Source organism: Carassius auratus, unplaced genomic scaffold (assembly GCF_003368295.1).
Source record: "Carassius auratus strain Wakin unplaced genomic scaffold, ASM336829v1 scaf_tig00215205, whole genome shotgun sequence".
NCBI lineage: Eukaryota > Metazoa > Chordata > Actinopteri > Cypriniformes > Cyprinidae > Carassius > Carassius auratus.
Window position 1 is genome coordinate 159,126 of NW_020527982.1, and position 60,948 is coordinate 220,073.

The 60,948-nt window shown below is 36.8% G+C and overlaps 4 protein-coding genes across 6 annotated transcripts in view; 2 read left to right on the plus strand and 2 right to left on the minus strand.

Annotated features, from left to right (window-relative positions):
* Window positions 1-516, plus strand: part of LOC113093920 (monocarboxylate transporter 5-like) — a 16,081-nt gene extending 15,565 nt beyond the window's left edge. The window contains exon 10 of the mRNA XM_026259519.1: window positions 1-516. This exon is cut by the window's left edge and continues 877 nt beyond it. The gene's annotated coding sequence lies outside the window, so the exon portion shown is untranslated.
* Window positions 517-3,409: 2,893 nt separating this feature from the next.
* LOC113093919 (RNA-binding protein 15-like) lies at window positions 3,410-9,378 on the minus strand. Its single transcript, XM_026259518.1, has one exon. The coding sequence runs from the start codon at window positions 9,219-9,221 to the stop codon at window positions 6,663-6,665; it is 2,559 nt and encodes an 852-aa protein (XP_026115303.1). The 5' UTR covers window positions 9,222-9,378; the 3' UTR covers window positions 3,410-6,662.
* Window positions 9,379-12,153: 2,775 nt separating this feature from the next.
* On the minus strand, window positions 12,154-18,590 carry LOC113093982 (homeobox protein aristaless-like 3). 3 transcript variants are annotated; one of them, XM_026259613.1, is made up of 5 exons: window positions 18,183-18,590; window positions 14,423-14,697; window positions 13,586-13,711; window positions 13,057-13,201; window positions 12,154-12,960 (listed from the first exon to the last, which is right to left on the minus strand). In XM_026259613.1, exons 1-5 carry the CDS (start codon window positions 18,508-18,510, stop codon window positions 12,842-12,844), a joined length of 993 nt encoding a protein of 330 aa, XP_026115398.1. In that variant the 5' UTR covers window positions 18,511-18,590; the 3' UTR covers window positions 12,154-12,841. The 3 variants fall into 3 exon arrangements, with proteins under 3 accessions (XP_026115398.1, XP_026115396.1, XP_026115397.1); XM_026259611.1 differs by having other exon boundaries at window positions 12,155-13,201; XM_026259612.1 differs by having other exon boundaries at window positions 12,157-13,201; window positions 14,423-14,694.
* Window positions 18,591-41,114: 22,524 nt separating this feature from the next.
* LOC113093910 (sodium-dependent neutral amino acid transporter SLC6A17-like) lies at window positions 41,115-58,314 on the plus strand. Its single transcript, XM_026259487.1, has 12 exons — window positions 41,115-41,487; window positions 45,797-46,213; window positions 49,833-49,990; window positions 52,746-52,872; window positions 53,708-53,889; window positions 54,317-54,427; window positions 54,585-54,826; window positions 55,006-55,198; window positions 55,939-56,131; window positions 56,298-56,457; window positions 56,663-56,825; window positions 57,430-58,314. Exons 2-12 carry the CDS (start codon window positions 45,919-45,921, stop codon window positions 57,796-57,798), a joined length of 2,193 nt encoding a protein of 730 aa, XP_026115272.1. The 5' UTR covers window positions 41,115-41,487; window positions 45,797-45,918; the 3' UTR covers window positions 57,799-58,314.
* Window positions 58,315-60,948: the final 2,634 nt, after the last annotated feature.

Below are 60,948 nucleotides of genomic sequence, written 5' to 3' on the forward strand. Positions count from 1 at the left end.
CTGCGTCGATAGCAATGTAATATTGGAGTTTCCCTAGTAATGTAGTTTTGTATGATCTGTTGCCCTCTAGAGGCAAAACGGTGTACTGCTACTGGAATGCTGTTTCAATTAACAGGAAGTTCATGTTCTGGAACGTCCAATTATTTGCTTTTCATTAAGTAAAGACAATTTACACTTTTTTTGTTTTTGTTTTGGGCAGCAAGCTTTTTTATCACTTAATTGTTTAATGAAAGCTGTTATTGTGTTTTTTTTTTTTTTGGAGAAATGTGTTGGTTTTTTGGAAAATTTCTATAAATAGTTTTGAACTCTAAATCTAGCCTTAAAGACAGTCATGGGTACACAATAACACTATTGATGTCAATGATGGGCTTCACCATCTTTACTGTACTGTTAGTGATTTTGTACTTGTGGAAAAATGTGTGGTGCTAGCATGAGGGTTATTTTTTTAAATTGTTTTGTTGATATTGTTCACAGTTGTCAAGATCTACAAGACTGGGATTAAAGAAACCTTTTGACCCACTGGGTTTCCTTTAAAACATTTGTTAATCACTGGGAGATTTTATGTAAATTATAAGGAAAATATAAAATAAAATAGTTTATCTGCAAATAGTTAATATAATTTTTGAAACAGCACTGTCTGAAATCCATTGACTGATAATTATTATTATTAAGGGCATATTAAAAAAAATATGCATTTTCCTATAAATAGTTGTTGTCATTTTACATGTGTCATAAAAATATTGCACAGTGGTGTAACAGATATCTTTATTAAGAACACTGCATATAGCACACAACAATGGTAAGCATTATACTTACATTCTTAATGCATCATTCCAAGACATTCCTCAAATTCAAAAATACTCTTTGTATTACGAGAAATCATAAGCATCCATTAGTATTAATACAACCCTGCTTAATTCTAAAATATTTCAACCAAAATTACTGCTTAGCTTGAAAATGAGCTGGTACTTACAGACATGTTTGCCAAGAGGAGATACTGCACTATTTTCATGTTTAATTTACTGATGAATAGATGTCCACAGTGCAACACTGATGTTCTGTGGACACAACAGCACATAAAAATGTGTAGAAAATCTTATTAATCACATGCATTATAAAGAATAATTAAATATGCTTGTTCAGCTGTAGGTAACAAAGGATTTTCATCAATAACAAACCGTCTTAGTTTCACCTGAAGATTCATTACTCAGCAGATACTCAGATCTGTCCACCTGAAATAAGATTCCAAACAGAACATTGGTTAAAAAAAATTGTCAGCATACATTATATTCTCACTATAGAGGCCATTAGTGTTAAAATATCAATTTGACATCAAACAATACTTAAGACTTGATTAAGATTCTGTAACATTATTTCAAATAGAGTTTGGACAGCATATTTCTTTCAGTGGTAATTGGGTGAAAATAGGAAATTAATCCCACACTGAAATTGGTTTAATTTACATGTAGGCTAATTAATGTTTAATTTATTTCAAATCAATGTCATGTCAAGTTTTGATGTTTGATTTCCATATTTAACCTGTTTTTTGTCAATTTTGATGTCAATTTGATTTGTTTTCAACATCAGTTGCCCACTGAGAATGATTGTCATACATAACAGTACAGGTATACGCTCACAATTAACTATTTGCAGAGCAACAAATTTGTGCATTTACCTTGAGTTTCCAATCAACATTCATGCATTCATTCATTCCTAGTAAGATCAGAGGGCAGAAAGCCTATTGTGAGGCCTAAAATAGCTTATAGTCATCATGTGGTAGCTTGTGCAGAGAACTAAGCTGCAACCAGGAACAATGAGCTAATGTTTTGGACTGACAGACTTAATATGCTCTTTTCATTACTTGGAAAAGTGCGAAGGGAACAGTGCCTGAACTACACAAAGAAATGATGTAAATGAGGCCAGAGGACAGGCTTGAATATTACCATGGAGATCTACGGTTACCAAGTTACCAGGCCCATTCCAAAGCATCTGAAGACAAGCAAGTCAGTCAGAACTGTGGTAAAGATACAGGAGGAAACATTAGAGACCGAGACAGCTGCTTCTTATTATCCTCACTGACATCTTATTCTGACAACGTGTGACTGAAAATGAAGTGGTAAAATGTTATAGAAATAAATTATCACAATTGTTTCCGTTATATGTGTTAATGAAAATTGATTTTAATATTAGCCAGTGCCCAACCCTTTCTGCGGAGAACAGATTTTGGTCAAACTATGTGCGTCACATCTGTACTCACAATCAAATCGGTGTCATTTTAAAGACCGCGCTCTAATGAGGTCGCATTTGTCAGCCACATACGTCATCAAGGATGTCTCAGTTCAGAAAAGTAATTCTAAAATTAACTGTTCATCCCCATGAGGCATGAATTATTGTAATTTCTCTTTTAATTTGGAATGCAATGGTTACTTTTCTGAAACGAGGCAGCCTCAGTGATGTACGTGGCTGATAAATGCGGCCTTCAGAAGATACACAATATCAGTGTAAAAGAGCAAATTCTAACAGTCCTATGAAGAGGAAAGAAAAAAAAATGAAAAGAACCTTATGCAATCATAACTTTTGGACACCCATCATAATTTAAACTAAGAAGTTCAACACGTCCTCCCACAATAAGCCTCTGGGTAAGCCTGTCTATAATCAACAAGGTTTATTGCAAAGCTAAATGATCAGTTCTTATGATTTTCTAGTCATCTAATCATTTTTTTGTTTTCGGTTTCTTTCTGTCATTAGGACAAAATGCCAAGACAATTCAGTTGGAACCTAGGGGACGCTAACATTGACAGTCATAGTCAATTATGTTCCCAAGGTTCTAAGAAAACATCACAACTGGGCTTTTTATAAAGTTAGGATTCAAATTAACATTAGAACTTAAAAGTGAATTAACTGTAAGGATTATAAGGCTGATTAAAATACAAAAAGTAAATGTAGTGAGGCTTTAATTGTAATGAAGATCCCTATGACATTACACAGGCTCAAAAGAAGTGTGGGATTGCATTTAATTTTGTATGTAAATTGTAAATTTTGTTGCTTTAACTTCAGTATTTTATAACCAAACCTAAAATATAAGAACACCTATGACCTTATTTTGAAGACCCTAAATTATTATTTTAAATGAGTGTTCTGGTTGTTTACTGTCATTAGAAGTGTTTGTGTGATCTAAATGAAGCAGACAGCTGAACGCTTTTGATGATCTAAGGGATACTACCAATTCATTTTTTATACGTGAATAACAGGTTAATGGTTAATCTACTTTTAAAAATACAACAAATGTAATCTTCTCAATTTAAAATAGATTTTTGCCCATATATTTATATAATGGAAGAAAAAACTTGTTTCAATCATGTTTCAAAATATCTTGTTAGAAAGTCAGAGGTTAAGAAGAACAGAGTGAAAAGATTATGAACATGACTTTCATTTTTGGGTGAACTGGTGCTTTAACATTCGACATGTTTAACATGTAAATCACAAAAACAACAATCTCTTACTTAAAATATAACATGGATTTTTGCATTTTCTTCTTTTTCCCAGAAGAAACAAATAAGGTTTTTCAAACTACAGCCCAAGATGTTACAACCAATGGCAGTGTTCTAATTTATTTGCTGCAGTGACACTTACCTGCACCAGGTAGACTTCTGAAGTCTAAAGACCTGGTATAGATTAAATACTCCCTACTCACCACCCACACCAGAGGACTGGTCTGGATCCTCACATCAGAGGCCTGAATGAGCTGCTGGTGACGTGATGCAGCTGATCGGACATCTTACTAAGGGAAGGGAAGGAGGTGGAGTTCAGTTTCTTCCTCCTGATGAGGCTCCTCGCAAGCAAACTCCATGTTAACTTTGGCTGGAGTTCACACTGGCAGCATGTTTTCTTTCAGGGGGTTCTTCGCAACGAAGGGTCAATTTACCACGTAGCGATAATCTTTTTCTCGTTGGGAAAATAAACGTTTAAGAAAACAAAACTATCAAAACTCGATTCAAGTCAGACACAATTTCGAAGGCTAAAAACGCTTTTTTTCTAAATCCTCTTCCTTCACTGCTTTTCAATGGAGCAAAACAAAATCATATCAGATGAAATCAAAGGGATGGGATAAACAAACGCCTGCTCCTCTGAATTGGAAATCACTGTTTCGAGGTTGATTCAGGGCCTCTATCGCGCTGGCAGTTGTGCTGGCAATACACAGTACAGCCGGACAGGTTACAGCAAGCCTGGATACTTCCAGATGACGGACACATAAAGGAAGCAGCCGTGAAGGTGCTGAAACAGAGACTTCAGTTTAGGTGAAGGTCTGCGCAAACATCGTCTCTCCACTCATTCTCACAGCTCAGAAGAACGGCCCCCTTCTCCCTGATCTGTTTGAGGGTTGGGGGCAGCAGGACCCTCTGGTTACTTAGCATGTAGGGCCACTCCAGGACACAAGGGTGGAAAACACAGATCAACAACAACTTTGAGCCTCAAAAGAGCTCTCACACTGCCACGACTGATCCTGGGCCGAACACAAGGGAGGAGAATTTCTCTTTCCTGAGCAGAAACAAGCAATCGGGCAACAATTCCTCCCGAAACACAAACGAAAAAAGCAGCGGCAGGCGTTCTTCAATTGATTTCCAACGAATAAACATTTTCTCCCTCAAAGGAAACAATTTATTGATAGCGTGATATAATCAAATGAGGGGCCAGTGCACTTTTTGTGTGTACAAACAGCCATATCAAGAGCTGTGCAAGGAGTGAGTGACCGCTTCCTCTTTCTCCCCCAATCAAGAAATTAGGTAAATACAGCACAAATCAAGAGTGTCATTATTTCCGTTTAAATATGGGAACTGTAAGCACAAAAAAAAAAAACAATTACACAAGCAGGAAGATGCTCTCAGTGAGAGTACACTAACACTTAATGGAAAGCTCTTGCCCCTGTGCATCCAAAGGGCTCCTGAATCATTTCAAACAATCATTTCTGCTTCCAGCCATGTGAAGTCCACTTGTGGAACGATCCATTTCCTGTACTGTCCTGTGTGGCCGAGACTGAACGTACAGTATGTCCATTTATTCATGTACACAGACAGCTGTTATATTATTAAACCACCAACTGATCAACGTTTAAAACACAATTTAGTGGGGGGGCAAACATGAAAAGATGCAATGGTGCAATGCAATGCAACGGATCAGTACACTGCAATAAGCTAAACAGACTAACAACACAAATTTCTACTTCTTCAGGATTTGAGAGAAAATTGTGGACTATCATTTTAAAACCATTCAAACAATGACATATAAGAACCACAACATCGTGTTATATTTCAAACATAAATTGCTATTCAACTAAAAACATACTTAAATATAGGTCTATATTGTCAACTAAAAGAATATGTCAATGAAATAAAACGTAGGACTGTCTTACAGCTGCACAAGAACTAAATTGTTAGGGTATCAAGTCAAGTTTTTTGTACAGGTATGTGGGCCTGAATTTTTTTAATGAGTTATACATATTAATTTCTTAGTGCTATCCACATGGCATATCTAGCAAATTATGGATGATTATGACAATATCACATTATAGGCCACTTTCACTTTACACTGATGATCTCAAAAGTCTGTTTTTACAGCAAATGCACCTTTTTTTGTCTATCTTTATAAAGAGACCTCCATAAGAATATCAACAATATCACTGTAAATAGGTTTACCTGGAAAATTATGACAGTCCTATGGGGAACAATGAATTAAAACCAGTGTTAATTAATCAAATTAATTATTTGTGACCCATCATAATTTAATCTCAGACATGTCACACTATCCCATTTGAAAACAGAATTATGCTTCATTCAAAACCTTTCAAATGTAACCCAAAAACATGAAAACAATTATCAGAACAACTTTTTCTTCTTTAAACACAAACTGAATGCTTGATGTTATGCTTTGGTCTAAGGAGGGCTTAGAAAAATCTCTGTTTATAAATCAAAATACGTTCACAAATTATTTTTGAATGTGATAAAGGGGTGTTAAAATGCAGCCTGTATCAATCGATATAACACTGATGACATTTTTTGGCTACATATATTAAACCTCTGAAACGGCTTAATGTACAACACTAGCATCAACATGCAGTTTCAACATATTCTGTCTGTTTAAGTGGCCTACAGGACTGTATATCTATATTACACTCCCCATTACTTAATGATTATTCAAAGCATCAAGACACATAAACCAGGCTCCCATTAAATCAGATTAATTGAGAATCATGAACATGAAGGAAATGAACACTTCCCAAATAAGATTTCGTACAGGGATGACTGTCTGGAATCTGACTGAAATACATGTTGATAGGAAGTGTTGGAACTAGAAAGCATTTAATGACCAATAGCAAATTAAATTCCTATTCTAATATTCCCAATATCATTCTTTTAAACAGGGTACAACTTATCACAAACTAGACATCTGAATAAATTGCAAATGAAAACAAATATATTGCTATAGAGCTAAACTTTGCTATGCGAATTGGCCTTTCTCTCTCTTTTTTTTTTTGTACATGTTTGGCAGAGCAGGTCATAACATTTGCTCTTTACTCTAGTACCACGTCTGCTTTAGAGAGCATGCAATTAAGAGACATTAAGAGAAGCTTGCATTTAACAACACTTTTGTGTGCATTATGATTGTTAAGATGCTCCTCGCACAATGATCATGACCAGGAAGTCCTCTTCGGTTTTGGCAAGAGCTTTCGAAGAAGAATCTAAGAACTGCTGAGAGAAATCACATGGTGGAAATGCATGCAGGACCCCAGTGTTGTCCTTATCTCTACTGCCCCCGACGGGTAAACTGATGACCCCGGCGGCCTGCTTTTGCTTCAGGTACGAAACCAAGTTGCGCAGGGGCCTCTGCGTCGATGCTGCTGGGTCCGAAGATGAAGTCTCCTCAGAGCTGCCTGGAACCGCCAGTAGAACCGCATACCCGCCTGGGCCTGCGACTTTGATGCGCCGAGACACTTCGTCAGTCTTGGGCTGGTCAAGGCGAAGGCGCTGTGTGATGCGTAGTTGTGTGACTTTACCGCCCGTGCTGCCGTCGATGAGGAGACTGCTGGCGATGCTCAGGTCCCCCTCCAGAAGGTGCATGCTGGCTGGGAAGTTACTGTTTTTCAGGAGCAGCATGCCATTCCAGGCCATGCTCAGCTTTCCCCCTGCATCCTGCTTTGAAGCCTGGCTTTTGGAGCTGGTCTCAGATCGGTCCCTCTTGGAGGGACCTTTGGCTGAATCGCCCGCTTTGCGCTTTCTCTCTGCCGGACTCACCCCGACACTAGACTCTAAGAGGGTGCTGCTGCTTTTGATGCGCTTTTCACTAGGGCCCCTGTCCAGGCTGCTGTGGCTCTCTCGTGCTGGAGACACACGGTCGGCTCTCGCCGGCCGCTCAGAGTCACTGAATCGTCCATCTCGACTGCTCCCTTCTGGGCTGCCCTCGAGGGATGGCGGTCTGCGGCGACGGGCCGCCCACTCGCTGCTGCTGTCAGGTGAACACTCCAGATGTCTCCCATCCTCCATGAGCCGTCGCTTGCGTGCTACTTCCCTGCCTGGCAGCTCCCGCTCCAGTGACCACGCCTCTCGCCGTCGCTCACGCTCCAAGTGTTCGAGGGGCTCAAACGCAGGCATCCGTACACGTTCACGAATGGCAGGTGCAGGCCATTCAGCCCCAGCATACAGTTCTCGTTCTCTGAAGTGCAGCGGTGGGGGAGTTCGTTCTCGGACCCTGATGGCTTCGGGGGTGGCGCGATGGACAAAAGATTCAGCCACGATTTCATAATGTTGCAAAGGGAGGGGCTGCAAGAACTGCTGCTGATAGCGGTGCTCCGTGTCAGCAAAGTCCACCCTCAGCCTCCTGTCGGGACCGCCAAGGGGAAATCCACGCATGTGTGTGCAAGCCGCCTGAGCAGCATCCAGGCTTTCATACTGAATATAAGCCCAGGTGTCCCCTTTTCTGTAGTCTATAGTCCTGATAGTGCCGAAGCGGTCAAATTCCCTGGCTAACGCAGTCAGAGGCACCCAAGGTCCAAGACCGCCTACCCATAAGCGTGTGGTGGGGGTGGCTTTGCCATAGCCAATCTTAATGGGGTTTCGACCCACAACTTTCCCAGACATGCTCATTTTTGCTCTATGGGCCATGTCCAGGTTTTCAAATTTGAGAAAGCCATAGGTGCTGCTCTGACCCCGACTTGGTCTTTTAATGTCCACCTCTGTGATGGTCCCAAATCGTTCAAAAGCTCTCCTCAAATCATTTTCAGTCACAGTAATATCCAAATTACCCAGAAATAGTGTGCGGTTGGCCCTCTGGTCGTCCTCTGGAGAGATAAAGTCCTCCTCGCGGAAAGGAGCAGCTCGCTCCGCGGTGTACGCGGGCCGCGCCCTGGCTTCATAAAAGGCGAACTCTCTCTCTCTTTCAAGCTCTCTCGGTAAAGGCGGGGGAGGGGGAGGAGGAAGCCGACCCAGAGCTAACTGTTGTAAACGGTAGTCTCTATACCCCAGACCGGTTGGAGAGAGCGGCCTCTGTGTATGCAAATGTCTGTGTCCTGCTACAGAGAAATGGTCCTTATCTACCGGAGATCGACTTCTCCTCCTGTTCAAGTAGACTGCCTCAATTTTCAAAGGACGGTCGTAGAGCACCAGCCGCCCTCGAGCGTGCTTTGCCGCTCGGGCATCATCCGGTCTCCTAAAGTTGACAAATGCGATTCTCTCGTCGTTGACTCTGCTGATTTTAACACTTACGTCGCCAAATTTTTTGAATTCGTGAAAGAGGCCGTCCTCGATTTCCTCGTCGCTCAGCTGGGAGCCGAGCTCGCTGATTTTTAAAGTTTTGTACTCACTTTCGTTTGGGGGAAGCGGGGCGCGCGGCTCTCCGCGCGAGTTGGTGCGCGCAGCCGCCTCCAAGGACAGACTCGAGGCGTGATTCTTGCCGCTCGAGCTCGCAACAGGGCTAGTGTAACCGTGGTTATTTCCAGTCCGACTGGATACATGTCCGTCAAAATCCCGTCCATCTCTTTTATCTCCGATCAGTGCCCGTCGTGCGGAACCCCCTTCGCTTTTAGATGAACTGTTGCCGTTGTTGTTTCCGCCGCCAGAAATCGAGATAACCCCCATTTTCTTACTGGTCGGGTGGCTTCCTCCCCTGTCTCGTATATCATCCAAGGCCCTTGAACGCTTTTTCACCGGCGACCGCTCCTTCCCTTTCATCGTAGATATCCTCCGGCTTTGCGCGGCTAACAAAACACTTTTTAACAGTTATGCTATCCTAATGTCGACGAATTTACACAAGCAAGTGTTTAATTTGTTCAGTGTCCCTGCGGCAAAACAACCGCATACGCCATCTTGTCAAGACTAAAGCATGACCCGCCCGTCGACTTTGATTGGTTTGAATCTCTGAGAAAAGTCAACGCCATTGGCTGTTTTGTCTGTCAATCAAGAGCTCCCGTACAGCGCCCAGACTCGGTGTAAACCATTTTAAAGCTTCAAACGCCAAATATTTACCATTGCCACAAGAGGGGTGACATTTAACAAATCTTTTCTGAAGTTGTGAGGGTGCACTGAAAATATAATATCTTAGTTAAATCAGTGTTGATGCTTTTAGCTGATGCTAAAAACTGGGAATTTTGTTTCATTTAATTAATCCCTTACACTTCGTTTAAATTACGAATGTAGGCCTATAACGTTTACAAATTGTGAATGCTCAAATAAACATAACTGAAAACAAATCTCCTAGTTCACTTTATGTCCAACAGATGGTGATGTTTGCCTGTTCATTGAGGTGAAGGGAAGGGTCACGTAAACGCGGAGTAAAGTACAGCTTTTGTACATTTAACATTTTCAGGGAGATTCACCCTTATTATATATATATATATATATATTTCATTCAGACAACATAATCCGGAAGTAGCCTGCAAAAAAATGCTTGAGCTTCACTTCTGTTGTTTGGTCAAAAGACAGCAAGCAATTTATCTGTTTAGGAATTTAGGAAAATAAGTGCTTACAGATAATTCTAAGAGACAGAGAAATGCACAAGCTAACACATATTGTTTTGATCTATTAAAGTATCATTAATTTACTGCCAACATGTCACTTAAAGCTGCCTAATTTTCTTACTGCACGCCTGCAGCAGATCAATATTTTTCACATATCTCAAAATAAAGTTTTTGGAATTTTATTGCTTACATTCAACTTAAATCTATCAAATTTTGTGTACTTATCTTGTGTGTCTCTCCTTTCACAGCCTACAACATTTAGCACACTATACACTCTCTTTGTACATTTGTCATCCTGCCAGTTTTGTTGTAGTTCACATCTATTTAGTAATGCTTCTCTTGTATTCCTGAACTGTATTTCTTTATCACATCCTTTAATCTGGGATTTAATCAGTTTGCATGTGAGCTGGCTCCACTTTTTTGAAAGATCCTGCTGGAATTCGAAGCTGTGGGTGTGGAGAGAGTTTTCTGTCGGCCTCCCTTTCTATCCTCTATTGGAACCACATGTCAACTCTCCAAAACACAGCACATTTCGCTAAACTGGCATTTAATGTGATCCAGTGTTTCTGTCATCCTCGATACACAAAGGAAAGAAGCAGTGGGAAATGCTTGCCCCAAAGCAACTGTCGATCTGTTTCCATTATGCAGCTGTCAATGCAGCAATGTTTTTCAACTTGAACAATTTTGTCTCATGTGTCATCTAAATTAAGTGAATCACCCTAAAAGAGTGGCTGGCAGGATTGGCATGCAGTCATTAAACCCAGATGAAGCCACACCGGTCCCATGGCTGCACAGAAATGCCCTCCTTAAGGCTGGTTGGCACTTGTATCAACAGAACACTTTAACTTCAGCTATTTCCCACAGGATTGGGATTCCAAAAACACATCAAACATGATCTACTGTATAATGATATTGAGTTGTCTTAGAAACAGAATTAAGCACGCTTGTTGTTCTTCAGAAGTTCTGTTCCTATGAGTGTCATAGCTGTTGTTAAAAGTCAATGTCACAGGAATTGAATGTTCAAAAAAGTTTTTACCAGGCACAGTTTGAATTAGACTAGTTTGAGTAGTTATTTAGAACCAGGTGCATTTCAAACCTTCCAAAAAAAATTATGCAATACATCCACCACATGGCCAGCTTCAGAAACTTGGGATTCTGCATTTCTTTTCAAGTAATGATTTGATTTTTGTCCAAGACCCTTGAATTATACAGTAGCATAACATATAAGTTGATTCATAATTCATTAGGCTTTGTGGTTCTTTCCAGCTGTCAGAACCCAGACCTAAGGTTGATGGAACAACCTTGGAATCCACCATCGGTCAGAGAGTGAGTTTTGTATAAGCAGGGCTGTCACATGCTGCAGATGTATCGGGTGACATAGGACAGCCTTTACAGCCAGCCTACAGCAGAACATACATTTAAAATTACATATTGAATGGCCACGCACTCTCAAATACAAAACGTTTCACCTTACATGTACACAGCACACTAAATATTTTTTGTATTCAATTTTATGAGATATTTGTATGGATCCAAAAGTTGCCCGAGCCTGTACAATTATATGTTATACTACATATTCTGGATATTATTCAAGATTAGAATTATGCATGAATATAAAAAATTGTGTCGATACCATAATTATTTTCACGGATGATGGTATTAAAATTCTGTAAAATTTTGTCTAAATAAATAAAACAATTAAAGACATTAATCATTTTAAATGCAAAAAGTACATATTGGCAAAATAACATCTTAATGTTCAGGATGAAAAAATGGGTATTCTAAAGATTTCATTTATCAATGTTAAGTTATTAGTGTTTTTAAAGATTACATTTAAGTGAGTGTTAGTTAATGGCTAAGTTAATCTACAAAAAAAAGCGAGAGAAATAAGCATGTACAAGTTGATATTTAATACACTCAAAAAACTAAAAAGCTAATATCAGTCAATATGATAACTGATATGATACCAAATTATCATGCACTCCTAATTGAAATAAGCAATCAGCAACACAAAATGTGATCTATATTCAGAAATGCTTAATTCCTGCCACCAGAAGCACAAACTTATTTGCTGTTTTTAGTGGTGATGTATTTGAATGCACAAAGTTGGAAAATTTAAAATCATTTATTGGCTGGGGCTACAAATATACATAAGGGGGTTGAACCACTGCATACACTGACACGATGAGATTAACATTAACATACTTAAATAAACATGTTGAAAGTGACGTTACATACAGCCAAGTTTGGTGACCCATACTCAGAATTCATGCTCAGCATTTAACCCATCCAAAGCGCACACACACACAGCCGCCGAACACACACTCAGAGCAGTGAGCAGCCGTTTATGCTGCAGCACCCAGGGAGCAGTTGGGGCTCCCGGGGGCCTTGCCCAAGGGTACCTCAGTCGTGGTATTGCCAGCCTGAGATTCGAACCCACAACCTTAGGCAAGGAGTCAAACTTTTTAACCATTAGGCAATGACCTCCTCTTGCCCTTCCCCTTTTTAAAATTTAAGTATCCCTGGAAGAGTTTAATATTAAGGCAAGTTGTGTGCAAAGCCCATTATGGCTCATAGAATTTCAACAAACACATAAACAAACGAGATGCTTCCATAGGGAAACATATCATCACAAAAAAAGACCAGGCAAAAAAAAATTTTTTTGCAGTGAAAACATCTGGAAGCCTGCAAAAAAGAGAGAGATATGTACATTGAGCATAAAAAAGGTTATTTCAGTTGTGTGTTACTGAGTAACACTAACATGCCAGTTTAGCAGGCATGCTAACTGCTAGTTGGCTCAGTGATGTCAAGACAATCACAGTTGCAGCTGCATGGTCATGTCGGCCAGGATAACAGGCTCCCCGGGTCTTTGGTTTTCATGCGCAGGGCCACCAGGCCTGACGGCTTGTATTCAGACTCTTGTCCGGGCTCAAAGGAATGGGCCCCCAGGCTTCCTGGGAAGCCATGGAGTGAGTATATACTGTTAATGCTAGGGTGGTGAGGTGGGTGATGATGATGATGATGATGATGGCCTGGAGATGCAGACATACCCATGAGCCCTGGTAGGTTCCCGTGAGGATGGGAATAAGGGGTCATACAGGATGATGTCATGGTTTCCGCCCCCAAAACACAACCACTGGCTGCTCCGCCTGCACCTCCCGTCCCCGCACTGCTTGGCCATAGGCTATTTTGCATCTTTGTGGACAGAAAAAGAAACACCCACACCCAACACACACACAAACATTAGTGACTTATTCTAATATAAAATTTATGATAATATCTGCATGTTATCTGGAAAAAAAAAAGTTACGTTGCATTTAAAAAATATTTTTTACTTAACACATATACAAATTAAATATTTAGCCTGTGCTAGATGGCAAGATTGATGGCATTACAGTAACAGAAAAATTTTAACGAAATTCTATCTGTGTTTCTGACAACAGATATAAATCAGAATACGCATGAGAATATGAATATAAATATGTCTCCAGCCAAACCAAAGCAATTCACCTGTGTGTGTGTTAAAATACTAGTCTTATGCTCTCTTTGTGTTCTGTGTTTGAGTATTTGTGTGTGTACCTGGTATGAGTCGGAGCGAGGGAGAAGGGAGATATCATATGTAGCAGCAAAGTGGTTTGGCACTTCTTGTATTTTCCCGTAACGCTCTCTTTTCCTCCATTTGGCCCGTCTGTTTTGGAACCACACCTGGGGAAAGAATATCCATATATTAAACTTAATTATTGACTGATTTTAATATAGGCCCTGTCATAATGGAACACTTTGCCTTTCAATGAATTCAATGTATTAAATAAATGAGGAACATTACTATTACTGAAAGCATTTAAATCTGTGCAAAAAAATAGTGTATGCTGCCGCATTTAAAAAAGGTTAGTATATATTAACCAGATATTTTTTCCACATTAGTAATTATGCTAAGTTTATTTTAAAGAAATTAATTATTTTCATTTAGCCAGGATGAATTAATTTGATCAAAACTGACCGTCAGAACTTTGACAATGTTACAAAAAATGTATCTTTCAAATAAATGAAGTTCTTTGAACTTTGTTTTCATCGTGATTTTCACCAAAAATAAAAAATAATTGTAAACATTGATAATAACAAGAAATATGTGCACCAAATATTATTACAGACTATTAGAACTTAGACTATTAGACTGCTAAAAATTCCGCTTTGCATCACAAAAATAAATTACATTTTAAAATATATTGAAATTGAAAACATTTATTTAAAATGTAATCATATTTCATAATATTACGTTTTTTACTGTATTTGTCATCAAATAAATTGTGCCTTTGTGAGAATAACAATAATAAATATATTTAAATATATTTAAATAATATCTATTATTTCTATTTATAACTAATAACCCATCCCAGGAGGTGGAGTCTAACACACCTGCACTCTTGCCTCCGTCAGCTCCGTCCTCAGTGCCAGCTGTTCCCGTGCATACACATCTGGGTAATGCGTCTTTTGAAAGACCTTCTCCAGCTCCTCCAGCTGAAAGGTGCTGAAAGTTGTCCGGTTTCGCCGCTTCTTGTTCTTGCCCGAAAGGTCGATGGAGTCAGTGATGGAGTCTCCAGTCAGCCCACTGGACGGCTCTTTCAGTCTTCCACAACACTCTGAGTCTAGAGCAGGATATCCAAGGGCCTTGGGTACAGACTTATCTCCTGCTGACACCAAGACAGAATGAGTGCTGCTTTCAGAGTTACAGAGTTAGTATTTTCCACTGAATTCAGATCAGTGACAAATGTAAATACTGTGCACAGGCTGATTAAATGTAATTTTCTGTGTAAGCTTTTCTTGTCTTCTAATCTAAACTTAATGACTTATTTATGCATAGCCTGAATATTTTTCCTCACCTGATATACCTGGCAAGGCAAAATGATCTCAGGCTTACCAAAAACACGTCAAATATATGTTTTAATTACACAGCAAACAGAATTATATAATTTAAAACATTTAATTAGTACAAATGACATTAAGAAATTTATAAAAATTCTACTTTTTTTTATAAGTAGCACAATTCCTGAAATATAACTTTGCTAAAAAAAAAAAGAAAAAAAACGCTATAGCTGATCTGTGATAAATTCATATATATATATCATATATCAACTTGAGATATATATATATATATATATCATATCAGTCTACAGTATGTTACTGTAAACATGTAAGCTATTTTGTTCATCAAGAGTGTTTATGTAATGTACTTCCTGGCTGTCCTGAAATCAGTGTCATAACTTTTTTTTTTTAAGTGGGTGGGGCAGGAATGTGTATTTGGGAATGTAAATTTCTAAATTTTTCTTTCAAATATCCAGTATATTTTTGAGTAGGCCTATTCCACAAACTTTAAAAAGGATAACAAACCGTCAGCAGAGCTCACTGAATGGCTTGAGTTAAAATCATTTTTTGTAAGCTCAAACGTTTAACTGAATAGTACAATAAAAATTCATGTAAATGTCATTACAAAATCCAGCTACTATGATATGGCGAGTTAAAATGTTAAGAAGTGAAAGAATTTTGACAACAACAAAAAAATAAAAGTTCAAATCACTATAATAATAAACATCATTCAAACAGGACGTTTGCTTTTCTCAGGAGAATATGAAGGATGAGAAGAGCTCTTTTGAAAGGAATAAACCCGTCATAGTCCTTTACCCTAAAATGGGTGTTTTTTCTTTCATGACTACTTTTATCTAAAATAGAAACTTTTTATGTGTCCACTCCTTTGTTACTATTTTTTTTTATCTAAAAGAGAAAAATTGTAATGCAATATTTGTATCCCTAATTTTCATGGAAAAGAAACTTAAACATGGTGTTTTGTAGTTGGATTCTCTTTTTTATAAACACCTTATTGGGATTTCTCAAAAGTTGCTCATTGAACAAAGAGTGATTCATTCTGTGCATGATCATATGTCAATAAAATTACTAAATTATGGCTTTAATTAATTCAAATACAAGAGTAAAAGCCTTGTTCTTGAGACATAATAAAAACAATAATTATATTAAGAATTTTTAATTGACACATCTGCATTTGGCTCATAGTTTTGTTTTACAATGATACGCTGTTTAGTTTTCCTCCGAAGAACTCCTCTGTAATCCATCTGAATTAGAGTGAAATGATAATTTAGATGCTCTGTAGATATAAAAAACATCAGATCTTGGGTCATAAAAATCCAGTTTGTTTTAAATTTCAATGTCTCTCCTTGTTTAGTGGTTAAGTAGTAGAAATGAATTATGGTTCTTCCTAATTAAAGTTTCACCAAAATAGAGGAAACCATTTACTAGAGCTACATAACTTTAGAGGGATGGAATTATAAGGCCTATATCTGATCTCTCCCAATAGCACAAGAACTAAAGAAAATGCTAAACTTAGTTTTAGCAACAGGGGATAGTTATGTACTGTGATTGATTTAGTGAACACTAAGCTAAAGAACACTTATCCATTTTATTTGAGTTAAATATCTCCCAAAATGTCTCTGTCTGCCTACAAAAGATAGATAAATTAATCAAGATAAAGTTTGTAAACATGACAAAAATGTCCTTCTAAAATTATAAAGAAAGTGTAATGATGTATCAGAAACAAGTTTGAGGCTTTGACCCCAGCACATAGCCTATTATTTTAGAAATGTAAACTTGCTTGTTTACTTAAGACATATGCTTAATATTGACATAATCGTCTATAAATAAAACGAATTTTACAATCAAATCCTATGTTGGAATGATGAATATTGAAGGAATATTGTTTAGAATGTGTGACAGAATAATAAGTTATTAAACGCAAACAAGATTGACCAGGCCTCAAAAGCGCGCACACAAATCCACGGAGATAGATTTGAATGATGTTATCTGGAGATTGTTTCTGACGTCGCAATATTTTATTATTAGGCCTGCTATATAAATTGAGACATGCGGTTGAAATCAATTATTCCAGCTTTATAATGAGGAGAAAACGTAACATCACAACGGTTAAAAAGTTATTTAACCTCCTGTTTAAATAATTGTTTATTATGCTAGAACTTTATACATGTTTTTTTAATTAATAATGTGGAAAAGTGCGAGGACGAAATGCGCTATGGATATTGTGAGCGCAGGACTGAACTTAAATTAGCCTGCTAAGAGGCGTAGCCCTTACAAACTGAATCATTCAGCAGTTATAAAATAATAATAATAATAATAATAATAACTTATTTATATGACTCATTACTTATTATTCTAGCTTATTTAGAGTGAATCGTTTTATGACCTAAACAACAGAAACATATTTAACTTTTAGCTGTTTGGACACCAATAATACCAAAAATAATTATAAATAAATAAATAAAATAAATAAATAAATAAATAAATAAAGTTTAAAATTAAAGTTGGAAAATTTGAATAATAGTTTTGAAACCTAACAGAACTAAAGAAGGCAAGCTAGTGTAAACAAAATAAGTGCAAATAACCTTTTATTTTGCGGTTATTTATTCATTAGAAAACCATGAACGTTGCAACGAATACATCTGAAGACTTTGACGTCGTTAACTTTTTTATTTCCACAAAAAACCAAAAATGATTCTTAATAATTGCTGAACCTAAAGTGTTGAAGAACCTTTATTTTTTTTAGGAGTGTCTTATAAATGCTTATTTTTCAGATGTCGGTATATATATTATTATTATATATATTATAATATAGCTTATTTAGAATTTAAGTAGTTAATAAGTGACACACTTAACAAGCCATTTCCAAAGTGTTTAACAAGTTGAATTCCATATTGAACTTAATGCTGATTGATTGATCGAAAATACAAATTAATAGATACATTAATTATTGGGTTGAATCCATCTCCAGTCAGTACAAATATCACCACCTTGCTTGATGTGACATAATTTTAAGTGTAAATGTAATGTAATTATGCGTAAATAAAAATTATATTAATGATATTAATGATTTTCAGTCACATTAGTTGTTTTGGGCTTCTCAAGTGGAGTATTTAAAAAGTTGTCTAAACAGTTCAAAATTATTCAGTTTCAAATTTATTATTATTAGGCTGTTCCTCTTATTATGTCCTTGTTGTTATCACTATATATAGCCTATAATCTATATCGTTTACGCATAGACGTTTGGAGGTTTTCCTCGCTAGACATTAAACTTACTGAACTAGTTTTCACTTACCATCCGAATTAGTCTTATAAAATGACGAGTTCTTCTCGTTGATCTTATGAGTTTTTTGATCCTGGTTCATATTCTCCAAATACTTTGTGTGTTTTCCAGGCGAGGCGCGAGGAGTTGTAGGGCTGACGTCGTGCGTAAAGTCCGCAGAGCCGTCTTCAGTGTACCGTCCCACAAAAAACTCATGTCGATGAGCTAGAGTAAGATGCGGAGACTTTTGGAGGTCATCACACTGAAAGAAAGCGCCGGAATTATGCTCCAAGCGCGGGGAATTCTCCGGCGTGATCCTGTTTGGAGGCGAGGAGAAAGACAGACAACTTTCGGTCTCCATCACCTCGTCCCGAGCACAAGAGCGCAAACAGTGAACTAGGATGCTATTAACAGGGGACAAGTTAGTGTATACGCGACAGGGATGGCAATTATTCCCCACCTCTTCATTTCAAGTGGGTGGGATTTAGAGAATCAGAAACAAAGAGCCGTGAACTGAGAGGGAAAGAGTGACACAGCGGTCTGATTCACGCTCAAATGTCAATCACGCGCAGCTCTCGTTTTTCTCCAAAACATTTTATCTTAATTAAACAACATTGTTATGCTAGTTAAGTCGAGTTATTGTGACTGGCTGAGCACTTATAACTTTAAATTACCAAAGTAGTACTGAATCCTGATTTGATGGATTTTGATCCAGGAACATTTTACGAGAGAAGCTGTCGGTAACTGTCAGAACTCAATCAAAGCAGGGATCAACCCAGTAAACCCTGATTCATTCCGCTTATGATATATAGCGTCTACATCGATGACTAAATTAAGTTATTTTGAATTTAAGTAGCCTATGACTTTACATCATATATGCAACATCTTAAATGCCATACCCTGTGGTGTAGAAAAAATATAATTCAGATATTACTCTGCGTTTTTGTTTTATTATCGAAATATATTGCGATGTAGGCTATAAGCACAATTTTAATAAAATGCATGGAAAAATGTATGATTGTAATTAGATTTACATATGGAGACAACCTTGTGAAACAATCCCAAGGCATAAAGTAACAGCAAAAATAGTAAACTGCTGCTGACTGAGATTTAAGAATTGAAAAAACTTTTTATATCGATATTTTGATTATTCCTACTTTCTACTCAGTGTTTTAAATTAAGATGTAGCCTATACAAACCAACATAATTTTATAGGCTACAACATTACAGTTATGGATGTTTTTTACGTCAAAATGAAGTTTTCGAATAACCCTAAACTTGTCACAACTAATTAAAGGTATTTCAAAGCAAACGTCACATTCATTTTGTTTTAGAAAACGTAAACAAATTTATAAACTACCAGATAAAAATCAGCGGGTTTATGATATTATAAAAACGACCCAAGTGCATTATTGTAAAACATTACATAAAATGTGCAATCTTTGAGAATAAAGTGTGATGATCATCAACTCACGTTACTTCTTTCCACTTCTATAGCAAAAGCACAAAAAGCCTATAGTAGATACAGTAAAAAAAGACTTAGAGCAACCCGCTACCAGTGTACAGTATTAGGATAGTATCACTTAGATCTTTTTTTTTTTTTTTTTTTTTTTTTTTTTAATTAGTCTTGTATCCATTACCTTTTTCTACTCACCAGTGTGGTTTTTAGAAATACACTTAAAAGTCCAGAAGAAAAGTTAAAGCGATTATCATAATTATCCATATTAGCTTTTTGTTGGTAACTCAAAGTTTAAGGGAAAATATTGTAAATGGCGGAATGTCCACAGAATTGATCCTAGCAAATAATAAAATAAAATAAAATAAAATAAATAATATAAAATAAAATCATCTTCCATACAACTTTGTGGAACTGCTTGAGTTTGGACATCCAGAGATCAAAGAAATCAAAACTGCTGATATTGACATGGCAGCTCAAATCTTTGCAATAAATCTCTAAACAGAGAGCACTTAAACGACTCGCGCTGCTCTCCAAGATGTCTAACAGTTTTTTGGATGTCTGTTTTTTAGGCCACATGGAGCCAACCTGACGGACAAGTGTGTAAACATCCAGTCAATTTGCTTCGGTCAGCCCACATAAGAACCGTTTCATTCAGTGATGAATTCACCAAGCAAACAGACTTTGGGAATACGGAAGAGATCATATCACTTCCTCTGACAAGTTGTTTTCTTGCAATGCAAACTGCATAGGCTACTCTTCTGAAAACTAAAATCAAATACTGATATACATGTGACACTGACATCGTATTCGTCTTTAAAATTAAACATAGGCCTTAATCTCATTATGTTTAAATTATATATTTTGAAAGTCAGTTACTAAGGTTTGGGTATAAAAAGGAACGTTATTTGTAATGGGTAGAGAGAAATTATGTTTATATATATATATATATATATAAAAAAAGAATTTCGCGTAAACCCTTGAGCAAACAGCCCACAAAAAGCCGTGTACAGAAGATATGAGGATGAAGAAAAGAGAGTTAATCAAAAGGACATGACCGGCTTGCCACTCGTGGTTGCAGTGGCGTGTTTGTAACCCAGTTAATAAAGAACATGACTTGGATTATGATGTTGTGGGAGATCTGGAAACATGGGCCAAAACTGGAGACCCTCTGAGTAGAACAGGACCACCAGTCTGTGAAACTAACCTACAGCCACCGATATATACACGCATGTGCGAGATCAGACTGGAGAAAGTTGAGAGAGCAGCAGAAACAATGCTTTCTTAAAACAATACAGCTCGTTTTATTTAGCGATAGAATGCGTTCACCCACCCATACCATTTTGTGTGACAGGATTATGGAAATCTGTCCGTTTTTCTGTTTAACTATAGGCCTAGGTGTTTTCCCTGTGATAATGGTGGAATTAATCAAAAGCTTTCTGTAGTCCAGACAGGTTTGTACCTGAATTTGACTGACTTTCAAAAATAAACCTAGCTAGAGAAAACCTCACTGGAGTTAAAAGTGTGACAACTATCCCCACTCTCCCTTACTCTCTCTGTGCTTCAATATATCTTTGTTAATGTGAATACTGTGTATGGAGTGCACCCTGGATACTTTTCCTGTGTGTGATCCAGTAGCCTCAGCCAAGTTTTGTGATTCTGGCTCATGGTTAAATAGCTGAAATCTCATCACTCTAGCCTGAGGTGATGGTTTGTTCTTGAAGTAAGAAATACAGTTGAGAAAATGTACTCCAGAAGACACATTTAGAGAAAATATCAACTCTAGGTTGGCGGGATGGCCTCAGGAACCGGGGCTCTTAGATTTGGTGCTGACAGAGTTTGCATGCACACAACCAAAGCCATATCATTTAAATCTGCAGAAAAGCATGCAGACTAAGAGCTGATGCTTTCCTAATAGCCTGTATTATCTATACAATATGACAACTGGCATTGCAGAAAAAGAATATGCCCTCCTTTTATGTTCAAATGGATCTGTGTCCAATTTAGAGCAAGGAATACAGAAAAATATATTTAGAATACAATGCATTTCAGAAAACATGTAGTTCTTGCATGAGTGATTGCAGCAGGTCTCCTCCTCTTATGAATTTCAGTTATAATCTACAACTGAGTATGAACTGAGTGAGAACTGACTTCTGAGTTCTAAAAGAAATAAAAGAGTTAATTTCAAAAGCCAAAGATATGTACAATATATCTCCATTCTAAAGGTTTCCTTCAGAAAAATACATTGTAAAAAACATTTTTTAAACTGTAAGTTATTATGTAAGATTATTAAAGTATACATGAAAATACTGTTTCTATCTCTCCTTTGCGATTACATTTTTTATTGAAAATTGCTTCAGAGTAAAACCTATGACAAATGTATTTCAGTGTAAGGTTCATAGTCAGTCCTTTATTAAAAGCCCCTGATAACCTGAACCCCTAGTCACCAAACTCTGCAGCTTATAGATTAGGAGGAAACACAGATTTCTGCATAGCCGTAAATCTCCAGCGGCTTTTTGGATTTCTGGTAAGTCATCAAACGGCTGACCCTTGCTCCTCTGCTTGCTGTGGCTTTGTGGCCACTCTTGTTTCCTGAACCTGGGGCTGCTGAACCTGTCCCTGTCATGACCCCACGCAGGAAATCAGTCCAGTCTGTGGCCCACAGTCTCTCTCTCTCTCCCCCTTTCTCTTTTTCATCCACTTCAGAGCAAAAAGGGCAGTGTTGGATGTGACCTTTCTGAAACCTTCAATTCACAATACTGGACAGTAATATTATGCTTACCAAAAGCTTACCAAAGCAAAAAAAGAAAAATTAAGCATAAGTCTTTTAGAAGCTTTTAGAGCTTCACACTACAGTGATTAATTAAAAATGAAGATAGTTTTTTAATTCTAAATTCACCAACATCCAAACATACATGGAGATTTAAATTTGGTGCTTTTTGCAGGTTTATATATAGGGATCAAGATGTAATTTCATCAAGAGCATGCATCATTAGTATTTAAACAGGGAAACCACTTTGCTGTTAACAATCTGATTCACACACTCTGATCATGCGTGGAGGTCTTTATCATTCCAGCCTACAGGTTTGCATTGCAATATGTGGAGCAGAAAGGCCAGTAATTCAATTATGTGCCCTGCATGCAGAGAGATGATTCCATATAAAGAGGAAGGATTTTCCTCTGAGGGGCTCTTTCTCTCTCTTGTTCTCCCTCCATCCAGCAGTTTGAAGGCCAGCTGAAGCCGAAGCTTTGATTGACAGCTGCCGACCTCAGGGGCATAACACACGATAGAGGGAGTCTGGGAAGTTGAAGTTTGTTACAGAAAAGCTCTGAAGAAGGGCCGGTCTGTATTTGTGTGTAGGGGACATTGGGTAAGAACAGAATGACTGTCCCACCAATGACCCCACACAATATTGCTGTCTCTCCAAACTGCATGAAAGCACTAAGAGATATTACCAAAGAAAGGTAATGTGAATGTAATGATGTTCAAAGTCAACTGTAAATACATTTGCTTTGAAGTTTAAAGAGGGATTTTTAAAGACTTTTATATAACACTCTATCAGAATAAAATGCATGTGCATTAACTGGGTTCTGCAAAAGAACTGATTCTTGTTGGAATTGAATTAGTCATGATCCACAAGAAGTTGTACTGGAATATGAATTGGGATGAGAGGAAAAGGAAATGACTGAAAATGAATGGTGTTAAATCTAATGGTGTTTAACTGGTGGTCGATTCCTAATGGTGTAGGAAGAGGAAATTACTTGATATGATGATGCAAAATAAATAAATAAATATTCTATTTCAATATTTCAGTATTTCAATATTTTATGAATTACATTTTAATCAATCTATCTATCTCTCTATCTATCTATCAAAAAAAAAAAAGTACAGTTAACGTAATTTAAATTAATTTAATTTCTACTTCCTAAGATTCAAATTCAAGACGGAATTCTGCATTCTGTTTGAAAACTCAGAAATGGATTTTAGAAGTCATTCTCAGTTAAAACCTGAATGGTTCACATCCTTGTCTACCCATCTAAAACATCACGCTAACAATAGGTACAGCATAAAAAGCTGAGTTTATTTAGCAGGCCTGAAGAGTTACGTTCATCATGCAATGCTCTTATCATTCCTGCATATAAAGCTGAGTGATTCTAATCAGTGACATACCAATAGATCCTTACTTTCCTCCACTCGGACTGCAGGAATCTGTAAACAGGCTCCTCGGCGAAACCAAGGGTATCAGTTGACCTGGCTGCTGTGGACGCACACCACAGCTAAAAAATAAATAATCTCTAAATGTGTTTATACTGAAGAGGGAAGCTGGTGGCAGAGAGTCTCTGTGACCTGTGGCTCTGATTCAATTAAAAGTGCTCGCACAATGATCATGAAGAAGTATCTGACGCTCAGATGCTCAGCCATGGGATTTTCATTAGCTGCAGCCTGGGGCAGGGACTCTCTCAGAGATGGATAAATCCAGATTTGGCCAGGCATCCTACTTTACCTCTCTTCTGTCCCATGCTGGAGCTTTGTTCTGAGAAGCCAAAACATTCCTTGAGCACCCTGGACCTATAAATGTAATTGTTCTGGTATGCCATTTATACTGCACTTTGCCCTAAATCTATAAAGTTCTGTCAAACATGATATTCTAGATTTTCCTTTTTTTTAGTAATTCCGGATCATCAAAAATATGTATGTCCATGGTGGTCTCTTCTGGTATCCTTTTTTATTTATCATATCAAGAATGAAATCAAAAGGGTCAAAAATTTTTTGCACACATTACCAATTTCCGAGGTCGCATCATTACCTCTGCTAGAAGTTGCAATGCCCTTGTGAACAGTACAAAGACACTAATTAATCTTTTGATCATGCCAAAAATAAGACCATTACATTTTTGCAAGCTAAAAATAATAATTTATAGCTTGTCCATGTTGTGGCGGAGGCATCATTCATTCTTTCCTGAATTTTGTTTTCCCAAATAAAATTGATCCTTATATTTTTGACACAAGCGTTGTGTCTGTTTCATGAGTCATGAACCTTACGTAGGCTATAAAAACTTTCCAGGAAAATGTCAAAACGGGACGTTTCTTTGCTCAGCGCACCCATATCCTACCTTGCCGCTCCCATCAAATACAATGGAGGCCAAATGTCAGCCCTGATTATTAATGTCTTGTGTAGCTTTTATTATAATGATTACGATTATGATAACATTATGATTGGTCAGATTGCCTGTCAATCAAACTCCTTGCATAGGGTAAACTGAGAATAAAAGGCTTGATCAAAGAAAAATAATCTTTTGAACCATGTGTCTGTGCATGCCACAGACTAGAACAGCATTTTTTATGTAGGCATACTAACTACTTCTTGAATATTAATAGTTGCAATATAGCTCAACTTAAGCAAACTTGAAATCTACAGTGCAGAATGGAGGATAATGACCTACATATGCCCCATGGCTTTTGGTTGTGGGACTGGTCTGAATGCCAGACTGCGGCAGCTGTGTAAGCGTAACTGCACAGGAACAGCTTGGGTCATCTTCATGAGCCCCGAAGCTCATCCTGATGTCCCGAGGCACTGGACACGCGCTCTGACCCCTCTCAGAGCCACCCAGATGCTAGACATAATGCAAGCCTTCATATCCATGTCTGTCTATCTCCTGTATAAGTATCATATTCTTACATCCGCAGGACTGAAGTTGATTCTTTCAGAAAGGATACACACACACACACACTCACAATAACATAGGTACATGTGTACATACACAGACTCACACAGACAAAAAAAAGCCAGCACATATACAGACTCTTCCGACAGCAATACAGCCATGTAGATTTCAACACTCACATGTTACTTTCACTTCCAAAAGAGACTGAGTGAATGAGAAACCACATCACACAACCTAACAAGAACATTACTACTATTTCATGTCAATTCAATCTTGTAAAAGACAGAGGCTGACCTTGAATTGGATACTTGTGGAATCAGAACCTAAACTGTTTTGAAATACTCTGCACCTAAAGCAATGGGAAGCAGGTGATGATCAAAAGCAGCATGATTAATGTTCCATTTGCTAAATGTCTCTTACTCAGGGATATATATATATATATATATATATATATATATATATATATATATATATATATATATATAGTAGAGGGAAAGAGATATTTTAATTTTATTATGTGCACTTGTCCACACAATCAACAAAAACTTAATATATAAATACAATTAGGAGGAAGAAACAAAATGTAAAAATAATTATCTTATTTGTTAAGTGAAATAAAATGTACAATCTAGACAAAACATACAGACCAAAATCTTCATTATTCTCACGTTATATTCCCATTTCTACAGAAATCAGCCCACTCTACAAAACAGCAACAAAAACGATTTACTATTTTTCGGAAAAATTTTTTTTAAATGAGCATTGTCAGTCTAAAATGATTGGGTCAAATGTACACTAACAACGAACATGTTGACAAACCAAATCTTATGGCGATACATAGGTGAACACACGCACACGGAGTCTAGAAACTGTGCTGTGGAGACTTGCATCCCTGAAGCAGTGCAGAAAATCAAATTTATTGAAACACATCAGCAGCTGGATTTGCACTTCCGAGAGAGGGATTGCGTTACAGCCAGTGGAACTTAAACTGGGATTCTGGGAGTTCTGGATTGATGCGGGAGAGTGAAGATGCTTAGCCTAGATGTTTAACCAGCTGACTCACTACCCTGCACATACATCTCAGGAAAGCCAACAGTCATTGTTGTGTAGACCTCGGTGTAGCATTATGAGACAAATCCATGTAATTTTGCATATTTTTCAGTTGAATTTTAGATATTATACATTTAATTGTATGCATGGCCCACCAGTTAGAACAGAATCAAACCAGCACATTACAGTTGTTTTGTTGATTATGGTAACCCAAGCACAACAGTTTCAATCTTATTCCTCATATGTTAAAAAACTTTGCTTGTTAATTATGATTTTTTATAACATCATTAATTTATTACAACAAGCCATCATCTTGTAAATATATGTCTTTAATTGAATGTTGCCATGAACAAGCAGTCAGAAAACAATGAACAATGGAGTAATTTTTTGTTATATCCAATTTGAAACTAACCAAAAAAAAAAAAAAAATGGAATCAGTTGTTCAATCAGTAACAGCTCTGAACAATTCGCTGACTGATTGAAAGAGATTCAAAGTGCTCAGGAGTGATTTCAAGAGTGACTTATTAGTGTCATTCTTTTTATTGTGAATCGGACATCACGGCCTGCACTGTGTGGGTTCTCGTCTGCAGGAAACACTGGTGAAAGTGTTGTCTGAATCCATACATTTTAAAATGTATTCTGACTCCAGAATGGATCCCAAACATATTTATTATATTATAATATGTTTTTCTGAAAAAGGCAGTGCGTTGCAGAAAGGGATGTCACTGTGGATTCTGGGCCACTTGCACAGATTTTGAGGCCGCCTTGAAATCATGTTCAGTGGACATACTGTAAGTCTGTTAAAATTATGGTACAAAAAATCTTGCCATAATTTAATTTCTTACATTTTTATTTGTAACAAGTACTACAGTTTGTACCAAACAGATTACAAAACAGACAAATAAAATATAGATTAAGTGAAATGACTCAATTTTCAAGGTCTCACATTTTTTAAATATTTTTTTATTGCTTCTCAGCATCTGGATCCACATCCAGCATATCCGTTTCTTCTTGTGCTTCAAATATCTCAGTGGAGGAATATCCTGTTAAGAGAAAATCCTTTTATGTAGTTGCACACATACTCAGACACATATGCATGCCAAGGTGATGTCCCCACTAAAAGAGTCCTGGCTGTGACCTCTTCATGGCCAAGCACCCCCCGGACCGTAGCCCCCAAGCCCCTGTCTCCAAACGTTGTATCAGGCCTGCAGGACAGCTGTCCTTCTTCCCTTCACCTCAACTCTCTCTCCCTAGTGCTTTCAAAAGCTCCCTGTGTCACCAGACTGATTAAAACAAACAATGCTCATATTTTGGTATCTAATCCAATTGTATTCTTCTTCTTCAAACTGAGCCTGCAGCGTGTGGGGTATTGGGTGTCTGGGACCCCCACCAGTCCCCCTTTTCTATGGCGGGGCTTCAATTTCAAACACTCTAGGCCATCATATAGGGGGAGCCAAGCGAGTTGTCCTATGCAACTTTTATTTGACTTTGATGGATAAAAATAGGGACCAGCATTTGTAGTGAGCTTGTGTTAGTGTTTGGAGTATTCGTAACCATCGGCTGTTATGGGGATAAAAGGAAGGGCTCTCCCGGGGGTGTCCCTTGGTTATGTGGCCGACTGCTATGGGGGTGGATTGTGAGACTTACCCCATGTTTATTGTTTTATTAAAAGGGGCATGTTGAGCTTGTGGGGTCAGGACTTTTCCTGATATCCTGACTTAAAGTAGTAGACTTGTGTATGCATAGGTCTGAGCGAAAGGTCCTCATGCAGTCATAACTACAGACATGGGATTCGCTGGGCTTTGTTTACCATCTGTAGTTAAATCCCACTATCAAAAACGTTCCGCTTGATAGCACTTGGCTCTTCACTTGAGTCTTCCTCTAGATGATTCGGTCCCTTCGAATGTTGCCAGGTTATGACAAGAGCATTCTAGCATTCATCCCCACTCCCTTCCCCAGAAGATAAACACATGGAGATTTAAGCTGTAACCAGAGCCGTTCGGAGAATTCATGCAAGGGTCAGCAGCACACAGTGCTTCTAGATAACAGCCGCATCTCAAATATGTGGCCTGAGTTGTTCCTTTAAAGTCATTATTGGTGCATTGCTGCATGTTTAATAGACTTTACATGAATACAGTGCTTAGATGATCACATGCAACACATGCAAGTAACTTTAATTACAACGTGAATTATCTATACTTGCAGTGTTGCATCTGTATTTGTGAGATTAGCAACATCAACTTTGATTAAAGCAGAAAACAGACAGTTCAGTTCATAGAACACAAATCAGGACTTTGGGGATGAAGCTTTCAGGAGAAATCAGCATGACGTTTATAGCACCCTCTAGTGGATGATACACTGCCATCTCATTGTAAAACGTAATGTGGACTCAGTCTAGCTTTCAGAAGTGGATTATCCTTTGGCAAATCCATTTAGATCTCTTCTGGAATCCTGGAGTTGCATCTATTCATGCAGTTTTATTGTGTAGTCCTGGCCTTTTTTTTAGTGAGCTTGATTCTTCATGTAAGAACAAAGTTCAAATTCTTTAATGCTGATCTAAGTTTATTTACTGGACTGTAAGAAAAACTTAAAACCCCTCCCTAGTGTTCATGTTGCAGTGTGAATCATACATGTGTCACTGTTCAAAGGAAGCTCAGAGAATCAAGGACTGTACGCCCTCCCCACAAACAAACTGTTTTCGGCCGTGTGGAAGATGGTACTGCAGCACTGAGTCAACAGACAACCAAATTTCAGGAAATCCTGTTTAATGCATTATAACTCCTTCAACTCATTGATTGATCCTTCTGTCTCATGGACTGATTCTCTCTCTCTCTCTCTCTCTCTCTCTCTGTCTGTCTCCACACACACACACACACACACACACACATATTCAGTTTAATGAACAAAATAAACATTCCTGAGAATGCTCATTTGCTCATTTAAAACATTGAAAACCTAAAACGTTCCCTAGCAGGTCTGTGAAGTAACTTTCATCATTATTTGCTTTTGGCAAACCTGATGTATAGGTTGTCACCCGCATGATGTCTTAAGAGCCTGGAAAATCACACAAAATGCACCACCGGGCCTGTTTATGAGATATGGCCCATTTCCCTGGACTCCTTTGCAGTAATCATGTTTTTTTTTCTTTCTTTCTTTTCTTTACATTTTTTTTGCATCCATTGGGCCAAAGCACAGATCTGACCTTGCAACTTCAAACAGCAAGAAAAGAACACCAGACCTGAGAAATACAGCCATATTCATTCCCTGTAATGACCGTGCTGCTTGAAGTCTGAGACCTGACCGAGAGTAAAAGAAGCCCACAACTGTATATCAACTGTGCAGACTGCAGAATTACAGCCCCTTCCTGCACATTTAGAGCTGAAGCCAAGGTTGTTTATAGCTATAATGGTGCAATATTGCCTGTTTTCAAAAATATGGCAGCTGGCAAGGTCTAATGTAAAAAAGATGACCACAATTGCCCATTCTACATCTGTAAGGCTGCTGTAAAGCCAACCTCTCCAAAACAAATCCACTTAATTAAATTCCACTTTTCCCAGCTTCATTTTACAGTTAAATGCATGGATAAGCACTGAACCATGTAGAGGCCTGACTGGTCTATAAAGTAATTTGTAGCTTGAAAAACATAGCTTATATTAACACGGATCATTACAGGTAGCATAAAATCTTTGGCTTCATACTAGAAAAGCTGTGAGTAGCAGGCTTCTTCATGTAGACAGTGTTCATGTCTTTATTTGATGGAGAGGAGCAAAGAATCAATAAAGCAATAGAGCACGAAGACAGGCAGGCAGAGAGAGGAGACATAATACTCCCCACAGCAGAGCGGCTGTGGTACACTCATTTGTCAACACTGTATTTGTGTGTGTATGGAAAGAGAGAACGCGAGAGAGAAAGAGGCAAATATGACATAAAAAAAGTACAATATATTGGTTGGAAAACACACACGCAATCAGTGCATTAAGTCACATCTTAGTATAGCAGTTTAGACAATTATTCTTTTTTTTTATCTTATCTTTAAATAATTGTATTTATTTTAAACTAGTATAATTATTTACATTTTCCTTTTCCTATAGAAATAATCTCAGTCATGGTGTATTTACTTTCCATAAGTCTGGTGTTCATCTGTTGTGTGGACTTTTGAAGAAACTCTTTTGGAAGGTGGATAAGCCATCATCCTGAAACCTAATTTACATCGGTGTGTGATCATCTAAAAAGCATTTCACTTTGGACCCAGGGGAGGATGGGAGTCTGGCAGTGGGTTCTTTCGTCTGCAGTGCTGAAAGAGCCAGAGTAAATTTCCCCATACACATTCACCCACATCTCACCTGCAAACACATTGTATGCGTGATGTGTGGGGTAATAAAACACTACTTTTTGAATGAGTCTGATGGATTTATTATTTCATCCTCATACTTAAACTTAAACGAAGCATACAACCAATGTTATAATTTTTTTTATATATATATATATATATATAATTCAATATAGATTATAAAATTTTTGCTATATAAACAATCTTGATTAAAATGCAAATGCAACAGGCTAAAAATAAAAATGTATAACTGAGAACCACTACTCTAGAGTCTAAGACCATATCAAGTGACTACATGACAGTGAAACTGATTTTGACTTGACTTTAAGCCACAAGAGGGTGCTGAACATCCACTGTCTGCCTTTAAACATGCATACAAAACGGTAAAAAAAGTTATATTTGCGAGGAAAAATAATTTACTTGAAATCATAGTTGTGGTCTATAAATCATAAATCAAAATTAATAAAGTCACAATTGTGAGATAAAAAGCCACAATTACATTTACTTAAAAAAATTACTTTTTTATTGATTCTAAGCTTATGCACTGCAGCAATTGACTATTTTCTTCACTAATGCTGGCTTTTGAAGGCGAAATGGGAATGATATCTGTTGTTTTTGGGCGCCTCATTCCATTAGTGCTATTTTAACATTGCGATAATGAGCCTTGAGCCTCCATGATAATGGAGGTTTTTATTGCTAATGACCATTAGTTCTGCTTGCTAGCATATGTCATTATGAGCAATTGTTCCAGCCATTTGGTGTCTTTATGCAAATTAGATTCCTGGTCCTGGACCATACAGGCAATTATCTGTCTCACCAAGAGCATATGTCTTGTTCCTGACTGGTTATACAGTCAAATAATACAGTAAAATAACATCAGCAACAAAACTGGCTCAATCCTTTAGATCTTTATGGCCTATTCAGTAACTGAACAAAACCGGTTAGAATCCTGTAGACCAGCTTTTCACTTTAGAAGACGTAACTCATGAACTGGTGTCATGTGGATTACAGTACTTGTGGATTATTGTGATGTTTTTATCAGCTGTTTGGACTCTCATTCTGACGGCACCCATTCACTGCAGAGGGTCCATTAATGAGTAAGTGATGTAATGCTACATTTCTCTGAATCTGTTCCAATGAAGAGACATTGACAATGAAGAAACTAAATTTAAAGAGTACATTTTTGAGGGAACCATTCCATTAACAAGCCTAAAAACAAGCTTGGTGTATTCATAGAGAATAATTATTTTATTAGAAAGAACATTTATTTTAAAAACAATGTGAGATAGAATTTAAAACACACAATGGCTACATATTATTCCATTTTCTCTTCACACTTATTTTCGTTTCATCGTTTCATCTCTATCCTTCCAGTTTTTTTTATTTGTTTTTTATTCTAGTGAAGAAATATGCACACGACTGACATGGTCTCAATCTGAGCAAAAACACTAGTATAACATCCAGGAGGTGGCTGATTTCCGTTAGATGCTTTGTTCCTTTATCAAAGGCCGCTCCATGTGTAAAGACCTCCTAGTCATTAAGCTGATGGATGGCCACATGGGGCTTTAGGTTGCAGATTATGAGTGAACTTTGCTGAAGAGTATTCCCTCTAATGGAATTGCAGTCGTGATGTGCATTTACACACGTATAATTTGAGTCGATACGCTCTTGTTCCATGTCTTGTTGTAATTTCTCTGGCATCAAAATAATTCATATAGTCATATGCAATAAAAAACAGCACAAGGATTTGGCTTTATAGACAAATACGTACGTGATAAAGGAACTCTTTTTTTTTAATTATTCATGCAGCTTTGGAAAATGCACATCTGATTCATTGCACAATGGGTCATCAAACACAATATAAAATCCAGCTTCTGACTCATTGATATGTTCTTTTCCACAGTGCATTTAAAGCATCATGACAAAATTAGACCTGTATTATATATGTATTTTTTCAAAATAAAACCAGAATGGCTCCAACTGAACAGTTCATATTAATAAATGCTTCCGTTAGATTGGAGCCTTACATAAGCGAGACATGCTCGTATCACTACACCAAGTGGCATCTCCCAGACTCTATGAGGGCCATCTGTTGGGTCCTCACACCTTCTATCTCTGTAATGAGGGCTTAGCAGTGGTTTAACCCTCTCTCATCACTGCCCATATAGTGCCTTATATAACAGAGAGGCATATTAAAAATTACTAAAGCAGAGATGGCTGGCTGACAAATAATGCACGTAAGGATTATTATATGCACTTATTCTGGACACTTACCTCTACAAGGGCACTGTAGCACTAGGATTTGATGATGCACACATAATCATTAATCAAATTAGTTATTGTGACAGTCTAAGACTATTATCATCACAGTATTATTATTATCAAGAGCTCAGATTATTTCCATGATTAGGATTCAATGGAAAGAAAAAAAGGCAGGCGGTGTGAATCACAGACAACACTTTAATATTTCATGTAATTGAACCTTTTATCATGGTGATTTATAGTACACAATATGTTGGTAAAACATTTCTTCGAAGCTTTATATCCATAAAAAGACATGAAACCAATTATATAGTCAATACAGAATGGCTCCTTATTGTAAGTCCTAGGAAGTGAGTTGGAGTCAAAACACACGAAGAATAACAATACCATTCGGTTAGAAATCAAAATGTCATGATGTTCTGGATTCAGTCCTTATGGATTAAGCAGTGCTGAAGGATGCATTAAAAATTTTGACAGCAGAAAGCTTGCAGTTTCTCTGTTAACAGTGTGGATGGAAAATCTATTTCCTGCAGCCTTTACAGTACAAATGAAAGATAAATCTATCTCTCACTCACTCTCATATCTTGCTTAGCAAATGTCTAATCCTTTCATGTTATATCTGTGATTCAAAATGCGCAGTGTAAGCTTTATTATGCAGTGTGTGGGTTTTCACTGAAAATGACTATTGAATATGAAGTCATCAGGCTAATCTGTCATCTGTCTATCAGTCTGTCTATCTTCAGCTTTGGCATTTGATTTGTAACAAATTGCAATGCATCCATGCATTAGACCTTTAGAAAATAATCAAAGTATATAGAATACATGTGATTCAGAGATATTTAATATAAACATATATAAAATATAAGTATATAAAATTATAAAATTATATATTTATATCAATGTGTGTGTGTGTGTGTGTGTGTGTGTGTGTGTGTGTGTGTGTGTCTGTGTGTGTGTGTGTGTGTATATCTTTTTAATTGTGTTCCCTTTATCTTTTTAATTATCCCTGTTAGCTTCATCTATGCGGCAAGCGACCCAGTCAAGGACAGGTGATACAGATGGTGTTGTGCCTTCCCATCAAGCCATTCCAACCTCCTACGTCTATAATTTTCTATTTATTTCCAATAAAATGACAACTCCAACGATACCAAAAAACACACACACACACACACACATTCTGTAAACATACTGTCACAGCACATTTCTAACTGGAGTCAATCCTAAACCAGAAGCATCCATGTAGCTTCACCTTTGACATGGACAAAATCTGTATTGCCATCTTATTTATGATACATAATGCAGCAGCAGGAGATTATGACGTAAGTCGGCCTTTAGCAGCAGGCTGTTTATTGTGCTCAGATCAGCTTCAGCCTGAAATATGTCCTGAGCTTCATATCCTGTCAGTATAACACACACCCTGATTCAAGACACCTGAATAACAGCTTAATCTCAGTCGGGTGCTTGTCGTCTTCACTCTGATTAAGGTCATTGGCTGTCAGTTATACACTGATTGGTCTGTTTTCTGCCATGACCATGCATTGTTAGTGATTTGATGCATGTAAATGTATGAGTCTGGCTTCACTACAGGAGAAAAGGATGTGGTGTGCATGCACAATCAGGCATGGGTCTCTGAGTCTCTGACAGAATATGCTAAAGCCACTGGTAGCTTCTGTCAGGTACAAGGCTCAACTAGCCTAAATACGGTTAATGTCAAAGGCCGTTAAAAGCCACAGAAAGAGAGACAAGACACCATGGGCCATTAAATCTGAGATCTGAGGTAAGTAGTTAAATCCTGAATACCATTACATGGACTGTTTTGAATAAATAACAAAGTATACCAGATTATGGGGTGTTCCTTGACTATAATAAGCTTTACTTCTTGTTCTCCCACTCTTCCAGGCTTTATTCATCCATGCTTTGTAATGTTTACAAGTCAAGCATGGGGGGTGAGTAAAAGTGTTTTCATTCATGGGTGAATAGTTTCTTAAGGATCAATTTGATAGTGCACACCCTACTAGTTTTGTTTAAAAACTCTACTTTACCTTTTGCTCTTTCTCTCCCTTGCGTGTCATAATTTCCCCCGGATAAAATGCCCCGTGTGGCCATGTTGTAAATTCAAGCCTTGCTGCATGCCCCATTAGGCTGGTGATAAATATCCCCTCCGCCAGTCTGAAGTCTGTGAGTGCAAATGAGCCCGTGAACACAGCGTAAAGTCTTATCAACCCAGAGGCTGGATGCGGACTTAATGGACATCTGAGTGGCAGACTTTATAGTGCAGTGTTTAGAAGACTCATTCAAATATTAATATTCATCATTCAAAGACTATATTCAATATTTAAAAATACCAAATTTTCCTCATTTTCTTTTTCTAGAATTGAATGGAGCTTTCTGTGTCAGGATAGAATGTGTGTGCCAGTGGAGAGCATCCACGCAAATGCATTTCCCTCAAGGTCACAGTGACGCCAACAAGTTCTCAATAATTAAAGCTTCTCTCTGGGACCACTTTTACAGCCTCACAGTATGGTAAGAAAGAAACTGTACTTATGCTGATGTTATACTCTTACTTTAGCTAAACGTATTCTATCTATCCTAGAGTTTTATTTTGAAATATAATATAAGTAAATATAATTTATATACTATTAGAGTGTTACTAATACTTAGGTGCTAATATTTAGATTTTGCCTTTATTTTATTTATATTTTCAGTGTTCACTAGAATTTTAGTTTTAGTTATTTTGTGATGTGCTTTTTGCCATTTTTTGGTTTGTTTTTTCAGTTCAGGTTCTTAAATTTTATCTCTATTTCAGTTTTAAAAAAAGGAATAGTTTTAGTTTCAGTTAACCAAAACAAATCTAGTCTGTGCAGTTCAAAATATTTCAAACTTAATCAGATTTAACGTTTTACTTCAGCTTTAGTTTTAGTATTTTAGCACTTCAGCTTAAGCTTATTTAGTTTTAGTTAACAATAAGAACTCTGGTCTAACCTGGTCCAAAAAAATTAAGATGCAGAAACTCAGAAGAATCTTGGGTTACACTTTATTTTATGTTGTCCTTGTTACACATACTGTTACATGTACTTACTATAGTAATAACAATAAAATTATGCATAAATACATGCAACTAACCCTTAATCAAACCCTCATTCTAACCATATAGATTAGTACTTAGATGTTCAATTGCACTGTAACAAAGACTCTATAAAAAAGTGTAACCCATATTCGATATAACTGTACTGTACTAAATATGCAACATTTTCATACTCCTCCATATTAATGTTATAATATCTGCCATCTGGATATTATTCCACATCTTTTACTTAGACAAACCTGACCAACAGTTTAGTGTTTATATTGGTCATCAGACCTCCTAGTATACCTCTTAATTATGGAGTTCCTCAGGGATCAATCACTGGGCCGGTGTTGTTCACCCTGCACATGCTACCTTTAAAACAGAAATAATTCTATTTGAGCCTAAAGAAAATTGTGTGTTATATGTTAACAGTGGCTCTCTGGCCCCATATGAAACTCACTGCGCTAGAAATCTGGACGTTCTGTTTGATCATATCTAAAATTTGACAAACAGATCAGAACTGTTGTAAAATCATTTATTTATCTATTTATTTATTTCCCTTTTTATCACAGAGTAACTTCCAAACATTGATTAATGCTATTGAAACAACTTGTTTAGATGATCGTAATTCACTTTATTTCAATGTCTTTCCTTTCCCACATTTGCTTTACTACTCTCTGGGTCCCGCAAGTATGAAAAAACTTGGTTCATCATGCACAGTGATCCTGTCCCATTGACTACTAATAATCTTCCTTTCTTCTCTCTAAATATTATTCATCAGACCTAATTGTGGAGTTCATCAGGGATCAATCCTTGGGCCGGTATTGTTCACCCTGCACATGCTACCTTTAAAACAGAAATAATTATATTTGGGCCTAAGAAAAAATTGTGTGTTAGATGTTGACAGTGTAATGCACTGGCTATCTATTAAATATTGAATTGATTTTAAAATTATATTATTGGTTTATACAGCCCTGAGCAATTTGGCCCCTCAGTATCTGACAAACCTGCTCCATCCATACACCCCTAGAACACAGAGATACAATGATCTTTGTCTACTTATCATGCCTAGATATATAGATTTAAAAAAATGAGGTGATTGCGCTTTTGCAACTGCAGGTCCAAAACTCTGAAATGGTCAACCTCTTCATGTTCGATTAGCTCCTTTTATTTGTGCTTTTAAATCTACTCTAAAGACATGCCTATTCTCTCTAGAATTCAATACTCCTTTATCATTGGTCTGATTGTTTTATTATTGTTTAAATTTGATAGTCTTGTTTTATTTTTATTTTTAAGTTTTATTCTAGTGCCAGCAGGGATTTGACTGTTATGGGTGAATAAAACTCTGGTGCTGTGGCTAATGATGTGTACAGTGTTTGTGTGAAGTAGAAGTCTTAGGTCAGTTGACACATGCAGCAGGTAGATAACACATATTTACATACAATATACTGTTTACTGTCTCTTTGTCTTTTTGTTTTTACATATTTATTTTTACTTGCTATTTGTATTGTTGTTATCTGTGTCTTGTCACTTGTACTGGAAGCTTCTGTCACCAAGACAAATTCCTTGTGTGTTAAGCACACTTGGCAATAAAGATATATATTCTGATTCCAATTCTGATGTGATTTCAGAAGCCAAGCAGCTAGGCATCCCTTTTACCATGATCTGACATGTGTGTGCCACCAAGCTCCATTCATGGCACCAGAATATAATTCCAAGTACACACAGGGATTGAGACAGAATCATGTGATCTGCTGTTGCCATAGCAACAGATCCCAGCAGTGGGCCCTAGCGAGGTGAGTCACATGAGAAGGGTAAGAAACTCTCTGTGCACCATCACAGAGAGTTAGAGCGTCGTGATTCACACACATACATATGCTGCAGTGCTGAGGATGCTCCAGCATGTCCAGAACAGGCTTTAACACAGGAAGGGCATTGCTGGATACTTCAGTCCTATTTTTTTTTTTTTTTTTTTTTTTTGTGGAAAGGGAGATGCTCAAATTCTCATTATGCCTTTCTAGCGTTTAGCTAGAGGATGCATACATTAGATAGTAGTCATGTGGGTCATGTCAAGGCCCACACTGAATCTACACCCATATCTGTAGATTTCCAGAGAACTGGAATGCTGTGTTTACTAACCTTTTATCATTAAACCCTAAAAAGGAAGCAAAAAAAAAAAAAACTTGTTCCTTCAAATTCTTATTAGTAGAAATGTAAAAATGACCTCAAGAACTCAGAATTTGTCTTGAAGATATAAAGTTTACCATTAGGTTCAATTGTCTGACTACCATTTGGTTGAGATGGAGATTTTGTTTTGAATTTGCAGATTTATTCATAAGTTTTTTTTTCTTTTTTACTAATAAACATTCCTTTAACTTGTAGGTCTTGGATACATTTGATAGTTATCAGGATCCACACAAAATAAAATCTATTCAATAGAATAGAGATAGTCTGAATTAGATTATGTTGTTGTCAATATAATATGCAGGCAATTTTAATAAATGTTAAGGCCCATTTACACCAATGATAATAACTATAAAGATAGCTATAATTTTTATAGATAGCTAAACTTAATTCATAACCTTTTTATAAATTCATTAAACACAGTAAACCGAATTCTGAAATGTATAATATGTTGCTTAACTGAAACATTTTCTACCGCACTCATATTTCAAGCTTTGTCAAATTTCCAAGTTAATTTATATTCCATGAATTACAAGTTTATTGTAAGTTTGCTTAAATTCTTTCAGATACAAGGTTTTCTTTTTGATATGTAGTTATGTGTTCAGCGTTCAGTAAATGCACAATAACTTTTAATGATTAATTTTGCAGATATTCTAATAAAAGTAGTGCAGAAAATTCTCATCAGCGCAGATAACGTGGAAAAAGTCAATTCTGTCATGTTCTGGACATTTATCACTATGGAAACACAGATGGTGTTTCTACAAATGAATCTGGCCTCTACAAAGTCCCCCCGGTCATGTGATCCTAGTGCAAATCTTATTGGATGGCGTGTGTTTTCGCTTGTGCTGCTCTTTATGTTAGGAATAGAAAATGTTGTCCATTTTAAATTTAAATGCAAAAATCTGCATTTTGAGAGCATAATCAAGTGACTATCAATGAAAAAATATGTGCTCTTTCTTAGTAGTTATTTATTTATTGGTTGCATAGATGTGAATGTGATGGTAGGGAACAAATTACACTATATACAATTTAAGCTACAAATGCCATTCTGTCAAGAGCAGGAAGTGATTTTTCTCCATGTCTATTGTTGTTTGATTATCATTAATGCCAACAATTAACTCAAGACACGAGGTGAGACACAAGATGTTTACACTTTTTTTAGTTTTTTTATTCTCAATGATCAAATACATGACTGGAAAAATTATTTTAACTAATCATCTTATAATAAAGGTCATTTCAGTTCTAGTTTCTGAGTTTGAATTATCATATGCAGTAAAAACAACAACTCTCAAGCACTGTAAAAGGTTTTGTTCAGCTGACTGACTCTTCAGACCTTAGGACTGTATGTGAGTTATGAGCTGCTAGAACATTTGACCTCCTAACTGAACTCCTTTTCACAAATTGAACATAGAAAGGAAAATAGTATAAATGACAAATGACCTTTTTATTCCTATTAAGTGTGAACAATAAGTGCTCTCTCTCTCACTTCAGAGAACAGAGACCAGTTTTTTCAAGCATAATGCAGAGCTATAGACAACTACACAACCTTTAAAATTTAAAATAATTTAAAATAATAAAAAGTCCAGCCAATTCGGGGCCCCTGCGCATGTGGGGCCCCTATAGACTACAGCCTAGAAAAAACTTGTGCCTTAAACCATGCCTGCCGATATTTGTTTAGCTTTATCGCGCTCAGTGTGGAAAGGCCTTTAGACTTTCGCTTCTCTGGGCCACATCTGCTGATGTGAGTCAAACACACACTCACACATAAACAAACACATATCTGGCTTATGTGTTACCTGTTTGTTGTTCCAGGCTCAAAACAGTAGCCGCAGACGATCAACTCTGTATGGGCACTGATCACCCACCCAGGGGACTAAACATTCAGAGATTGGTCTCTGTTAAATGAGGGCTAAGGAAATCTTAAGTTTTAGGAGTTGAAAGAGGTGAAAGAGTTTTGCATTGAATTGTGATTGGTTGAAGAATTGCATTAGGCAACTATAATTCATTAGTTACAGTTAACTAATATATATATATATATATATATATATATATATATATATATATATATATATATATATATTTATATATGATATATATATGAAGAGTTCAGATGCAAAAAACTGAATGCCATCTGAAATTTTCATCTGAAATTCGGATTTTTATCAGGCTCCCATATTTATGTTCAGTTATTTTACTTTAATAGCCTGGAAAATGACCTGCACATTGCAATTAAAGTAAAATGACCTAGGCATAGGAGGTTGATAAAAATCTAAATTTTAGATGAAAATTTCAGATGGCACTTAGAGGCTTTTGCATCTGAACTCTTCATATATATATATAAATTCAGCTATCTCAGACAAAGTATTCTGTTTACTTCAACGGATGCATTCTAAATCACTCTTTATGTTTACAGTAATGCAGACGTGATTGATGGCATGGCTTTTAAAAACATCTGCTGAAGACATTAATCAACAATCTGCGATATCCATCTCAATTCGGGCAGCAAAATTGAAAAGAAACTGAAAAGAAAATTGAAAAGAAATTGTGCCAGACCAGCCAGAACCAAGGACAGTATAAATCCTCATGTCAGGAAGAAGAATGAGACACAATCAGACTCATCCGCATGTGCAAAGAAATGGCCTTTCTGACAGCAGGGGAAAAAAAGCATTAACAGAGCTCCAGATTTTAGCTAATGTCACCTCTCACTGCTTTGATGGGTTCATAGTGGAGTTTATTGATAAAAAATGTGGGAAACAACCTTATGAACTAAAAAAGACATAACTTGTCCCCTTTGGACAGATCTGGACAGCATTGTGCATTTGAAAGGTAGGTAAGAATTTACTTTGCAATCGCCAAAAGGTATTTCATCAGAATTTGGACGGGATGGGATGCGCACACATTACGCATCTGCTGACGTATGAGCGCGTTCGTGACTCATGCGTACACCTATAGTAATTTGCTCTCTGCCAATCGTGTAAGGAGAAATGAGATGCGCTTTGAATTTTAACCACTGGAGGACAAATCAAAGAAAGTCTGTCGCGGGAAACGCCCACGGATGTGTCTGCGTGACCCCAAAGTTACTATTTTGGGCTGATATTGAATACACAATAGTGCGCGGTGGGCTTTGCGTCAGGCAGCGCGCTCACTCACTCACTGATCATTTCTGGACAGGTTGAGTCGTGAGCGCGGAAACAGCACATCAAGTGTCTCAACGAGGACTCATTCTATGGGTGCCACCAAACTGATTCTTCAGGTTATTATCACTCATTGAGACCTACATGAGCACACTGGCATCAGATTCGGACTCTTCGACATCCAGTTAGGTGAGTGAGAATCTTGGATTCGCTTCTTTTAGTAGGCTACCCGTCGTAATAAAAGCAAGGGATTTTTAATCGATGATTGCGTTGTGCCAGCTTATTGGTATTCCTCTCATGTATGAAGCGTTTCAGCACGCTGCACGTACTTCTTGTCGATAATTCACAGCAGCAATTACTGTCCAGTTGTGTGTAATTCACGAGGTTACTCATGTTATCAGAGGCTAGTCAGTTTTAGGTCAACCTGACACAAATATTTGACCTTGAGGATGCTGCACAATGCCTGGTCCCCTTTAGGTACATGATGACATTAAGCCCCGCGTGGTCCACGTGTTTATGTTTTTAAACTATAGTAAGCGTATTGCTCGTGTAGATTACTGCTGAAAGATCCGTGAATGAGGGAGTATAGGTGAATGCTATCGTTGTCCGTGACCGCAGTCTGGAGCATCGGCAGGTGATGCTTTACTCCCAAATGAAAGGATGCACGTGATTTATTTAATTACATGACTTTTCTTTTCTTCTTTTTTCTTTTTTTTTTTGTGTATGAAGTAAAATAATTATGTTTGAAAAGTGAATATAAAGGTAAAATTGTGAAAAATGTTAAAGTATGGAAGTTTGTATCAAGTTGACGCAGTTTGTCCTGCTCCTTCACTGACCTTCATAATAATAATTTCCACACCACATAGTTTAAGGTTTGATTCACACAAACTGTCTTTTTGTCACTGAACAGTCATCTTTAAAACACCACGTTTTCCCCCTTGTGATATAAGTAATAAACTGTAATAAACAGTAGAGTGATATATAATAACAGGAGTTATGTTTTGTTGTTGTACATCCGATACTGATCATACGATAACTCTCTGTTGCTGTCGTTACTTTTGTTCTCGAGCGTCTATTTAGCACACTTTGACTAACTTGTACTGTAACTTTTTGTCATTACAGAAACGTTTTGTATTGGCCTATATTTAGGGTTAGCAGGATTTTTTTTTTTCAAGAAATTATTTCTTCTGTTCATTATAAGCATGTATTTTAACGTTTTTTTTTTCAAATAGATTTTTAAACAGTATATAGTACACTATTATTACTTCTCAAGAATTGCTTTCAGTGACAATATGTCGTTTTGTATATGAACCAAACGTTCTTATAAAAAACGACATATAGTCACTCAATTAATTAATTAATGTAATTGTAAAATTGATATTGTAGGCTACCACAATCCTATACTGTTCAACACTGCTGCAGATGGTTGAAAAACATAACAACAAATATATAAGCTTCTCTTTAAATTGATGTTGTAGTGCAAAGCCAAAAACCAAATGGAATCATAAGATAAGATAAGCTTTAATAAATCTAATAATATTTCATAATATAATATAATAATATTTCAGCTTGAGTTATAAACTTTAACAGCCAACAGAACACTCAACAGGAAAAACTCATCTCTTGCGGACCAGATTCTCATCTTTTCATTTTCATGCTCTTGAAATTCAACTTTGGTCATTATGGAAACATTTAAAAACACAGTTGAAATATAGGCCTGTACATACATTTAAAATGAATACACATTAATTTGAGATGTATAATATAAAAAATAATTAGCAACATACTGTTAATAGATTTAAATTGCTTATGATTGAATACACCAAAGGATATGTTAATCCCTCAAATGTCTTTTCTCATACCCAAAGAGGCTAATATATTTATTATCTCTGCAAATGGTTGTGTTTCCTTAACATTTTGCTCTCACACTGTAAGAGCCAAAACCTTCTTTATCTGTTTACAATATTTACACTATTGTAGTATAATTATTGTAGAAAGAATCTTCAAAAAAAAAAAAAAATACTGTACTACTCTTCTAGAAAATGAGAGCTTGACATTGCAGTCATACGCATGGCTGTCCTCACATTTGCTGCAGTCACAACATGCACATTCCTTCATCCCTGCATTTTTCATCCTGGATAGCACTGGATAGATGGGCTGTCACATACTGTTCTGATACAGAGAGCATTCGGCTTCACATGAAGCAGAGACGTGAGAATTTCATCAAGCTCTATTGCCTAGCAACCCAATCAGATAAAATATTTACATTTCACATTATAACATGCAGTGGAATGAACAGGATATTTAGCTGTACAGACTAAAGTAACTAAGCTGTAACCATGCTGTTGGTAGGCTCTGATTGGCACCACATTTTATATTCTTGGACAAAATAGTAAAAAATGAATCAGCACCAGGGAGAGTTAAGGTTGGGTGTGTTTGTTGAAGTCCTCAGCATCATCTGACCAAGCACATGAACTTTATTATGAGTGATCAGCGCCCTTGTGTTTAATGCACAGCAAAATGAGATTAAGCATAGTGTGAGCAGCAATCTTCAGGTCTAGTTTGCTTCCTACTGAAATATAATCCCTTCCATAATAATGACGTAGAACTGACCGCCCTGCTGCCCGGACAGGCTGATTTGGACCTGAACACTGTGCAAAATTTCACAGTGGGTGCAAAAGTTCACAACTCAGCGAGTGATGGTCTTTTGGTGGTCTGTCATCATTGACCATGTCACAAAAACAAAGCACTTGCTACTATTATTTCAAACCATGGTGATGTCTGCTCTTAAAAGTAGCTGGATTCCTCCCCATATGGTTCCCCGGGGCAGATCTAGCCTTTTCGGAATACGGTTTTCATGGGCTGTGGGTGGGCATTGCCTAGTAACACATCAACATCTTGTGTCCTCTTGTATTTGAGATAAGCTGTGTAGATTTGTTTTCAGTGCCTCAGGCTGCTTCTCATTACAAAAGATAAACAAAAGTGGGAAGAGCAAAGATGGCAGCTTTGTTGCCACATTTCATATTCATTCAGGAGATAAAATTCTCAGCTCATGCTGCATGCCTCTCCTCTCCCATATTTATGGGCCCTATGGTCGAGATTAAAAGGTAGTCAGTGGCTGCCTTTTTTAATCTCAGGCTGTTTTGCACAAATTTGATCTCTTATTTGAAAACTAAACTAACATTCTTTCCAATGGGCTTCTGATAATCACCTAATTAGACTAATTAAACTGCTCGTTTAGTGCAATGTATAACTTTACTGTTAAACCTATATAAGTTAGCATGTTAATGGATTTACTTCCTTTTTAAGGAAGAAAATACTGTGTACAAAATACTGCATTGGGTTTGGAATTTCATTTGGATGACACATATAGCATAAAATATGTGTCTGCCCCCACACACATTGTGTTTTCCACTACTGCATGAAAAATGCACTACAAATGCAAATCCCTAAACTCTATCCAATTCTGCAACTTTCTCCACATTTTACTTGCATATGTATCAAAGCAGTTTTTTGTCCCTATTGTTTGGTTGTCTTCTAATTAACTTATTGTCTTCTAATTTATGAATTAAGTTAAAAATAAAAAATATTTTATTTTGAGCTTGAGCTTTGGTGATTAGGCTACTCTGACACACAAAGTGCAAATGGCATTTATTAATCATCTTATAATAATAATTTGATTTATAGATCAATTGCAGAATGATTGTATTTATATACAGTATACTGCCATTCAAAAGTTTAAGGTCAGTTTTATAAAAAAAATAAATAAAATAAAGTGAAAAAAATATATCATTTTATTTAGCAAGGACTCATTAATATGATCAGTATGGCAGTAAAGACATTAATGTTACAAAATATTTCAATTTCAAATAAATGCTGTTCTTGTGAAATTTTACACAAACAACATTTTAAAACATGAAAATAATAAGAAATGTTTCTTTAATCAAATCAGCATATTAGAATGATTTCTGAAGAATGATGTAACACTGAAGACTGAAAATGTAGCTTTGCCATAACAGACACAAATACTGTATAAAAAAATATTTAAAAATATAGAAAACAGTTATTTGAAACTGTAATAACATTTCACAGTATCAATATTTTTATTTCATTTTACATCAGTGGATTTTTTTTTTTTAATTTGCTAAAAGATAATATTGTACTTGGTTAATAAGCAGGCCTATGCTGTTCAAAACTTCTATGCAGAGGGTCAGAGAAATCCATCTGTTCTGCCAGTGCTAGCCTTGGCTTCCATTACAACAGATTGCTTAGCTTCTCATGCAATTAATTCTGTAGTCCAAAGCCAAAAACGCAAGTCAATTTTAAGTTTGAATTAATTGTATAATATTAAGAATGGGTTCTAAATTTCAACAACAGAGACAACACACATCAGAAAAAAAAAAATTGTTAAATGTAACACAAATGGTCGAGTTTTTGGATGATACTGTATATAATGACCCTAAGTCATATTGTTTTCATTTTTATGTTCTTTTCACAGGAGCACAAAGCTTTGTTGTCCACACCTGTATCAAGCCAAAGGGGCAGTTTTTGTGACCTCCATTCCACCCGGCTCTTCTTTCACAACTTTAATTGTCAGGATCAGCACAACAGGGCACAACCATGCCCAAGAGCAGTAAAGTGACTCAGCGCGAGCTCAGTAATGAGCATGTCACGGAGTCTGTGGCCGACCTCCTGGCGCTGGAGGCTCCCATGGACTACAAGAGCAGTCAGATGAGCATGAACATGGCAGGAGGCGGCCCTCCGCCCATAGGCAAGCCAGACATCTCTCCTGACCTTGAAGACGGTCGCCCTGCCTGGAACAGTAAGCTGCAGTACATCCTGGCCCAGGTGGGCTTCTCAGTGGGCCTGGGTAATGTGTGGCGTTTCCCTTATCTTTGCCAGAAGAATGGAGGGGGTGAGTTACTTATTAGTGATGTGCATTCATAACTTTTACGAGGTTTATGGAGAGTTAAGCAAAAAATGTATATTTCTGTTAATCTACATTTCTTCTATAGTACACAAAGGGAGAAATATTTATGCACTGGTCACTCTTTTACATGAAGTTATAATGAATGGAGACAGAAAAGCACTAAAAAGTATCCTAAATGTTTTGTCAGGTAGTGCTTTGCACAGATTTATTCTATTAGATGAACACTAAAGCAAAAATCAGTGGGTTTAATATTTAATAAATAAGCATCCAATGAGATGCTGATAAATAAGTCATTAAGAGCACTAATTTACAACTTAAGCAGTGTTGCACCGTTAAACCTGGCAATACATTTTGGTTTTAGTATGGCACCAGCCTTTTATGGCTCCTAGTATAAGAACTAAATCTATACCCAAAGGTTAAATCCCAATTACATTTGCTCTGTGAAATTTTGCATGTGAAATCCACTCATTCCAACATGAAGCTGAACAATTGGGGGTTTCATGTAAAATAAATCCCCACACAGATTATGTTTAAGTTGGTCATGTCAATTTGCTGCACTGACCAACAGAAAGCTGCTTGGTTTGAAAGTGACTTCTGTGTGGGTAGTGCTTGATTCATTGCTTCACAAAATGTAATGTCCTCCTTAATTTATTTATTTGTTTTTGTAGTTAAAATGTTGTTGCATTTAGTTCCTTCATAAGGAAATAAAACAAATACTTTGTAAGCATATAACATCCAAAACATATGTGCATTCATAAAGATAAGTAAGAGGTTGATTTCAGCAGCGGTGCACACACATATTGTGTATTCCACAACTGCATCAAAATGCACAACAAATGCAAACCCTCTTTTCTTGTGAACAAGAGCTAGGAGACATGTCAACATTTATAGGTAAAAACTTAACTTAAACATTTAATATAATGTAATCTTGTGGAGTATTTTTTTTGTTCTTGTCTTCTTGTCTTCTAAGGCTTGATAGCCTTATTCTTTATTCATTAGACATTCTTATTTTCTTTCATTATATAGAAAACCGTGGCCATGTTTTTATTTATTTAATTTTTTCTCAAAAATATTTTGTGTTTCATGAAGACAAAGTCATGCTTGTTTGGAACGGCATGCAAATGAGAACATGTATATTTTACATTTTACATTTTTTTGTGATCTATCCCTTTAACGTTTTCACTATTTTTTATTAAACTTTTAATAGAATGTACTTTTAAAATTTATCAAATTTATCAAATTTCCACTGAGACAGGCTTTTATGGGTCAGTTGAATGCCTTGTGTGCTGTGGTCCCTCTAAACTTATTAAGCTGACAGTACCAGCGTGCGTTATTATTTCTGGTAGTGTGCGTTTAATTTTCTCGCTGTCACTGTCCCTTGTCTGCATGGACTATTATTCATTGTTTATATGTTACTTTAATGTGAAATGTACTGTTTCATGCTGGTTCACGGTCTCTGGTCAGAAATTTGGAGTAAATTGATTTCAGGTAATGGAAATTAATGGTTTGTTTCAGAAATCAATGACTTAATAAATTAAGGAAGCAAAATAACATACTATATTTTATATATATATTAATAAAATGACCATGAGGTCAAATGTAAAAAAAAAAATGTCATACTCTATTTTGATAAGATTGATAAGATATTAAGACAAGTACATTTATATTTAGGTATATTTAGAATTACAGTAGTTACTGAAAAACAAGAATATATATACACACACATAATATATAAAAAATGCAAATATATAAAGAAAATGTTTTTGCAGTGCGTAATTGAATGCAAATTATCTACTAATAGATTTATAATGAAAATATTATCAAATTGCAAAGACAAACATCTTTGTTTGAAAAAACAAGCTTCTTAAAAGATGGACATAAAAATGTTGGGCATTTTAATGTTATCTGAAAAGTGAAACCTGATACCTTAATTAGATCATCATATCTAGTCCTTGCTTGTCTAGCAATTATAAATGTTTCCCAGAAGGCCTTGTTTCCATAACGCACCCTTGCTTTCTCCAGCTTCTTCCTCTCATCCGTCTGTCCCTCCCTTTCTCTTTCCTCCCGTCTCCTCTTTTCTATGCAAGACCTGTTGTCTCCTTTTCATTAGTCGTATGCATAAATAAAGCCCAGACAAAAAGCCTCAACATCGAACACAAAGAAATGCTGTAATCAAACTGATAACAAGCAGTCAGTCGTCATAAACCGAGGCCAAGGGAGGGCAGTGCTGTGATCATCCATGGCTCTAATTACACTCACTAGTCTCCAAAGAGGATGGGTTTGTGGTCATCTGCCAGCACTGTGCACTCCACGTCTACAGAAGTGGTTGTTTTCAGATTGTTCTTTGACTTCAAATACAGGCTGCTCTGCTCAGACCAAACTCTTCATCACCATGGAGCTGGTTTGACGTCAGGGCTCGGCAGCATGACTTGCTGTTTTATTCTGTTGTCTGTCTGTTCATTCATGCCTATTGAGGCTCAGACTGTCATTAGCCTATAGCAGATACCATCTGCAGCATCTGGGTGCTTCAAATTTATCAAGAAAATGTAGGGAAAACAAAACATAACAAAGGTGTGAAAATAATAAAGCTTTGCACTTTCTCTTGGTCTGCTTGAAAGTATTTGATTTTTATTGAACCCATATTGTATCATAAACAGTGAGTTCAATATTTCAGAATATGGTGTGACGGATCATATATTTTGTTAAAATATATAGTTCTCTACAGGAAAATGATATATGTATTACCAATCATTATTTCATTGAAATAAAGTTTTCTTAAAATGTAATCAAAAGAGACGTATAACCAGTGATCCATATACAGCGCAGTTATGGAAATCTAGTTTTTAAGTCTGTCCAGTCAACTGCACTACTTTTGCAATATTTTGACCTGAATTAATGTTCTGTTCTATTTACTTCCTTTTTTCCCTGCAGTTGACGAACAGTCCTAGTACTTGACGTCTTTATAATATATCTATTAATAAAAAAAAATAAAAAATAAAAATAATAATAAAAAATATTATATATATATATATATATATATATATATATATATATATATATATATATATATATATATATATATATATATATATCAAGAATATCTTTAAAAAAATATTAAATATTGTCTTTTGACTCAGTTGTGAATCTCTGTCACTCCATATTATTTAACGTCTTACAATATAATGTTTCATGTAGTTAGGTTATCTATGATGTAAATGAAATCAAAACATAACAAAATATAAAAACATGACCTTTATATGCATTAATATTAGAGACTATAGTGCTGCTAAAAACACGTTTATATGTTTTACTACAGTTAAATTAATATAAATATATGAAATTATGAGGAAAACCAAGGCAGTCATATCAAATTTTTAAATGCAATTACTCATTTAAATTCTCTCCATAGCAAGGAACATATTTTAAGACAATTTGGCTATTTGTATGCATATGGAAAAAGAAAAAGTGCAAAACAAATTCTGAAAGAATAAAGTGAGTTTAGTGTGCACTAGCTTGATTGATCTTGGGCTATTGGTTGGTCATTAAAGACACTGTTGTAAGGACATTACTCTGTGTTTACAAGTGTCGCTGTCTCTCTTTTCAGGTGCCTACCTTGTTCCATACTTCATCCTTCTAATCCTTATTGGCATCCCACTTTTCTTCTTGGAGCTGGCGGTTGGCCAGAGGATCCGTCGAGGAAGCATAGGAGTATGGAATTATGTTTGTCCACGACTTGGTGGCATTGGAGTGTCCAGCCTGATGGTGAGTGGATGATCTTCTGGTGAAAGTAGTGGACTGAAACACAAGACAGAAATGAGTGACTGAGATCATCTTGCTTCATTTGGTTTATGTATAAATCAGGGAATCAGTTGTGTGTGAAAATGGTTGTGTTTAAATTGCTGACTTTAATGACATCAACTTGTGAGTGTCTGGTTTATGTTAGCTTAGACTGTGATTGATTGACTGTGATACAGTTTGAGATTCTAGTTCATATGCTAATGTTTTGTTGAAAAGGGGTCACAAAACAATGAGAAGCCTTTGTGTTCCAGACCAATAAGCAATTTCACTGTTCTGAAGGCCCTAACTGAAGCATTTATTTTTGACGAGTCACTAGCCTAAAAGTGATCAGCCATTCTGTGCTGAGTCATCCTTTACTAGACTCGGTGCTCTGATCAGTTTAATATGAGCGCAGTCACATAACGTTTCAGATGGGTATTGATCTGAAAATATGATGATATATGATACAATGGTGTTCTTTTGCATTTTGTTTTTAGAAACTTTTGCATTCTCTTATTACAAATTATATTATAAGCATAATAATTTTATTATATTATTAGAAATATTTATTGTCCATTAAATATAATTGTATTGAATTATAAAAAAATAAAAATAAATTATTTAATGTTATTTGTATTTAATTCTATAAAATTATTTATTATAATATTAAATGTTCTGTTATTCAAGATTCATTTAATTGAAAATTAACATGTCCAGAATGTATTTTGTATTGTGTTTAGTGTTCGGTATGTAGTTTGAATGAGACTGCTGGATTCATTGACTTCAGACTGGGAATCAACCTTAATTCTGTTAACCTTCTACATAAAGGCAATGAAAAAATATGCAAGGAAAGCCATTTTGATATCATGGGCCTTTAAATAAAAGAGCCCCACAGTTAAAATGAGTGTGAAGGAATACTCAGGAACTATATGTGGCTGTTCTGCTGCAGCCGCTTCTATTAATACCCATGAAGTGCTTCAATTATTCACTAACTCAATGTGCTGTGGACCTGTGACGTTGCAAAGAACCATTACTGACCTGTAACAGACCGCAGGGGAAAAATCAAGAGATAGATTTGCTGTTAACAGACACAAGTTGCTAAACCCTGAACATACATGCTATTTCAGCACACAGAACACATTCACTTGTGTTCAAATTCTATATTTGGACAGTATAAATGAAGTAATGCTATTGAGTTTTAGGAGCTAAAAGACTTTATGCATTAAGTCATCTGATCATATATCAGATGAGACTCCAGGAGCCAGACTTTTGACTATCAGCACAGTAGGGAAATACCGGTATCAAATTTTCCTGTTGTGATTAATTGCTAATGCTTTTATCACGGTATACGGTATTATCGCTGTATTGATATTTCGTTTAAAAAAAGTGGTCTTATGGGTTAAATAACTTTTTTTATAACAAAAATTTTCAGTAAAGCAATACAGAAAAATATATAAAGTTAAAAAGGTTGACACAGATTAAAGTGCAAAAGAACTATAAAGACTCATACTGTAGGTATAATTTTACAGTAAGACCTCATTAGTTAACCTTAGTTAATGCCTTAACATTCACAATGAGCAATAGTTACATTTGCTACAGTAGTTATTAATCTTTGTTAAAAAATTCAAGTCTTAGGTCAAGTTAACTCATTAAGTAACACAGTTGCAACTTTCGATTTTAACTAAGTGTTATTAAATATCGGAATACCTAAGATGAATGAATGTTCAGAAGAATTTTTCATTGGCAGTTTATGTTAACTAATGAATTAACTAATGTAAATTGTGAATGAACAATAAAGAATCAAAACACTTTCAGTCAATATCTAGGGCATGTTGTAGTCCAGATTAAAATGAAAAATAGGTTTAAAAAATAAATAGCCTATTAAGTCTAACTTTTTAAGTATTTGGCGCTGTGATGAACACCATAGTGAATACATAAATCTGAATGGCTATTTAAAATTATTTAAATATATTTTATAAAGTAGTGCAGCTGCTTTATTTATGGGGTTTCCAGAGTTAGGGCTAGATTTTCTGCAGTTTAGTGTCATCTGCTGTCAGCGAGTGAATGCGCTTTCATTCAGCGAGTCTCTCACATGTTCCCCATGTGCTTCTCATGCATGCTTGTTTACATCAGAGTGCACACGCGTCTTTCAAGTAGCATACAGCGGTGTTGTGCATTTTGACCAGTTGATGGGAATAGTATTCTTAAAATGCATCCCAAATTCTGAATCATTTCTAATATATAATTATTTACAGTATTTAGAAGTGCCCACGATAACAATATTGTGCATATTCATTACCGTGATATATAACATTACCGAATACTGGCACATGTCTAAAGCACAGTCAGGTGCACATCTTTGCTTATACAACTGTGAGGAAGAGCTACTCTGACTGACATGTACTGTAAAATGACTGACCACAACAATACCAACAATGCAACAAAAATGTACTAAACTGGCATGTAGGCATGTTGCAGTCATAATTTCTGTTTGTCTAATAAGTAGCTAATGGTATAAGTAAAGAAAACCTTCCCAGAAGATTCCCAGAAGGTGCCAGACAGTTAGATTGGATGTTGCCACCTATGTTGCTATTTTCAGTGCACATTATGACTCAAATGTTCAGTAAATGGTCTAAGGTCAGGCAAAATGAGCCGTAGACTAGATGAGATCTTGAGAGAAAGTTTTGGTCAGTTTTAGCCCTTTAAGTATCATTTGTTTTTTCTTTCTCTCATTCTGCAGGTGTGTGGTTTTGTGGGTCTGTACTATAATGTGATTATCGGCTGGAGCATCTTCTACTTTTTTCAGTCGTTTCAGTATCCTCTGCCCTGGAGCGAATGTCCTATCAGGAGGAATGGCACCCAAGCCAGTGAGTGATCTGCAGTTTCTCACATAATGACTGTAAAGATAGGTCACACTCAAAGCTGTAGAAATTTGAGGTATCATCCATTAATTGCATGCAGACATAATGAAAGAGTTTTGTTTTTATGCCTAACAACAGATGACCTTGATAAAGTTGCAGTCTGTTACGCGTCAGTATTTGCTGCTCTTGGTGACTTGTAGCATTGCGGTCTTTCTTAAAGTATATTCCACCCTATACACATAATGCACCTTGTCACATTTCCTATATGTTTTCCCTGAGCCTCGTACTCAAGGGCATGTTGTGTGTTGTAAACTTCCCAGCATGCCCTGCAGCAGCGACCCCTGGTCAATAAGTAGAAAATAAACTAGACAGAGACTGAGACCTGCAGTCAGTCTCACTCATTGTGTCCAAATAAAACCCAAAACCATAATAATCTAGCATAAATTCAAACTCTATTTGGACATTCTTTATGTTTGTGGTCTTTATGTATTACAAACTTTAAAGAATTGCTGTACATGCCAAATCATATTTCTTGGGTCCAGTTTTATTTACATCTTTCTCTGATACGCTACTGTGCTGTTAGAAGCAGTATTTAGAGATCCCCATAGAAGTGTCTGGCAGTGTCCTCTGCTGAAAATACTGGCAGGTCACCAGCATATGTTATGTTTTGGATGCTGGTTTTCCCACCATGTTATTTAACTGTATATGAATTCAGACTTTGGAGCCTTATGAATCAGAATATAATCCTAAGAAATACAAGCTGATCTACATCAAAGTAGGAATAGGAATATTAATAAACATGGACTTAATTTTGTCCCTCTGGTTTTCTTTGTCTGGTTAGTTGTGGAGCCGGAGTGTGAGAAGAGCTCAGCAACCACGTACTTCTGGTACCGCGAGACCCTGAACATCACCAGCACAATCGCAGACAGCGGGGGGCTGAACTGGAGGATGACTCTGTCGCTGCTGGCTGCCTGGATAATTGTCTGCCTGGCTGTCATAAAGGGCATTCAGTCTTCTGGGAAGGTGAGGTAGAGTTGCTACTGTGAGATAATGAAATGAGAATCAGCTTAGTTGAGACAAACATCAATTTTCGGATAGCTTGAAGGCACAATCTGCAGATGCTGGGTTATCAAGCACTTCTGAACAATTACACAGTCACGATGTGCAATTATGATTATTTTCTCAGAGTGGAACATTTATTTTCTCCTTGAAGCAAGGTATGATGGTGCAGTTTTAGCAAACACAGATTGTACAGAGAAATACCTGTTTACCGGCTGTTTAAAAATATCTTTTTTAAACAACTAGGATTACAATTTGAAGAATATTAATCATATTTATAATGTGCTAAATGTAGGTCCTGTTTTCTAAGAAATGTCAACGTCATGCCAAAAATCACTGTAAAACATTTGAACCAAAACACAATTACAATTGTTACACCATGTTTGCGCAGGTGATGTACTTCAGCTCTCTATTTCCATACGTTGTGCTCTTCTGCTTCCTGGTGAGAGGGATGTTTCTTAAAGGAGCAGTAGACGGCATTGCTCACATGTTCACACCCAAGGTAAGCCAAGTCTACAATGTGCGCTGATTTTAAACACACGTGATACTTAGGCTATCCAGATAAGGATTTTGCTATGTTGGCACTTATTTGGCACTGTTCATTTAAAATTTGAATCAAATACTGTAAATGTAATTTAAAAAAATGTATGTAATTTTAGCTAGAGATCATGTTGGAGCCGCAGGTGTGGCGTGAAGCTGCCACTCAAGTCTTCTTTGCTCTTGGTCTGGGATTCGGAGGAGTCATCGCGTTTTCCAGCTACAATAAGAGAGACAACAACTGCCATTTTGATGCCGTTCTGGTCTCCTTTATCAACTTCGTGACCTCTATTCTGGCTACACTCGTGGTGTTTGCTGTGCTGGGTTTCAAAGCCAACGTCATGAATGAGAAATGTGTGGTGGAGTACGTATGACCCCCTAATATATCTGTGTTTTTCTCTCATAAAAGGATCATTTTTGTGATTGGATTAAGTTACACTTTGCATTGTGAAACAATATCTATGCTTAATTCTTTAAATCTAAATGTGGAAGCTGGATTTGGAGGTCATCCAGCAGCCTCATGTCTGTGTTGTTCTCCTGAAGGAATGCTGAAAAGATTCTGGGCTACTTGAACTCAAATGTGCTGAGTCAGGATCTGATCCCTCCTCATGTCAACTTCTCCCACCTCACCTCGTCAGAGTATGCCGAGATGTACGGCGTAATAAAGATTGTGAAAGAAGACAGTTTTGCGCAGCTGGGACTGGAGCCGTGTCTGCTGGAGGATGAGCTCAATAAGGCAGGTGTTCAGCCCATGAGCTGTCTTCTTCATTCACAGGTTTCAGCTAAGCCATTTAGCATGAATTAAACTGTTTTTTTTTTTTTTTTACCAAGCTCAATAGACAAAAATGTACATTATTATTATGTATTTTACTAATTCATAATACTATGGAATGTATTTTACAGGTTCAAGCTATTTAGGATCTTTTCAACAAACTTAATTTAAAAAATAAATATTTTCGTAGGGATATGTGTTTCCAGTTTAGCTTAGTTTTGGCAAAATAAACTTTACATTCATTAATCTGTCTATTTATAGGGAAAAAAATTGTGTGTACAGTTCTAAAATTAAGAAGGAAAAAGGAATCGGAGCAAAAGTATGCTCCCTTTTTGTAAAGCTTTTTGATTTCTAGTTTATTTTCAGTTTTTCCTTTCATTTTAGTTTGTTCATCTTTACTCTATGACTGTTAGCTTTAGTGTTTCATCATTTCACTTTATTTTAGATGTAATATTTTTGTGTTTAGTGTGTTAAATTGTTATTTAATTACTGGGGTTACATTTCTCAGGGCCGTCTGGGGGTATCTTGCGGTATTTGTATTTATAAAAGCAGGGTATACAATTTAAAATCTTTATTTTATATCAAAAAAATAAAAATAAAAATACATTTTAAAATGTTTATTTTAGTTTACTTCGTTTTGGCTGTTTTATTATTCGATTTTTAAAGGAGTCTATTTTTATCATCATGTTTTTCTCTATCATCAGGCTGTTCAAGGCACCGGTCTGGCTTTTATTGCCTTCACCGAGGCCATGACCCATTTCCCCGGTTCTCCCTTCTGGTCGGTCATGTTTTTCTTCATGCTGATAAACCTGGGCCTGGGCAGCATGATCGGCACCATGACTGGCATCACCACACCGATTCTGGATACTTTCAAAATTCGGAAAGAGTTCCTCACAGGTGAGAGCTCCTGGTTTCTTCATTTTTGTCCCATTTGTTAATCTGAAATTAGTTTATTTCATTATTCTTATTTTCCAATGGATATTATAATATAATTATGGTGATGCTGGGCCACTTTAAGGTGGCACTGCACTGAGTAACCTGTATGATCTTATTTTTCCCCCAGTGGGCTGCTGTATTGTGGCTTTTTTGTGCGGTTTGCTGTTTGTCCAGCGTTCAGGGAACTACTTTGTTACCATGTTTGATGACTATTCTGCCGGTTTGCCCCTCACCATTGTGGTGATCTTGGAGAATGTCTCTGTAGCCTGGATCTATGGCACTAAAAGGTGGGCAAATTCACTTATTATGCTTGTGAAGTTCTCTGGCAATTTGCTTCAAGAGCTACTTAAAATAGGACTGACATTAGATCTCCTCCTTGTCTGTTCTTGCCAATGCCAAAGATAGTCTCCATGCAGTTGAGTTTATTTTTTGCCTTGTGTCTGGTATTATTGATCAGTCCTGTAATTCTGCATGCTTTTCGGTGTTCATCAGGTTCATGCAGGATCTGGAGGACATGCTGGGTTTCAGACCGTGCAGTGTTTACTTCTATCTATGGAAGTATGTGTCTCCAGTGTGTCTGCTCATACTGATTTCTGCCTCTGTGGTAGAGATGGCCATCAGCCCTCCGGGATACAATGCATGGGTGCAAGACCTGGTTAGTTACACACTAGTCTGTCTAGTCCTTTTCTCGCTCATATTCTATTCCTATTGCCCTAGTTTATATCAATACCCCTAGTCTACATATGGGTCAGTTTCCCCCCTTTACTATCTGTATATGCAGTTGCATCTATACAGTGTCCAAATTCAGATATATATACACTTATTTTCAAAAGTTTGGGTTTGGTAAGATTTAAAAATTAGTCTCTTATGCTCAGAAAGGCTGCATTTATTTGATCAAAAGTACAACAAAAACAATAATATTGTGAAAAAATAATTACAATTTAAAATAAGTTTTTACAGGATTCATTAATGAATAGAAAGTTAAAAAAAAACATTTATCTGAAATATAAATTTTTGTATCATTATAAATGTTGTCACTGTCACGTTTGATCAATAGAATGTATTTTTGCTGAATAAAATTATTAATCTCTTTTAAAAAATCTTTTTTTAAAAATCACAATTTTTGAACAGTGCATGTATTTCAATAAGGAAGTTAGAAATAAATGACATTTAAATCATAAATTATTCAAGGACTTTAATATTATTTAATAATCGATTCTATTTAACCATTTCTTTTCTCTCCATTTCTCTATAATCAGGCCATGGAGAGGTTTCAGAGTTATCCTCCTTGGGCACTAGCCATGTGTTTTTCTCTGATCATTGTGGCCATGCTTCCTCTTCCATTGGTCTTTCTTGCCCGTCACTTCAACTGGCTCCCAGACGGCTCCAACAAGTTGTCCGTCTCCTACCGCAAGAGCCTTACAAAGGAGGCTTCCACCCTGGAAGATGAGACGAGGTTCATCCTTGGGAAGAACCCCAGCGAAGCCCCTTCTCCCATGCCCAGTCACCGGGCCTATCTGGGTCCTGGCAGCACCTCTCCTGTGGAGCTCATCACCAACTCTACCTCCATCAGCGGCTACGGCAGTGGTTACCAGACTAACCCTGCTCCTCCCAAATCTGAGTCATGATCCTCCAACCCACCAACCCGAGACTGAGACGGAAAGAGACAGAAGATGCTGAACAGATGAGTGAGAAGGTCCTAGTGTTGGTCACACCTTAACCCAAGCCATTCCAAGAAGCAGGACAACAAGAAAACAAAGACACAGAGATCCTTCCTTTTCCCCAACAAGAAAGGTCCCTTGAGCCCATTGTTCATACGGACTACAGATGTTGGTCTGAAGGTGAAAGAGAGCCTGAAGCTTTCAGATCAGAATGTAGGGTGGCTTACTTGGTGAGTTGGTAAGTTATTTTTCACACACAGATAATTAATGTCAACTCTTCAGGTCTGGTCTCTGTGATTCGTTCGGGGTCATAGGGTTGGTATCACATCCCTCTCTGTGAGTTCTGAGGTAATAGTTGTCGCTCAGGTTAAGGTGTTACCAATGCTGCTGAACTCCAGACATCTTACAAAATGTATAAGAGATGCCATGCAAGGGATTTCATTTAAACTCATCTTTAGAGCTTATGAAGGGAGTCAACTCAGAAGGACTAAAGCTTTCACTTCTTATAATGAGCCCCGGAGTGGATATTATGTAAGAGTCACTGTTAAAAACAGACCACCTGAGAGTAGAGTGAACTGATATCTTGATTTCGGGTACTGACGGAAGTACATATTCATTTAATACGTTTTCTTGGTTATAGACTTTGCACATCAACAGTCTGTCATGTCCACATCTCAGCACAAGAGGACGACATATATGTATTCAAACACAAAGCACATACGTATGTAGTCTCAATGCAGTATCAAACATGAAGTGTAAGTGTCAGGTTCATTCTGTTTTTGAAACTGGATTTATCTCTTTTTAAGTTTATGTTCAAGTTTTTTTTTAATGCTGGAAACAAATGTGACTGCCTGATGAGAGGTGATTTCCACAGAGCACAAGAAATGACTATCCAGGATCCCTGACAGCAAGCAGTTTCGGTCCAGATTCGGCCCACATCTGGCCCGCATGGATTTCATGCGGGCCAGATGTGGGCCGGATCTGGGCCGACACTATGTTGCTGTCTGGGATGCAATAAGGGGTACGGTTTGAGCCAAGTAAACTCCACCAAGCACAATAAATACATCTTAATAAATTACACATGAATTGAATGAGAACAACTTTTATTTAATTTCAATGTCAGCAGTGGCAATAATAGTATGAATTGTAATGAATTGTGTAGCATTAGCTGCAATTGTGAGGTTTACTTAAAGTTATCATGCTTGGTGGAGGCTAACTATTTTAGGTCTATATAGTTATCCCAAGTGAAATTTATGATGAAGATGATAAGCTCCAAATAGGGAATGGTGCTGCATGGGTAAGCATATGAGACTTTCAAAGACTTTCAAAAATTATGACCTCAAACTTTTGAACGGTAGATGTGTGATACAGCGGGAAATTTTTTTTTATTTGATTATTTGATTTCCTGCTGATTTTGTTAGTTTGCCCAATTACAAAGAAATGATAGATCTATAATTTTTATGGTAGGTTTATTTTAAGTATAGAGACAGAATACCAGCCAAAACATCCAGAAAAAAAACAAAACACATTATGTAAAGGTGAAAAGTTGATTTGCATTTCAGTGAGTGAAATAAGTATTTGATTCCCTACCAAATATTTTCCACACTGTATTTGTTGCATTTCCTTTCCTTTTTACTCTCTAAAAAATTACACTACACAATAGCAGGCCATGGAAAATATATATTTAGTTTAAAATGTGATTTTAAAAGATTGCTGCAAATCAACCTGATGTAGAAAAACAGTTAAGCGTCTTTATAAAGTAACATAGAGGACCAGTTTTATTGAGGAACCAAAGTATAGTAGTGAAAAGTAGTGAATATTTAAAGACTGCCTAATGTGATTGAGATTTGCTGCCCTTAAAAGCTCACTGCCTAATAACCTGTAAACCTAACAAACTCTCCTAATTAGTGTGGTTTATGTGCTCATAACAGATGCACTGGTTTTAATGAATGTGGTTCATTTTCAGTATTTATTCCAGTAAGAATAGATTCAGAGAGGGCTAGAGGGCTGGAGAGCAGACAAAGTGTGAAGGAGAGTAGGACAGGAGTTGTGGGTCTTATTGAAAGGATGAGTACAAAGGCAAAGCTTTTGATCATCCAGCTGCTTGTAGCTTTCGAGTCTATCATAAAGGCTGCTGCGGTAAAAATAGACATGGACTAGGCTGGTTACCCAGGGGAACCTGTGTCAGAAACAACACGGCTGCATGTTAATGAGTCCTCCTTAGGTGTGTGTGTGTGTGTGTGTGTGTGTGTGTGTGTGTGTCGAGGAGGGGTTTCAAGATGTTCCTAAAAGGCTGTGGTTGCTAGGGAGTAGGGACACAACAAGGGTCTTTTAGGAACATCTTGAAACCCCTCCTTGACAAGAAAAATCTCTTCATGGTCACTGGAAGTGGTACAGGTACTGGGACTGTCAAGCTTTTTAAAAAAAGACAAGAAACCTAAAAGTTGTCCATATATTTTCTCAAGCTGCTTTGTAAAAGAAACTAACAATTTTCACCTCCATTATGGTGCTTCTTTCAAATGTGATGTTTTGGAGATTGACGGCTCCGGTCCCCATTCACTTTCACTGGTCATGTTGGTTTTTCCACACGTTCTTTTGAGTCACACGAGTTTGAAACAAAATGAGAAACGAGTCAATGATGATGAATGAGTTTTCCATTTTGGGTGGACTTTAAAAGAGCCCTTGCTTGCCTGATTGTGCCCTCAGTCACTGAAAGAGACTGAGAAATATGTGAAGCCATCCCTCTAGACAAGAATTACTAAAGTGGTCTCGTGCATTGAGCCTGCCCTTATCACAGATGAGATGGGACTGAAAGAGCACTTGATTCATAAATCAGGGAAGATTTTAGAATTACACAAACACAATTTTTTTGTTGTAGTGTGTCGTTGTCTAGTATGTGGTAAAGTACGTTAATGTTAACGTTGCTCCTGCAATTGCACAATATTGTCGCAAGATGTCGCTGTTTGCTGTTGATTAGTGTGTTGAAGTCTCTGTGCTCCTCCCTCCCCTCCGCTGAGCACAGCTGGTGCCTCTCATTATTACTTAAACTCTAAAGGTTAGTGTGACACATATATTGTTTTTTTGTTGTTGTTGTTGTTGTTTGCTTGTGACAGTTGT

Coding starts and splice junctions, on each gene's coding strand:
- LOC113093982 (XM_026259611.1), bottom strand. CDS start 18,510: ATGGAGACCGAAAGTTGTCTGTCTTTCTCCTCGCCTCCAAACAGGATC. Junction 14,698..18,182: donor TTATAAGACTAATTCGGATG/GTAAGTGAAAAC, acceptor TCTTGGTGTCAG/CAGGAGATAAGTCTGTACCC. Junction 13,712..14,422: donor TGACGGAGGCAAGAGTGCAG/GTGTGTTAGACT, acceptor TTCTTTCCCCAG/GTGTGGTTCCAAAACAGACG.
- LOC113093910 (XM_026259487.1), top strand. CDS start 45,919: ATGCCCAAGAGCAGTAAAGTGACTCAGCGCGAGCTCAGTAATGAGCAT. Junction 53,890..54,316: donor GCATTCAGTCTTCTGGGAAG/GTGAGGTAGAGT, acceptor ATGTTTGCGCAG/GTGATGTACTTCAGCTCTCT. Junction 55,199..55,938: donor TGGAGGATGAGCTCAATAAG/GCAGGTGTTCAG, acceptor CTCTATCATCAG/GCTGTTCAAGGCACCGGTCT.
- LOC113093919 (XM_026259518.1), bottom strand. CDS start 9,221: ATGAAAGGGAAGGAGCGGTCGCCGGTGAAAAAGCGTTCAAGGGCCTTG.